Source organism: Triticum aestivum, chromosome 7D, assembly GCF_018294505.1.
Source record: "Triticum aestivum cultivar Chinese Spring chromosome 7D, IWGSC CS RefSeq v2.1, whole genome shotgun sequence".
NCBI classification, from domain to species: domain Eukaryota; kingdom Viridiplantae; phylum Streptophyta; class Magnoliopsida; order Poales; family Poaceae; genus Triticum; species Triticum aestivum.
The window spans coordinates 240,938,946-241,011,034 of record NC_057814.1 but is presented as its reverse complement, the minus strand read 5'-3'; the positions used below and the strand labels follow the sequence as shown (position 1 = coordinate 241,011,034).

Genomic DNA, 72,089 nt, shown 5'->3' with positions numbered 1-72,089 from the left:
AATTTGACGCTTTAAGCTGGAAAGCTCGTCAGCCACCGGCTTAAGGGCAACCTCTGCTTCCTTGGCTCTTTTCAACAGAGTTGTCTTTTCAGTCTCCTAGCCTGTCCTGACAGCCTTGAAGTCCTTTTTCAACTTCTGCATCTCTTCCAAGGCGGTTGTCAATTCTGATTTGGCCTTGGAAGTTTCAAATTGTTGAGACTTGATATTTTGCTGAAGATCGGCGACTTGGATTCTTTCATGTTTAGCTCCGCCTGTAATATGTAAATGACAGGCAGCATTACAATCATTTTCTTTGAAGTCCCAAGCACAATACAATTATTTCACTTGGCACTTGGGGGATAATGCACATTGCTCTTTTTTGAAGACAATTCTATGATGACCCCGCTACACTTTATGACTATAGCCGGCTCATGGGGGCTACATACTTAGATTTTATTCACAATAATGGTGATAAGTCCTGGCTTATCCATACTGATTAAGCCGGTCCTTGGGGCCACAGGTGCAAAATTGATTACTACTATTTGAAGTCCCGGCTTAACTTGACAGTTTAAGCCGGCCCTTGGGGGCTTCTTGTTTTGATGTTGATATATATAAGGCTATCTAAAGTCTATAGCACATTCAATTCTATCATATCCAGTAGACTTGGAGGCTGGCAGAAGTATACTCATATGAAGAAGATTATAACATTTACCTCAAAACATTCCTTCATAAGATTGACTAAGCCGGCCTCAAAGTCACAACTTGTATGAAGATGATTTAGATACCCAGAGTGGATTTCTTGAGCGCTATATTGGGCATAGCTTTCCAAATTCACCGACCATTTGCCTTTGTCAGCAACGGATAACCCTTCCTTAGCACTGTGCTTTGACAAGAAAGTGGGGTTGCCCGGTGCCATGTAACCAAGCCCGGTAATGATAACATCATCAGCCTTCTCTTCAGTAGGCTTGATGGAACTTGGTGGCTTGGTAGTGGCCGGTTCAACATCCTATGGTCTATGGTGACGTTGTGCTCCTCTGGTGGTGGGTCATCAATGGTGGCCTCAGCAGCATGGAGAGAAGTTTCTGTTATTTGCTTCTCCGGTTCATTGAGATTCTAGTCTTCAGCCATTTTGGTCACCTTCAGCTTCTTGCTGGGCTTTGCCATAGCGTTGAAAATGAAGCACAAGACAGGATTAATACGACAATTAAGTGCATGATTGAAAGCGGATAGACTTAATATTCTCACCCAGGCACGGTCTTGAAGACTGGGATTTGGGTCCCAGTTGAGTCGCCGGAGGAGGAGTGAGATGTTCCCTGGTAATTTGAGTCAGAAGGGTTAAGAGGCTGTCGAAAAAGACCCGCCTTGGGATAAGCTAAGTCGGAAGTCTGTGAAACCTCTGGACCGCACTTGCGAGGAGCCGGTGTGCTTGGTAAGCCGGATGAGAGAATCCCGCCACCGCTATTCCGGGTCGTGCGGCGAGCTTCATATTGCTGCTTCTTCAAAATAAAGTTGGGATCCAAATAAGTTAAAGGATGAGAAAACCTTACTTTCCGGCTTGCTTGACGAACTTTCTGTCTTGGCAGAGTTTCTGAGTCGGAGGAAAGGATAGTTACCTCTTCGCCATCTGTGTGGCTGCCTTCCGCGTCATCCTAATAGTGATCATTGTCAATAAGATGTACAAAAAATGAGCCAAGGGAGTCAAGTTCTACCTCCGACTCAATGTCCTCCAAGTCAAATAGCTCGGAGGTGTTGGTCTTCTTCTTGGCAGGCTTTTTCCGAGCCTTATTCTTCGTCTGGGTCGTCTTGCCCGGCTTATCCTGCAGCTTCCTATTCCAAAAAGGAGAATCGTCCTATGAAAATCAAATGATTATAAGAGGACAATTTAAGTAAAAATATGGTTCAACTAAAAATGGTTACAAGCTTACAACTGGTGGCTTGTTGAGAGTGCAGAAAGGATTCAGTCCGGCTTTGCTACAATCTGCCAAGCTCTCGTTTAACCGAGACTTGGTCATGTTATTGATATCCTCATCAATCAACTGAATCTGGCAGCGGCGTTGTGGATCTTTTAAGTCGCTGGTGTACTCGCACATGAAGACAGGGTGGCGGCTTAAGGACAGAACTCTCCAGGCGACCCAGCATCAAACCAGATCGATCCCGGTCAAACCGTTGGCCATTAAGTGAGGGAGTCCTGGATTAGGGGGTCCTCGGACAGCCGGACTGTTGGACTATGAAGATACAAGATTGAAGACTTCGTCCCGTGTCCGGATGGGACTCTCCTTGGCGTGGAAGGCAAGCTTGGCAATACGGATATATAGATCTCCTCCCTTGTAACCGACTCGGTGTAACCCTAGCCCCCTCTGGTGTCTATATAAACCGGAGGGTTTAGTCCGTAGGACAACAACAATCATACCATAGGCTAGCTTCTAGGGTTTAGCCTCTACGATCTCGTGGTAGATCAACTCTTGTAATACTCATATCATCAAGATCAATCAAGCAGGAAGTAGGGTATTACCTCCATCGAGAGGGCCCGAACCTGGGTAAACATCGTGTCCCCGGCCTCCTGTTACCATCCGCCTTAGACGCACAGTTCGGGACCCCCTACCCGAGATCCGCCGGTTTTGACACCGACATTAAGGCTCGGATCTTTAAAAAGACAAGCATTTTTTTTTCTGTTCCGCTATGCTGATGCGGTCCGGAAGAGGATGCCTGTTGCTAAGTCGGCTGGCACGATAACCCAGCAGAGGGCTTTCCCCTTCTGGAGAAGTATCTTTTCAATAAAACCAAGTTTGGTTCCAGTCCTTGGGATGACTGGGCAGTTTGGCGGCTGGGGAAGTGGCTTCTTTCCGCCTTTGAATCGAAATGCCACCTAATTCTAGGATGTGCCCATCTGTAAACTCGGTCTGCTGGTTTAGATAGTAAAATTCCCTGAATAGTTCTATAGTGGTCTCCTGTTGAAGGTACACCTCACAGAACACTTGAAAGTTGCAGATGTTTGAAACGGAATTTGGCCCAATATCTTGAGGATGGAGCTTGAAAAAGTGCAGCACATCGCGGAAGAATTTTGAGCCGGGAGGGCTAAAACCCTGGAGCAGATGATCAGTGAAAACAATTACTTCACCGTCCTTGGGCTCAGGAGGGGTTTCTGTGCCTGGGACCCTCCAATGCATGACATCTTTTTGAGCTAGAACGCATGTTTGGACATACTCATTCAATGCTTCCTCGGTGACCCAGGAAACGACCCAGTTGCATGCGGTGACAGTCTTAGTCATTTTTAAGGATGAAGGCCTGAAGGAAAGAAATATTACCGGTTTAAGATTATGCTGCTAATGTCGGCCCATTGATTCAAAAGTAAAGTGCTATAAAGAGCCAATATGTTAAGCCGGAAGATAGCGTTGAGTTATGCAGATATATCTATTGGCGGCTTAAAAGGGGACTAACGGTACATACCGGGTTACAGATTATCAGTTAAGCCGCCCGAACAGTTGTCATATTTCAGATCTATAAGTGAGGAATGGCTAAGTGTTGAACAAACAAATTTTACAGGTTGGTGCCGAAAATTTGGATCTACGGTAGTTTGAAAATAAAATAAATTCTAAACCTAAGGTGGCGACAGCAGAAAAGTTCGTGTGCTCATATGAGATCTTCTACGGATATTAAAAACGAGTGCTAAATTGCTACCGCACAAGTTTGGTACCATATATTCAGATCAAAAACTACTTGATCTAGAGGAGAAAACGAAGAATGGCAAAGAACACCGACGAACAAGTGAAAACCCTAAGTGCAGATCTATTCTGGGGTGAAGTTGAACTTACTAATGCTGATGGACTGCGGAGGTGCACCGCGGAGCTCTCGTGTGTTTAGGGTGATGCAGCGACCAGAGTTGATGCAGTGGACGGAGGCCGACGGCGGCGGAGCTCGGGTGCGCAGGAGCATTGAGAGGAAGAAGATGGAGACAAGGGGGCAAGGGTAAAAGTGGAAACAGGGCCCCCCTGTCCCTATTTATAAGGAGGTGGATAAATGGCATGCGCGGGAATGAAGGAGGCTGAAAAAAAGGTCATGTGGCTACAAGGACACCTTGATTTTTGGGAGGTCCATTAAAAACAAAGGATATGATCAGATGATCTCGGTTTTGTGTGAAGTTAATACGAGATGACGTCATGGCGGGTTAACACAAATTTGTGAGCTGACGTCATGGCGGGTTACAGCAAGTTTATAAGGTTGATGATGGAAGATTCTGCTAAGTCAAGTACTGAAGATTGATGTGAATAAGTTCAAATCAACCTGGGGCCTAATGTTGGGGATATAACTATTGGGTATGACCCGCCCAGGAGGGGCCGGGTCATACCACTGGCGACTTAAAGTTGAAGATGGCGGGTGACGGTGTCCTGGACCAGGGGTACTCACCACGTCGTCTCCCGATCATTTGGATTGGGCCGAGGACCCCCATGGCCGTTTACTCATGGGCCAGTTCGGACAGCCGAAGTATACACGAGGAAGATTCCACAAGACTTGGTGATCAAGACAAGGACTCCTCTCCACCGGCGTATTCTTCTAGGACTCTTATTATCCTAGGCCTCTGGTACATTATATAAGCCAAGGCCAGGCTAGTTGATAGATTATTATGACATTACTCATCATACCTCTAGGGTTTAGACCACAACATATGATCACGAGGTAGATCAACTCTTGTAATCTCTATATTCATCAAGATCAATCAAGCAGGAAGTAGGGTATTACCTCCATTAAGAGGGCCCGAACCTGGGTAAACACCGTGTCCCATGTCTCCTGTTACCCATCGATCCATGATCCACAGCTTGGGACCCCCTACCCCGAGATCTGCCGGTTTTGACACCGACAATGGTGCTTTCATTGAGAGTTCCGCTGTGTGATCGGCAAAAGGATCAATGGCTCGCCTGCAGATCAACTGCGACATCAGCGTCTTCGTCGCCGCCTCGACTGGTCACCTTGGCTTGACCGAGGACTGTGCCCTACCTCCAATCATCATATTCGGACGAGGGCCTTCATCAACATTAACTCCAATCTCTATCAAGATCATGGAGGAATCATCCATGGAGCTCGGGGCTCAACGTCAACATTGTCCTCGGGCGATCGTGTTGTTTTTCTGGACAGCAAACTTGTATCCACCGCCACCGCCTCCTCGAGTATCCTTTTAACGATTGCTTCGGTGGAATTATGCGGAATTGAGTCTACAACAACCCTGGAAATTTTCGTCGAGTTCCGAAATACCGGAGCCCTGTCAAATCTGGACGGGAATCTGGATGAGTTTAGGGCGTGGTCTCCAGAGCCCAGCTCGGAGGTCCTTTGGACGATCCAACCGTTCATCTGTTGCGGAATTCCCATATCTACCACCCCTCAAAATTTCAGCTCGATCCGACCGTCCAAACTCCGGGAACCTTCTGATTAGTGCATCACTTTTTAGATCTGTTTTCTGCGCGAGAACGAATCCGACCCGAGTTCATCTTTTTTATGAACGGGATTCCGGTCATCCTTTTTGAAGGAAGTTTTGTATGGGGTATTGTGTTTTGTTCCCAAACACATCCCGCTAATTTTAAAGTCTTTTCCAATATGATCTTCACCATTGCGTTGGTGTCAAACTAGCCCGACAACGTTGGTCTACGGCTGCCGACCTGCGCTAGACACGTCGTCGCTTTGTTGAGCCGAGCTCAAATTCTTCAGATCATCATCTCGGCAAGCCGAACAAGAGTTCGGCATCGCGAAGGATAAATCATCACCAACATCGCCGCCCCATGGATTATATAGAGCGGGCACACCGGCATCGCCGCACGGTCACTTCATCAAGCCAGCATTGACCACGCCACAAGTTACGACCTGCATCGGCGTGGCCACACCGTTGCTTCATCGAGCCGATGTCCATCACGCCGAACTACTTCAACACCTCGGCTGACATGGCAGCTGCAACATCTCCTTACCGACCTGCTCCGTCTCCTCGTCTAGAACGGGGGCTTCGCCATCCCTTCATCGACCTATCTGGAGACTTCGGCGTCGTCAACCGACCAACTTCGTCACGTTAGCTGGACCGAGGGCTTTACCTCGGCAAGCCAACCTTTGCCAGCATCGCCATGCCACCGCTCCATCGCTCACCAGGCAATGGGTGTGCGGATCAAGTCCCAATTTTGGGAGTAACCTTTTTTCAGATTGCTACAACAGACAAACCAGGTGCTATTAATCCTAGTATTTTTTTTCTTGATTGGGCTTATTTTTCCAATAAATTATTACTCTGGTTTGTTCCATCATCTGTACACAGGTCTGTCAAATGATGGCCGCATTGATGATGGTTGCGCGATGGTTCGGTCTGTTTCCCGTCCGCAGTTCGGCGAACGCTGCATCTAGAGCCCGGACCGCCCTGCAAATTCAGGCTTTGTCACGCCTTCACTGCGTCACGCCGATGCCCTGCATCGACATTGGCTTCGGCGCCAGACCACATCTCTTTAAATAACTTATTTTTGCGTAAAGCAATTATGCAAGGATTATATATATTATTATTATTATTATTTGGACCGCACTGTTTTATGTGTGCAGGTAATCGATTTTGACTGCGTTACGCGGTCACTTCGGCATCACCAGCTGACCCGCATTAGACTTCGGCATCCGCCGATCACAGCTTCGCCATGTTAACTGGACTAAGAACTTCATCTCGCCACATCGGCCGTGCAGCGTCGTCGCTTCGTCAAACTGACGTCTACCATGCCGAACAGGTCGACTGGCGTGGGGGCTTCATTGTCACCTTGCCAACCAACTCTGCCAGCTCGGCTAGACTGGGGGCTTCGCCTTACCACATCGGCCGAGCCGTCTCACTACTCCGGAGTGCCGAACTCCTTGCTCGAACACCTCGGGCTTGGGGGCTGGGACCTCGCCATGCCGGGGACTGTGAACCTTGTCGGATCTGTCTCAGATCAATGGGCGTCTTCGTCCCGCCACAAGCACGAATCGCATCATCAACACCGAGCACGTTAACCAGCTAAGTCGCTTCCATGCTCAAAGACTTTCAGTTTTAAATTTTATTCGATTCGATCAAGCATTATACTTTTTTGGCAAAAAGTTGTTTGTGAAAAGCTTCCTTGTCAAAACTTTGTTTGTGACACACAAATTCAAATACCCCGTTTACTTCGGGGCTTCCTTTATGAAGCCTTTCCTCTTGCATATGATTATACTTGTATGGCTTCGTTCCTTGTTCGTGTATTACGCCACAATATGCACCATATTGACTTAAGTGTTCCACAAGCTGGGTTGCCTTGCTCCTGTGTTTACCCCTACGTTCCCGATTGTTCGGCTAGGGAGTAAAGGGAGCACCTCTCAGATTGTCACGATCGGGTCATCCGAGCTCGGACCTCAGACTGGGTGAAGCCGTAAGCTAGCGCTCTTATTGTTTTCAATCGTGGTCGGCACACAATGGAACTCATGAGTACAAAAAAATCTATTGCACAAGTCTCATGGTAACAATGAGCAACCGAAGAAAGGTATCGGTGGGGGTACTATTTTCTTCGAAGATGCTTCTTACACTTCGTCGGTAATATAGCATAAGTTCTCTGAGCGCGCTTTGTCTATTACAGCCTTATGGCCTGATTGCCTGGTTATCGGAAACACCGTCGATGTTCTCGACAGGTGGAGTACATAACACTTTTCGGCCCTTGACCGAAGAGGGAGAAGCCGACGGTCGGTTAAGACGCGTTTAAAGTTTGGGTGAATACAGATATGATATAAGTACTTTGGTACATACAATCATTATACATAAAATTCTTTTACCCAAGTCACTTGGGGGCTCTTAAATTAGTATGAGCCGTTTTATAGTAAATGTGTTTTCTCCTTGGTCATTGCAAAGTCTTTTTCTACCGCTCCTTTTTCGACTCGAGTGTATGGTCAATAGCTGGATAGCCTGTCTTCTCTCTAAAAGTCGCTCGAGTTTAGTTCGCTAAACTGGCCTCGGAGAAGTACTCCTCCTTCGGGATAAGGAGCTTGAAGCCGTAGGCTGAGCCGCTTGAAAGTCTTGAGATCGGATGTGTCATGTTAAAGCACGACAGAAGCACATTTTTTTTTCTTTTTTCTCCAATTTTCAGATTGGCACCGAACACTTGATCTAGTTCGGACGTCAAGTTTCTACTGATTTTTTTTGGTTTTCCAAGCCTATGGCACTTTTAAACTATTTGTGTGTTTCCAGCATAAGTCTCGCAGTGTAGCGCCGGACACCTTTAGAGATTCGGCAAAAACATTCTTGGATATTGCTATATATGCATCGGTTTCGAATTGTGTCTTCGGTCAATGGTTGGGTTTCCCGGATCCTGTGCTTGCCTCCTACGTTCCGCTTTGTTCGGCTAGGTGTGCAAAGGGAGAACCACTGCGATTGTGCTTCCAGCTCACATGGTTAAGCACCTCAGTGGAGAAAGCCGAAAACTAACTGTCACAATAAGCATAAACTGGTAGCGATCCGATGACTATGTTAAATGACGGGCCGTTCATAACATTGGCCGAAGTGTTTACGGCTTGACCTCGGCTGTCGCCGAACACTAACCGGGGGCTCGTAGCTAGCTTCCCCAGTTTAAAGCTCCTATTACTAAGTGAAAGTTATAAAGCCCGCATATCTGATTACCTCATTTCCGCTAACGCAACCGCCTTCGGGCACCGAGACGTCGGCTAAGGGTTGTCTTGTTATTGCGGAAACACCCTGCGTAGTATCTACAAAGGGGTAGAAGCCGACGATGAGCCACTTTCAACTGATAAACGGTCGCAATGGAGTCAAAATAAGTATATATCATCAGCGTTTGTATTCATTATACAAGTGTTGCCTTCCGTAGTTAACATTATATAAAGCCATAAATATGCATCAATTTGACTTAAGATTTTGGCCAAGCTGGGTTACCTGCCTCCTGTGCTTACCCCTATGTTCCCGATTGTTCGGCTAGGCGGTAAAGGGAGCACCTTTGTGATTGTTACTACCGGGTCATCCGAGTTAGTACCTCAGACTGGGTGAAGCCGAAAGCTAGCAATCTTAAAGGATCACATTGGTCGGCAATGACGGAAGTGAAAATTTTGGTTCATTAATACCATAGAGTTCGGGAACTTTCCCCGAACTAAATCCTCAATATTTTCCTCCCACATTGATCGGATCAGAGATGAGGTTTCATGATCATGATAAGCATGACGACCCAAAGAAAGGAACCGATAGCGGGACTATTTTCTTTGGAAGATGTTTCTTACGTTAAAACGTAATATAACATATCTCTCTGTGTACCTTTGTTTATAAAACCGTATGGCCGGATTGCCTTGTTTTCCATAAATCTTTGCCCTTATAACGGCTTTATAAAGTAGGAAAACACTCCTCGGCTACTGGCCGAAGAGGTTGAAGCCGATGGTCGGTCAACAAGGTTTTGTACAATACGGATTCGAGCATTAATGATATAGAGTACTTGGATACATAGAATCATTACACATAATTTTTTATTTTACTACGGATATCGACCCTTAATTCGGCCACCGTGCCCGCATTAAGGCTCAGGGGCTACTGGGCTTCGGGCTTATTATTTTATTAAAGGGGCACATCGATCCCCTGATCTGGTGTTGCCACCCGACCAATGTCTCGGGGGCTACTGTGTTGCCTGTTCAATGCAGAAAATTCAAAGTGCTTAGTGTTCGGCTGGACCGAACTATGGGCAAACGCATCTTCGGACAACAATAGGTACCATCTGAACCTATCTGGCGTCAAGCTAATATATTGCGGCAACTTCTCAAGACCCTCTCTCAAGGGCCCGTTCGCCGATCACTATTATCTCTAATATATTACACTGCGTTTCTATTCCTACGTATGTTGCCGAGCTAGAAGTTGATCCTCAGGCCGATTTTGCAAATCGACCTGAGTCTCAGGGGCTACTAGGATCAGCAGTTTTATGTTTTCCTTCAGGTGCATCTTGGGTTTAGACCGACACACACCTTGAGGGCTACTGGATATACATATACTGGCTATATGTCTCGGCAGAGAGTAAATTGCACCAATAAAAAATATTCATAAAAATCAGCCCGTGGTCAGGGTGGTGCACCACCTCGGAAGCAGTCCGGCATAAAGCTCGGGCGCCAGTGGCTGGCTCCATAGAGGGCATTTCCGGCATTAAGCTCGGCTAAATTCGTTCAATCTTTTAAAAGACCAAGGTAGTTTACGACACCTCGGACGCTGACCATCGTTGGAGCTCGGAAGTGGTCCGGCATAAATCCCGGATTTGAATGGCTCGTTCCATAGAGAATTTTTCAGCGTTAAACTCGGATAACCTCCTTCAAACTTTTTCAAGCCAAGGTGATCTATAACACCTCGGATATAGTCTGGCGTTGGAGCTCGGATACAGTCCGGTGTTGGAGCTCGGATACAGTCCGGCGTTGGAGCTCGGATATAGTCCGGCGTTGGTGCTCGGCTGCAAAAGATACCTCGAATACAGTCCGGCGTTGGAGCTCAGATGCAAGAGGACACCGCCGCCCGGGAACAACTTCAAACCCGAGGTGGGCGTAAAAATAACAAGGCATCGATAAAGGTCGAGAACTTAAAGGGGCTCCTCGGATACCCGACGTGTAAACTCTTCGGATTCACCTCGGCGATCCTCAAGATCGAAGATGAGAAGATTTGTTGAACCAGTTTTCAAGACCGACGACTGAAGATGAAGAACATTTTGGAAGAATCGAGGAGCGTCCCCAACTTGAAGACCGGTTCAGGGGGCTACTGACGGTGTCCTGGACCCGAGGGTACTCACCACGTCGTCTCCCGATCGGTTGGATTGGGCCAAGGACCCCCATGACCGTTTACTCATGGGCCAGTTCGGACAGCCGAAGTATACACGAGGAAGTTTCCACAAGACTTGGTGATCAAGACAAGGACTCCTCTCCACTAGCGTATTCTTCTAGGACTCTTGTTATCCTAGGACTCTGGTACATTATATAAGCCAAGGCCAGGCTAGTTGATAGATTATTATGACAATACTCATCATACCTCTAGGGTTTAGACCACAACATACGATCTCGAGGTAGATCAACTCTTGTAATCTCTATATTCATCAAGATCAATCAAGCAGGAAGTATGGTATTACCTCCATTAAGAGGGCCCGAACCTGGGTAAACATTGTGTCCCCTGTCTCCTGTTACCCATCGATCCATGATCCACAGTTTGGGACCCCCTACCCGAGATCTGCTGGTTTTGACACCGACAGCGGGTTATGAAGCAAGCTTATTGAAGGCCCAAGACCCAGAGGCGACCTGAGGCCCAAGAGGATGAACCGCCATATGTTTAACTTGTATTGTAAGGAAATCTTAGTTAGTCATCGAGCCGGACACGTTGTGTATGAGCCGGTCGGGACTCAGTAAGCCGCTGGGCATCAACCTGTATATATAAAGGGGTGACCCGGCGGCGGGTTAGGGAAAGAAACAAGAGATCGAGAACTAGGTCAAGCGTATTCTCTCCCTGGTGATCAAAATCCAAGAAATACAACCCCAAACTTGAGTAGGCCTTTACCTCTTTGCGAGGGGTCGAACCAGTATAAACTCTTTGTGTCCTTTGTCCCGATTAAACCCTTCAACCTAACCTAGTTGTGATGGCTCCACACCTAAGTCCTTTCGCTAGGGCATCTGTCGTGTTAAGTCCACGACAAAGACCATGATGAAAATGTTGAGTGGATTTCATATGCATTGATGTTGATCTAACAGAGAGACCATATTACCTTGTCTTCTCCTTTGAATAAATGTTTGCAGATTCTAGCTTAGTCCAATGCACGTGCACTCTTATTATTATTCACATCATTCGGTCGTGCAAGTGAAAGGCAATAATGACGATATTTGACGAAATGATTGAGGTGGAGAAAAGCTGGTACGAACTCGACCTATTTTGTTTTTGTAAATATGATTAGCTCATCGTTCTTGATTCGGCCCATTATGAATGAAACATGTTTGCAATGACAATTAGAGATTATACTTAATCATGCCATTATTAATTAACTAGGAGAGGATAATGGTTTATCTTGCGTGCCAACATGCATTTAAAATGGTTATGATGTTGTATGATAGGATGGTATCCTCTTCTAAATGATTCAAGTCGCTTGACTTGGCACATGTTCACGCATGTAATTGAATCAAAATCAACATAGCCTCCATGATATTTATGTTCATGGTGATTTATATCCTACTCATGCTTGCACTCAATGTTGGTTAACCTCAATGCATGTTTATGACCGTTGTCGCTCTCTAGTTGGTTGCTCCTCGATCTATTTGCTAGCCTTCACTTAAACTAAGTGGGAATACTGCTTGTGCATCCACTTCCTTAAACCCAAAGTTGTTCCATATGAGTCCACCATACCTACCTATATGCGGTATTTACCTGCCGTTCCAAGTAAATTTGCATGTGCCAAACTCTAAACCTTCAAATAATAATATGTTTTGTATGCCCGAATCGCTCATGTAGCAACTGGGGGCTATCATTATCTTCCATGCTAGGTGGGTTATTCTCACAATGAGTGTTTCTTCACTTGTAATTCACGAGAAAGTGGCTGGTATTCGAGATGCCTAGTTCCATGCTCAAAATCAAATCAAAATATAATAATAAAACAAAACTCCCACAGGACTGTTGTTGGTATGGACGGTACCCGTGGGTTCGGCTAGCCGTGGAGTGTGATTGTTGGTGGAGGGGGAGTAAAAACTTTACCATTCTGTTTGGGAACTGCCTATAATGTATCTAACATGGAAGATAGTGAGATCTCTTGGTTGTTATGTTGACTATGAAAGCATGCCGCTCAAAACTATATTCATCTCTGTTTTAAAAGCTTTGAACTCTTGGCACCTCTACAAATCCCTGCTTCCCTCTGCGAAGGGCCTATCTATTTACCTTTATTGTTGAGTCATCATCTCTTATTAAAAGCACCAGCTCGAGAGCACTATTTTCATTTATATGCTTTGTTTTTAATTGATGTTGAGTATGAGGGTGAGTGGATCTCTTTTGCCATGAATTATAATGTCTAGTTAGTCATTGATCTTCAGGGGTTCTCTGCATTTATGTTTTGCGGTCTCAGAAAGGGCTAGAGAGATACCATTTTGTCATATTATATCATGATTGTTTTGAAAAATTGTTGTCATCTGAGATTTATTTTTATTACTCGCTATTTGATTATGCTATTGATATGAGTAAATGTGAGACCTAAATGTTAATGTGAATATGGTTAGTTCATAATCTTTGCTCAAAACCTGAATATTGGCTAGACATATTTGCAACACCAAGATAAAACAGAGTTTGTAAAAGTTTTTCTTTCTCACTTTCAGTTTGTCAACTAAATTGCTTGACGACAAGCAATGGGTTAAGCTTTGGGGAGTTGATACGTCTCCATCGTATCTACTTTTCCAAACTCTTTTGCCCTTGTTTTGGAGTCTAATTTGCACGATTTGAATGGAACTAACCCAGACTGGAGCTGTTTTCAGCAAAATTGCCATGGTGTTATTTTTGTGAGAAATCAAAGTTCTCAGATTGACCTGAAAATTTACGGAGAATTTTCATGGAATATATAAAAAATACTAGCGCAAGAAGTTACCAGGGGGGACCATCAAGAGGCCACAAGCCCTGGGGGCGCCCACCCCCCTAGGGCGCCTTGCAGGCTTGTGGGCCCCCTGGACGTCCTTCGTCCCTAACTCTAATTCTATAAGTACCTATTCACGGAGAAAGAAATCAAAGAGAAGGTTAGTTCTTGATCCTATCTTGCAAGTTGTAGACACCGATTATGAGTTATGATCCACATACCCCAAGGTGACAATAATTGGGATTCTTTCCGGTGATTACCATAGTTTGAGGAGTTCATGTATTCACTAAGTGCTAATGCTTTGTTCCGGTTCTCTATTAAAAGGAGGCCTTAATATCCCTTAGTTTCCATTAGGACCCCGCTGCCACGGGAGGGTAGGACAAAAGATGCCATGCAAGTTCTTTTCCATAAGCACGTATGACTATCTATGGAATACATGCCTACATTATATTGATGAATTGGAGCTAGTTCTGTGTCACCCTAGGTTATGACTGCTACATGACGAATATCATCCAACACAATTATCATTGTCGATCCATTGCCGACGAGCTTTTCACATATTGATCTTTGCTAAGTTACTTTCGTTGCTACTGCTGTTACAAATCACTACAAACTACTACTGTTACTTTTGCCACTATTATAGTTACTTCCATACTACTTTGATACTGAAAACTTTGCTGCAGACATTAAGTCTTTCAGGTGTGGTTGAATTGACAACTCAACTGCTAATACTCGCGAATATTCTTTGGATCCCCTTGTGTCGAATCAATAAATTTGGGTTTAATACTCTACCCTCAAAAACTGTTGTGATCCCCTATACTTGTGGGTTATCAGGCGTCGCCGGGCAAAGCCCGCGCAGCATGGTCTGTGATGGGGCATGTTATCTCTTCCTCTCGCATCGTACAAGGTGGCGTGGGACGCCAGATCTAGCGGAGGCTCTCGTGGCGGCTGGGTGCACGCCGGAGTCGACCGCGAGCTCGGGGCGGCCTGGGCAGGAGTAGTGGTGCCGGCGGTGGTCCAGGTGGAGGCTACGACTCAATGGGCGTCCCTTCCGTCTGGGTCTGGCCTTTGTAGGGGCGGCGGCTCGACTCACCGTGACCGCGGCTAGAGGTCGGAGGTGGCCGCCGCTCCGAGAAGAAGGTGGATGGTGGTGGGTGGATGCGCGACTCCGGGTGGCGGAGGATGGCAGAGATTGGTGGTGTCCTTCCCATCGGTGAGGCTCATGGCGTCGTGGATGTGGAGGTGGAGGGTTGACCTTGGCCATGGAGGCTCGTTTGTGAGGTGGTGGCATGGCGGTGGCTGCTGTGTGGCGATGCGACGACTCCCATTGCAGTGGTCGGCCTGCTTGAGCAGCTCCGGTTTAGGTGTTCTGATCTTGGGCTGCGAGAAATCCCTTCTTCGCATGCCAAGGCTAGCAACGTCGAAGTCCGAGGACGCCGTCCCGTCCCTGAAGCTGTTGCTTTGGCCCCAATCCGACTCCCTTCCTCATGCTTAGGGGAAACCCTTGGTCCGGGCTCTAGACCAGGCGGCGGCGGTGTCATGCCCTCGTTCCCTCCTTGTAGGCGCGGTCCTATAGCTCGAGGAGTACATGTTGCAAGGCTTAAGTCGGTGTTGGCTACTACTATGGGCGTGGGCCTCCGGTGCGCAATGTACACCATCGCTGGCGCCCTCTCAACGACGCCGTCTTTAGGTCTACCCAGGTCATGTCGTCCACTTGCCAACTTCTTCTTGGCGCGTTGGGTGGGGTGCGTTGGTCTGCTTTGTCCTCGAGTCTTGGTCTTGTTGTAGAGGTCTCCGGCATCGGTTGTGACGTGGCCTGGTTGCTATGTGGCTTGCCTCATTGCCTTTGGCATGAGGTTGGCCTAGGTATAGCATGTATCATAGTTAGCGTGGTGGGTGTGTGGGTCGATATGGATGCTAATCTTTGTGATTGGCATGGAAATGGCCGAAAGGCGTTGTATCCGGCTTCATTGCCGCTCCTTCTTTAATATATGATAAACATGCTTATGCGTATTCGAGAAAAAAATGTTACTGATGTATAAAAGAACTATATGATGTTTATGGAAAGAGTAGGCAGAAAAATACAACTTTAAAAAATTATAATTATATAACTGGAAAATGTTAAAACATGTATATATAAAATGGCCCTGATGGATAAAAATGTACAATGTGTATGAAAATAGGTAGAGACAGAAAAATATAAATTTTCAAAAATGTTGATCATGTATTTGAAAACTATAAATATGTATGTAAAAATATTACTGATATATACGAAAAATGTTGAATATGTATGTAAAAAGTTGACATCAAATATATGTTTCAGAAAATGTTAACCATGTGTTTGAAAACATATTCAAGCGTGTATAGGAAAAATGTTTCAGATGTATATGAAAAATGTTTCATATATTTGGAAAAAAATTTAAACAGGTATAAAAAATATTCATGTTCTATGCGAAAAGAAAAAAACAATGAAAACCAATGAAATTAGTGCAAGAAGAATGAAACATAGTGAAAACAGAGAAAGAAACAAAGAAATAAAGAAAACGGAAGGAAAACGGTAAACAAACGAAAAAACCATTGAAATGGAGAAAGAAACAAAGAAAACCTAAGAAACACAAAGAAAAGAAAAAAAAACCAGTGAAACCCCAGAAAAACAAGAAATTAGAGAGGCCAACTTTAGCCTTTTTGACACCAAACGTGATTCTACTATAAGCTGCTTATTAATATAAAAACTAGCAAAGCCGATATTACTGAAAATCTTATAAAAACAAGTTTTTGATAAATACATCCCAAATATCGCTATCAAAACAAGCATGCTCAAATTTGTGTCACTAACATGAACTCACTACTCAAATTTGCCCCTAATTTCGAAGCATGCTCAAATTTGCCCCTCTGCCACTAGTTTCATTTATAAGAATGCCCTTATGTGCCGTTATCGTCAAGTCAAAGAGCTTTAACCTTTTCTGGGCGTTTGCTGGACAATTTTGCCCCTCTCTTCATGTGATACTTACAAGTGGGACCCATTGAAGAAAAATAAAAATAAAAACCCTATCTACCTTCTCACTCACTTGTGGGCCCACTGAAGAATAAAAGCAAAAAAACCTCTCTCTTACTTACCTGTGGACCCCACATGTAAGTGTCTAGTTATTTTTCTAAAATGATTTCCCAGTTTTGTTAACTCTTAAGGCCCACGGATTAGTCTCATTAATAAGCATATTGTTAATACTAGGTAGGATTAGGGCTAAACTAATTAATGCGACCCACATGTCATGGGAAGCTCACTATCCTAATCAACCCACCGGCGAGCCACGGCAGAGGGCATGGAGCTCTGTCTGGCGACCAAAATGGCTGGTAATTTTGTCCTACGCACGCCTGGGCTCACTCCGCGTCGAATGGAAGTGGCAGGGCAAGCGGGGACGGCTGGAGTGTCGGCTATGGTCGAGACTAGCGGCGGCCCCGTTCGAAGCTTGGTAGTAGAGGGGCTAGAAGGCACGGGGAAGAGGGGATAGAGGTGCATCGGAATCAGGGGATCACCGCGAGTATTCCATAGTGGAAGAAGGGGCTGGCAAGGGCCGATAGTGGCTGAACTCGTCTGCGACCGCTGGAGCGAGGCGTCGTGGGGAGGGGGCTGGATAAAGAGGAGCTCATCAATGAGGTGTCTGGAAAATCCACTACAGCGAATGGATCTCTATGACAGTAAGGGAGCGGGGGGATCTCGGACAACGGCAAATCAAAGATGACGGCCGGCTAACAGATGTGGCGGAGATGGCGTTGGTTGCGGAATTGCAGGGCACCCGAGGTCACTATCATCGGCGTGGTGATTCTTAGCTTGATGGCGGGGCTCGGAGACATGATGGTTGGGCTTCTCAGCGACATTGGCCACGGGAACCGTGGCTCGAGTGAGCACGCGGGTAACGTTCCCTCGGCCTCGGCAGAGGAAGGAGATGACCAGCCAATGGGCTAGGTTGGTTGGGCCGTCCTGGGCCAAACGGTAAGCGCGCCCTCTCTCCTCTCTTTTTCAATTTTTGTTTTCTTTTTTTCCATGGGCAAAAATGTCCAGCAAACGCCTAGAAAATGTTCAAGGCCCTTTGACTGGACGGTAACGGCACGAAGGGGCATTTTCATAAGTGCATCTAACGACAGGGGGGCAAGTTAGAGCATGCTTCGAAATTAAGGGCAAATCTGAGTAGTGGGTTTGAGTTAGGGACAAAAATGTGAATGTCCGTATAATTTTTTTTACTGATGTATAAAAAAAGTTGTACAATGTTTACGGAAAGAGTAGGCACAAAAATATAACTTTAAAATTATATTTATATAATTGGGAAATGTTAAACATGTATATATAAAATGGCCCTGATGGATAAAAAATGTACAATGTGTATGAAAATAGGTAGAGATAGAAAAATATAAATTTTAAAAAATGTTGATCATGCATTTGGAAAACTTTAAATATGTATGTAAAAAAATTCCATATATATACAAAAAATGTTGAATATGTATGTAAAAAGTTGACATCAAAATATACGTTTCAAAAAATGTTAACCATGTATTTAAAAACATATTCAAGCGTGTATGAGAAAAATGTTTCAGATGTATATGAATTTTTTCATATATTTGAAAAAATGTTAAACGGGTATAGAAAATATTCATGTTCTATACGAAAAGAGAAAAAACTAAGAAAATAAAAAAAATGAAGACCAATGAAACTAGTGCAGAAGAATGAACGCGGTGAAAACCGAGGAAGAAAAGAAATAAATGAAAACCAAAACAGAAATAAAAATCGGAAGGAAAATAGTAAACAAACGAAAAAAACATTGAAAATGGAGAAACAAAAAAAGCAAAACGTAAGAAAACAAAGAAAAGGAGAGAAAAGAAAAAACAAATCAATGAAACCTGAGAAAGGAGCGAATAAGATCAACGAAAAACAAAGAAAGCACAAAAACAAATAAACACAAAAACAAAGAAAACAAAGAAAACACAAAACCAAAGAAAATCATGAAACAACAAAATAAAGGAAACAGAGGAAAACCAGACTAAAACCAACGAACAACTCACAGAAAACGGGCCAACCAGAAACGACAGAAGAGGGGATTCTTTCGTGCGAGAGCTACTTCCATGTCACGAGAGCTATGTCTCGCATTAAGCAGGACCGAAGGTTCTCTCCCGTCGAGCGAGAACAGTATCGGGCAGGCCCATATAGCGTGCACATACTTAAAAAATCAGGAATAAATGGGGGCACCAAGGGATCGATCCTAGCCACTCGGCTCGCCGTTCGTTTCGTGATTAGCTAGTTGGGTGCGGCTTACTTTAGGCGGAACAAGATATTTTTCACTGGTTTTTCCGGGGGTTTTTTTCATTCCTTTTTGCATTTGTTTCTTCATTTTTTTTTTCATATTTTCTTCGATTTATTTTGTTTCTTTTGGGGTTTTCAATTTTTTTTGGCTTCCTTTTGTTTTTCATTCTACATTTTTTGTATATGTCAACAACATTTTTCTAATACACATTTAACATTTTTCTATACAAATTTAACATGTTTAATACATGGTCTACTTTTCTTAATACATATTTTTAACATTTTTCAAATGCTTGATTAACATTTTTCAAATGCTTGATTAACATTTTTCAAATACAAGACTAACAATTATCTGAATACTTGATCAACATGTTTCCTATACATACTTTTAAACGTTTTCCAAACGCTTGATTAACAGTTTTCAACTAAAAAGATTTAACATTTTTCTATACACATTCAACACTTTTCAAATGCTTGATTAACATTATTCAAACACTTGTTCAATGTTTCTTTTCAAATGCTTGATTCACATTTTTATATACACGATCAAAAAATTCATCATTTTTTAATACATCATCAACATTATTTCTATACACGTTTTTGACATTTCCTAAATGCTTGTTTAACAATTTTAAATCTTGTTCAACATTTTTACAAAGTCTTGGTTAACATTTTTATATACATGATTAAATATATTTTTTCATGTGTAATACATTATCAACATTTTTCTATACACATTCAACATTTTTCGAATGCTTGATTAACATTTTTCAAATACATGTTCAACATTTTTTGAATACTTAATTAAAAAATTGCAAATACTTGATCATGATTTTTCAAATGCTTGTTTGCCATTTTTCAAATATTTGTTCAACATTTTCGAATGCTTGATTAATATTTTTGTCAAATACTTGTTCAACATTTTTCTCATATTTATTTAAAATTTTCTAAATGCTTTATTTACAGCATAAACAAGAATATTTTATATTATAAACAAAAATAAAAGATTTAAGAAAAAATAAAAAGAAAAAGAAAGTAGGCTGTGGGCTCCCGTGCTCGTGGGCCAGCCCACCTCGCTCGCCCCTTCAGCGAGTCGGAAATATGGGGCATATGGGGCGGGCCGGGCTGGCCCAGGTTGCCAGGTCTGTGGGCACCGTGTAAGGCCCGTGTCCTCGTACGTCCTGACGTCCCCCTTCCTTGCCAACTGAAACCCTTGATGCCGAACTGCTCCATGTCTCAGTACATCCGGTGTAGCACGGCTATCTCCCCCAACGCAACCCCTCCCACAAACTTCCGGCTCTTCCTCTGCACCGCCTTCATCGCCCTTGCGTCGCGCTCGCGGCGGTGCAGGCCGTGGCGTACAGGGGAAGGGGGCAGCGAGCCCGAGTGCACCCGCGGCAGGCGTTGAGCCCCACGAGGAAGTCGAGCACATGCCCGTTCCCTTGAGGCGCCGTGGGCGCCATGGGAGAAGAAGAGAGAGGCGATCGTGGGGCTAGGTGAGAGGGGAGGTCGCGGAGGTGCGGGCGCGCGGCGGCGGGTAGGAAGGCGCGCGATTTGTTCGGGATTAGGACTCAAAGAAAGGAAATAGATCTGCTGAACTGCTGAAGGATGGACACTGCGGAAGAGAAAAACCGGTGGCAGAGTGCACGAGAAAAAAAAAGGGTAGGAAGGGATATGCATCGATGGTAGTGGTGGAAGCAACAACCAAACTTTCGTCACATACTTCATTTCTTCTTACTGATATTTTGCCGGGATTTACACCATATGAACTCGAGCTCATGCAAACAAATGCAAGTACAAGCACGTACATGGACGGAACAAAAATAAATGTTTGACACAATACAACAATACACGATGATTCTTGAAATGCTCTTATGGCAATAAATATCAGAGCCCCGGCTGTTCGTAAGAACGGCGTATTAGAATTTGATACAAGATACTTGAGCTCGGTGTTCTTAGGCGATATATATAGCAGACTAGCAGAGCTCCTGCTGCTTCTTTCCTGAGGAGGCTATTCTTAGGCAATAAACCGAGTCGGCTATTGCAAGCATGAACATTGGCTGCAGGTTCTGAACGTCTGGATGCAGATGTAGACTGTGCCTACGTATATATATACCCTCCCCTTCCCAGAACGTTCTCACAGCCTCATTCTTTTCCCGACTCTTGGCCCGACCAGTTGTCCCCTTTCTTCTGTGGATCTCTCTTTAATCTCGCCTATGAACAGAAGAACAACAAGAATATAAAGTAATTTAACCAATGTATGAAGACTAACTGTGAATGAACAATTGATATGTTTACTATGTTCATCCATCAATACTGAAACTTTCTTCTTCTTCTTCTTCTTCTTTTTTTCAAAAAAAAAAAAAACTGAAACTTTAGTTGCATTAGAGAAAATACTGGAGCTTCAGCATTCTCAAACTAACCTCAGTTTGGGTGAGCTCAGCCACCTTCATAATACGGATGCTCTGCACACACAAAAAAAAAAAGCAGCTCTCAAACATTTTTGTATATATACGTGCACCATTCATTAACATTGCAAATGAAATTGTTAATTTTTTTAGAAAAGGAGGACGACCCCGGCCTTTGCATCTGGACGATGCATACGGCCATTTTATTAATTATTGACACAAGACCTTACAGAGTCATACAATAATAAGCCTAAAGCCATCAAACTAAGCAATATCTGTCGCTATCCCTATCCAGTTGATGTAGGGGCGCTGAAAATCTTGGCCTAATACCAACCAGACCTCGCAGCCAAACCTAACATCTAAGACTTGAGGTCCCAACTAGGACGCCTGCCGGGTATGGGCACCCATCAGTCTGGTGTGCTTCTCAACCAGGACGCCTGCCGGGTATGAGGCCACCGCAGCTACCTGCCACCAATCCATCGTCAGAGCTGTACTGCTGCATCAACCTTGCCCGGTCTAACTGCCGCCGACGCCACCACGACGCCAGGCAGCGTCACCCTCCTGTGCGAGTCCTTCGCCGCTCATCAGGCGCCAAGTCTCCACTGCGCCACGCCGCCGAGATCCGCCGTCATCAATGGAGCAGAGGAAACACCGCTCCTCCTCTTGTCCCCTCCAACCAGCACTTGCTCCAAAACGATGCCCCCATGAGGGAGAACGATACCGAAGGCACCGTCATCGTCCGATCCGGTATACCCAGATCTAGGGTTTCCCTCGGAACTTCCCGATCAGGTTGATGTGACCTGCAACGACGATGCCTCCAGAAGGGAACGACGTCTGAGACGCCGCCATCGTCCGCCAAGACCGCAGTCAGGCGCGATTTTCACCGGAAGCCACGTCTTCCCGACCTCGTGGCTGGCTGGAACCGAGCGGAACCTCGCCACGAAGACGTATGTCGCCGTCGGTACTCCGGCGGAGATCCGGCATCTCCTCACCGGTCCCTCCATGCGCCGCCGATCGGCGGAAGGCCTCCCCGCGACGGATCCAAACGGGGCGTTGGATCCGCAGTGACCGCCATCACCATCACGACCAGGACAGCGCACCCCGCCGGATGGGGCGCTGCCACCGCCGCCGTCCATGCAGGGCCGCCGCTCCGCTGACGATGGTGCTCCGGCCCCCGCCGCACAGCCCGGATTCGCCGTCCTAGCCGCCGTCGTTGGATCGCACGAGAGGAGCCGCCCCCGCCGCCTCAGATGGGATCCGCCGCATCCACCCGCCCAGAAACCTTCGGCACCGGGCCCGCCGCCACCGCGGCCCACGCCGGCGGCAGCGGCGGCAGGAAGGGGCGGCAAGAAGGTGCTGGCGGCGCTAGGTGAACTTCAAATGTACGCTAGAATGTTCTGGAGATAAAAAAAACTAGCTGACCTTAACAGCTGCCAATACTTCTGTAACAATTTCCTCGAAGCGGGTTAGCTCAGCGATGCTCATCTCTTTAACATCTAGTTCCAAGGCCCTGAAATTAGACAGTGTGTGTAATGCGAAATATATAATCTTAGGCACAGCGTCGATCAGTGTATGGATGTGTGATGGATGAGTAATTACATTTGAGCGAAGCTATTTAGTTCAGATACTGACTCCGGAGCTGACTGCTCGTTCAGATCAAGCTGTCCAAAAAATCGAAAGAACCGGTTAGTAACTTGCTACAGAAACCAAGCATGAATAAATCCATTGCAACAGTACAGGTATGAGGTTGGAACTAAATCTCCGATGCATGCTTACCAACTTTACCAGCATTAATTCTCTACCGCAGCTGGTTATATACCTAAATAGCCAACAAAATGGACCTATGGAAGATTGAATTCAAACCCGAAAATTTGAACGCAAGCTGTTTACTTCGAGATTGCTATCAATCGCTGATAAATGTCATCTCCATCATACACTTTTTATTTCTACAGTCGTGTTTCCTTTGTCAAGTGCTTAATTGAAGCTAGAAACAGGATCTAGGATTAAAACAGGAAGCCCATTCTCCTGGGACGATACTTGGCTTAAAAGAGAAACTTTTATGTGACGTCTTCCTTGTCAAATATCTGTATTGACTGTTTCTTTCTTTACACCTGGGTTTAGTTTCACTTTGGAAGATGGTCATCTGCTACCAACAACTTAACTATTGGAGAATGATTGGGAGAGGCTGTTCTTGGTCTGAAAACCATTCCTTAGAATTAGAATAGTATCATTTGGGCCCTAAACAAAACAGTGTTTTTACCACTAAGAGCATCTCTAGCGGATTCCTTATATCTTAACTCCTTATATGCCTCTGTATACTTAACTCCTTCAGAATTTGCTCCGCTAAAGGTTGCGGAACCTAGCTGAACCCCTATATTTAACTCCCTAAAAAAATTGACAAATTCTTCCAGCCTTTATCACATACATTTCAAAGAATTGCACAATAATTCATCAAGCATTCGAACGATTCAAATTCACGTACACGACAAATCGACCATATAAACATGCATATAGTTCATATCATCAAGAAATTCAAATTAAAACATGCACAAAGTTCATCCAAAAGGCACCACATCGGTCAAGTTTGATCCAAAATCACCACAACATTGCATGTCTTATGTCGTGGATTCAGCCCTACCAAAGGCATGTTTCGGCTGAACGTTCAAAGCACTCTCGTGCTCATCATCTCCAAAGAAAACATCACCACCCCCACGGCCACCACCATCATCACCTCCATAGACACCACCATCACCCCCATGGCCACCATCATCACCCCCACGAGAGGCCTGCGATTGTGCTATGATCTCTAAACGAGTGAGTTCCCAATACTTCCTTGCCGTGGCATCCATCGCGTTAGGGTCCATGAACATGATAACCCTCTCTTCGGCCTTCTTATCTTTTGCAAGCCTTTCCTCCTTGAGTGCAATCCTACACTCCTCCTTCACCTTCCTCTCTTCGGCCACCAACTTGGACCTCCACTTCTCGTCCTCCAAGCACTTGAGCTCATTCCGCTTCGTCGTCCTGTCTTCTTTGCGTTTGGCTGCCAGTGCTTTCTTGCTCTCAATCATAGCATCAAGATCCTCTTTGTAGGCGTCGACGCCTCCATGCTTCTTCCTCTCTTTTGCAATCTTGTTAATTACCGTCCTGCCTCCTGAAAGGGTGTTCATCCTCCTCGTCATCAGCTTCGACGGATATGGTAATCCATGGCCTCTTCGGCATGGTCTCAAAGTTCCTCCGGATTCATTTCTCATTGCCAACTAGTTCTTGTCATGGTGCAATGTGAAGGGCTTGCCACCATTCTTCTTGTTGTGTTGTTTGTATAGGTCTCTGATGATAGGCCCATACTCCATGATTGGCACCCCACTCAATGATCCATGGTTGACTTGATCAATACACCCGGACGATCGGGTATTGCTGTTGGACGGTGCCCCGACGGTATCCAAGAGAGCCTTGAGTGCAGTTGGACCGTACGGTGATGGCGTTGGAGTAGTAATCTTCAATCCTAGTCCCGGTGGCAAGGCGCCGGTGGTCGCGATCCCATCTACAAGTACGGAGGAGGCAGCGGCCTCCTTCTGCGTTCCAATAAGGCTACCCTCCGCTCGGATGCTCAGATGGCGATGTGGTCCTGTGCTACTAGGACGTTCTCGTAATATGTCCGAGGGTCTTGGGCCTTCATATCCCCAGCAACGACGAGTACGTTTTGCTGACCAATTCCGCCCCACAGACGAGGATGAAGGAGCAGGAGGACAATGTGCGATTGCCGGAGTGTCCCGGATTGGGATTTTCGCAGTGCCGATGACCTTCCTCACCCGCCAATCTTCTTCAAACTTATGATAATGACCTTCGCCGTACTAAGCCTTTCGTGTCTCCTAGCACTTGTAGCAGTTTGATTGTCTGTTTTTGCGGGCATGGTCGATACTGGTGTAGCGCCTCACGTCGAGACCGTGCTACACATGTAGCTGCTAGTATGGTGGAAAGTGGTGGCGACAACACATGATGATTTCGATTTGGTCATGCTTCTTGAGTACCCAGTCTCAAGCTTCGAGGTGAAAACCCTAGATGTGACCGTAGTTGGTTATACCTGGCAATGGTGGTGTTTTCTCGTCATTACCTTGTTGAAGGCATTGCTAAGGTTTGCTCGGACTTTATCTTCAAGGTGAAAACCCAGGATCTCATCATTGGTGGTTGGATCCAGTGACAGCGATGCTTGAGTGTCGTTCCCTTCTTGGAGGCAATGCTACTGGAGAACCTCTCTCATTGTCGTGATGTGAATAGATGATTGGTGCAGATCTGGGCGTTGTAGGAGTTTGTCGATCGTTGTTTAATCCCTGTAGAGTTTCTTTTTCTTCTTCCCCATCTGCCTAGGCATAGATTCGATCTTGTATGAATTTTTGCATTTGCATTCATGACTCCTTGTGTGTATGTGTGTGTTGGTGTTGGATATGTGGATCCTAATTATGCATAGGCCGGGTGTGTGCTTATTGTGTTTGTATCCCTTTTATGCTTCATTTTGAGTCAATAAAATTCACCCATCGTCGAAAAGAAAGGCTCAATTTGTGATTGCTCCACTGTGTTGTGTTGTGCTTATTTTATCATCTACTATAGAAAATTAGCCAAAAAGATAGGCTAAAGCGGACTAAACAAACACTAAAATAGACAAAAACTAGTTGGGAAAACGGGATTATAATCATCCATTGCAATGTCAAAAGCAGCCTAAACCTCTCTAATTGATAGATGGCTTGGAAAGGGGCTTTTTTATCTTTGTTTGCGAAAGAGGCACAGTTTATTCAGATTCCAGCGTTACAGAAACAACCGTGTGAATAGTAAAAATTACAAGAGAGCCCCTGAGGAATCTATCGTCTTCAACCTCGGGAATGAGTAGATGGCGCGTCGTCGTCTCTGCTGCTCCCTCTAGGAGCTGGTCAAACCTTCTTTCAGGCGGACGATAAGTCATCGACACTTCAGCCCCTTTGAACCTACATCCTGGAATCAAAGTCATCACTAGAATTGTAGAAGCATGCCGACTGAGGGATTCGAGCACTTCTTCCAGATCTAGATCCCTCCACCAGATAATGGAGGTCGAACATCGAGTCATGGTCGCCACCCAAACAACCACCATCACTGTCGCTCGAACCAGCGGTCTAGCACCCACTTCATCTAAATAAACTGCCCAATCCAATCGGATCCGCTGCTACCACAGCTTTATGGACCTTCTGTCATTGTTGGAAGCACCGCTGGAGTGGGGAGTGGCGGGAAGGACATTATTATGACTTTAGGGTGCCTTCGCTTAGCCACCGTAAGCAGGACACAAAATTCTACTGGGATAACAAATGTAAACAAAAACAGAACAATTCCCTCCCACTCCGGCCAGTCGCCTCTGAGGCGGGCCGCATAGTAACCCGAATCATCCTTTGTTCGCCAGTGAGCATAAAAATGTTGGGACTTTTTGTGTTAAATAGATTTGCAAAGCTAAGATTCCCATTGATTCAAATTTTCACACGAAAACTTTTCCTGAATGCTCTACTCATCAAAGACGGTTGCAAAGTAGAAATGGTTGGATCTCCCTATGTTTCTTGATGACAACCTGGAATCTTGTTACCATTTGGTTTCGACTACACCATTGCTAGGGTCTTTTTTGTGGGGAGGGGCACCTTGTTTTACACTTTCGTGATTCCTAACTATTTGGTACAATTGTTCTAGTCGATGCATGTTGAAAGTGCATCTCTATATACTCTAGTGGTTCTGTTAATTTATGACAAAACAATTGAGAGACTAATGTTTCATTGTGTTTATTCTGGTATAGCATGTGATATTATGGTTTATGATGCCTTTTTATAAGTGGAAGATCATTGATGAACCCTACCTGCAACTTTTCAACTTGATGTCTACATAAAGCTCTTAGCACGTATTTTACATGCTCTTAGTCAATCCAAGATTCACATTGAGTGTAGGACGGCCATAATGTGAAGAGAGGAAAAGGTAAAGTACTTTGGTCTTAACTCCAAGAACATATCCTAAGACACAATCCTACAAAATTCACACCTTATTCATGTTGAAGTATATATGTGGATTGCCTAGCCTTTTCCATCAGTTCGGACTTGTCTTCCCCATCACACGTGAGAGGGGATGTTACAGTATATGTGGATTGTCTAGCCCTTGCCATCAATTTGGACTTTTGGTTGCATTGGATAGTGCATGAAGCTTAACATGGTATCAGAGCTAAGGTCTTGAGTTCAAGTCCTGGCTTTCGCAATTTATTTAAAAATTGCTGCTGCCCCCCTTTGTGTCCACGTATGAGCCTCTTGAGCCATACCTCTGAGTCTATCCACATGTTGACTTTCCGCGTCACGTGTGAGAGGGGGTGTTGAAGTGTATATGTGGATTGCCTAGCCCTTTCCATCAGTTCGGACTTTTAGTTGCGTTGGCTAGTGCATGAAGCTTAACAATTCATTCTTTGTATGAGTTTCTCTTTGCCCCAGAACAAACTCAATTTGAACAGTTTGGGACCACAGTTTCTTTCATTCTATAACCGTCGAACCATTCCAACGTAACATTATACGTTTGCTATCGCACTTCCAAGCACAACATTTTTCCTCAGCGCTTCCGAGTCATTTCGGTTTGCTCCTATGCTAGTCACAATTTAGTTTCAGTGCCGCAACTCATTTTCAACTAGTACTCCTGAGTTTTGTATTACTTCTTTTCTGCAAATTCTTATTCTTAGAACTGCTTTGTTTACTATAGTACAACTGAGCGATTAATTTTATCTGGTACTTCGGAATCATTCTATCTTTGTAGAAAAGCTGCTACTTTTTTCATTCGGAACCACCACTCATTATTTCACCAGTACTCTAGAGTACTATATTTCATCTAGTTCCTAAAAATTGGCCGGTAGTCCCACAAGTTTTCTTCCGATACTTTTGAATCTAGTTACTTTTTGGGTGACGGTCAGATTTTGGATCTTCTCTATGAATATCCTCTCATACCTTTTCATGCCTCCGTCCATCCATCTCATCCACCCTTGTTCATTCCACCTCAACCATCCACTTCCTCCACTCAATCCATCTACCACATAGAGAAGCAAGATCCAAGGAAAGAAAAAAGAAATAATTAAGTGTTGGATGATTCCATTTTCATTTCTTGATTCTTTAAAGGCCAAGAAATCCCTTTACTAAATGCCTACACCTCAAGCTCATCTCCTTTCACCACAATCCTATCCTTGTGAGAAAGAGATCCTTGGATTCTTGAGAGAAGGTTTGATTGATGATCATTCAAGGAGTTCTTATCCAGTGACTTTGCTTTGCTTGTTACTCTTGGATGGTGAGTGCAACCCGGATGGCTAGGAGTCACTTGAGTTCCTATAAAGTTCTACATGTGAAGGACTAGACAGTTTGTATGGGCTCGGAGATTGCCAACTTCAGGAAGATTTACCCTTGGTGGTTATTTGGATAACCAAAATTAGCGCCTAGTTTTAATAAAATGCTCTCAGTAGGATTTTTTTAGAAAAATAGTTTTATCAATAATTTTGTAAGGAAAAAGTATGTGTATAATCTTGATTGGATGAGAATGGCTGCAAGAGATATGCTAAGGGGTTTATAGAAAACTGTTTAATTCTAGTTTTCCGATAAAGTCGTTTTTGGTTTTAGGAAAACTAAAATTTACTTATCATTCAGTTTGTTATGATAACCAAAAAAATTAGTTAGTTACAAACATATTTGTGTTTAGGCAAATCGATCAATTAAAATCTAGGTATCTAAACAACCCTTTAGTGAGGCTTCTAAGTGCAACCCATTGTGGAATAGGTTGGTTGTGCTCCGTGGACTGCTTGGTGGGCGACACAACCAGGACCCTTGTGATCCTGGAACCGTTGGTTCGAAGCCTCCATCAAGGTGGGTGTAGGACATCACCAACATCATCATGTCAACCTATGTTTGCACATTCTACCTTACTAACATACATTCATGCAGGTTGTTATATTTTTGTTTCTCTACTTATTCGACATGCTTGATTGTGTAAGGATGAACTAGCCTTTTGTGCTTAAACTATCAAATCTAAAAACCCTCTAAACCTTTGGACAGATCCCCCCAACATGTCCTTTTTCCATAGGGAGATTGCTTCTTTATGGATTGTCTATCAGTTATATGTTGGCCCATCTACAAATTACACCTAATGAAGCATTGCGTGAAATGAAAGTCATTACATCTCCACATGAGATAACTCACAGATTGCTTGTTGTTTAGTATTCGATAGGTTTGAGGAATAAAGAAGATAAATACATGTGAAGGATCATCGTAAGATGCTGATGAGATGATCTATTGTTGTTTTTACTATATGCAATGAATCATATACCTTGTTGGTGAAGCTAGTGGGATGCGGGTGATTCAAGGATATGAATCTTATGGTTGGGATGGTCAACTTGTCCCCTTTTGGGTAATGTTTTTTATTCATTTGGTTGGTGGTTAATTTTGAGAATGCTTATGATAGTAAAATTTGAGATGTGATAGTTGTTCATAGTCTTTTCCCTCAGCTTTTCATCGAGTTGATAGGGAACAAGGGGTTTCAGATAAGTGTGTTTAACTCATTTTCTTCCTATATGATATTCTCTTTGAATTATTCTAGATCTTGACAATGAGTTGTACAATAGATGATATGACACAATGGATGTCAACATACGTGTACCATGGATGTTTCCACTTTATCTCATATATATTGTATATCCTTCAAGCTTAGTAATTTTATTGTTTATTAAATGATCCACTACTTTGTTCACACACATCTGTTGTGTCGACCATCGAACAACTATGGTTAGACAAAACCCTAGCTGTTGATGCCTCTTTGCGTCCCCTCGCCCATTTAGAGGTGGGGCTAGATACATGGAGAAGGTGTTCTTCTGTTGTCTAGGTATCATGAGGGATACATCATTGCAATCCCACATAACATAGTTTTCAGGACACATTCTTATATTCAATATTGGGCACATTTACAAAGTACAGAAGAACGCGTCATTTTCAAGGGTGTTGCTAAAATGCTAATAAGAAGAGCTTGGCCTTGTTAGTGAGGCAAGAAATCTTCCGCCTTTGTGGACGAAGCTGATTTTACAAGGGTGATTTGAGGAATACAATGGATATGGTTGGGATGGCCAATTGGTCTCCCCTTGGATAGATTTGTGTTGAATTCGGTTGGTAGTTATTTTGAGGAGTGCAAATGATTGTTACTTTGAGATGTAATATGTGCTAACTTGTTTATCCCCTTAGTGCTAGTGGGAGATCTGGGCAATACATCGTAGAAAAGATGTATGTCACTATAGGTGTATCATTGATATGTCAACCACTTTTAGACATATCTATTTTATCCTTGAAAATAGCAATTTTCTTTCCATCAAGAAAGGTATTACAAAACTAATAGAGTTGGAAGCTAAGAACTTCTTCTGATATATCTTTTCTCCTAGAAGCATAGAAATTAGCTTGTTTATTATATGATCAAGTAGAAAGTGTTTAACAAGAAAATTACTACAAAGTAAGTGAGTTGTAAGTTAAGGATATTAAGATGAAAGAATATCTTAGTCTCAAGCATGAAGATGTTTGGGAACCAATTTTCAAGATAGACATTGGTCTTAATCACATGTAATCTTTATGCATGTCATCTTGTTGCTAGTGTCTAAACCGTGTCACTACCACCGATAAAGACTAAATCCTGGCCGCCAAGGCTAAGGTGACTAGGTCCTCTTCTACTAGCTGAGCCTCAGAAGGGGCACATCACTAAATCCCCTCATGAGATGATTTCCATATTTTGCTCTTTGATAGGTTTAAAAGGGATGAGGATAAAGCAATTTTGAAGGTGGTGTTAGGATGCTGACAAGGCAAGCTCATACTCTTGTAATGGATCTTCTCTATGGTTGAAGCTAGTGTGATGAAAGTATTTGAGGAATACAAAAGCTATGGTTAGGAGTTTCTGATGATATCTTTCGGATAAAGCTTTCCATTGATTTGTCAGCTTCTCTTTTTGCAGCGCTTATTGTAGTGAATTTTGAGATGTAATAGGGTATAATAGGTTTTGTTCCTTAATTTTCTATTGAGATGATAGGGGACAACAATTTCTAGTTTATGTCTTGAACACACTTTCTTCATTGCATGTCTCCTCTCTAAACAACTTTAGTGTAGAATTTGGTAACAAGTTAAACAATGCGTCATATGACAAGATGGATGCCAACATAGGTACATGTATCCTTGATGTGATACCCCCTTTATCTCCAATACATTGTGATAAGTTTTATTTATACTCACCATTGCATTGAGTTTAACCATGATACTCTCGGGATTTATCTCAAAATATCCCATTAAGTTTTGCTTTTATTTCGTTTCCCTTTTTCTGTATTTTGTAGGTCTTTTGGTTGTTTCTCCCTTGTAAGCACTTACCAGGAATTGCTACCCATTTTTTAGTAAAACATAGCACAATTTGTGGCTGTATATGGTATATTGAACGAGATTGTCCTCAAAATGAGCTCAAATGACGAAATAACAAATTTCCTTTTTGGATCATCCCTATTTGAGGTTGTATGCAAGATATGACCAAGCGACCAACTAAGCACATTAGAGCAATGGGCATAGCACAATACGAGCTCGGGTACGACCGTACAAGGTGGTATGACCATCTGTACCATGCAGGAAGAGCTGGAGAAGAGGCCTAGTCTTCGCGGTCCAAGCTTTGATTGGGTGACATTTGTTTTTATTCCATATGTGGGAGGTAACTAAGGTTTAGGGGGCATCTAATTCACATTGGAGCTCTTGGATCAAAACAGAGGAGTCAACTCGATTCTTATATTCATCTCCAAGAGGTATCCGACCCTAACCCTATTCTAGTCCAATCCCTAGGCATTTTGGGGGTTGTGCCCTAGCCCATACCTCCACACCACCAAGATCCATCACATCCTTGAAGGAAGGACAAATGAGAAATACAAAGAGAGAATCTGCCATCCTTCATTGTCATAGCCCTATTCGCTGACGTTGCGACATCTCACTACATCCGCCTCTCTATCCCTCGTTGAGCCTTCGTGATGGTTGTAAACTTGAACCCCTTTTTAATGTGTCTACTATTTTAGTAATTGTTGGTTCTAGGTTTTGGATGATTTAGTATGTAAATTTAATCTTATTTCATTTTAATTTTCTCTTTTCGTCTTGTTTAGTTACTAGTTTAGTTCGCTACCCTTTACAATTAGCATCTGCCAAGAAGCGAACAGATTAAGTTATTTCCAATGTAGGTTTGGGTGCAATGTAGCTGCATTCAGTAACATGCATAGCTAAGGGGTTGGTAAAAACCTTCCTTAACTCCTGAAGTTTAATAATGGCTTACACTTCCCTTGAAAGGTTCTATTGTCATTTGGACACTTGTGGTCACCACCTTGCATCGTATCAATTTTAATGTTTACTATATGATCCAACTACAAAGATTTCATCATGAAAATTTTAGTAAAGGTTAGGACTTGGATGTTAAGGCACTAATATGAAAGAAAAAATTCTTTCAAGCAAACAGGTATCAAGGAACTAATTGTCAAGATAGACATTGATCTTAAAAGAATAATATTTCCTGCATGTCACCTTGGTGCTAGTCTAATATTTGGCCACACTAGTCTCCTAAGTTTCTTGCAAAACAAAGGTGCCATGACCCCTATACCTCATTCTCCTTGATGATGCCGAGGTCAAGTCAGCCAAATTGGTGAGTTGTTCTTCTTAAGGAATGGACCAACGTACACTATGGTTGTGACATCTAGATGTGGTGGTGGGTGTATAGCAAGGTGCAAAAGCATGCATATCTAGAATAGGTGGCTAGCGAGGTGCATCAGCTAGCATATCTAGAATGGTGGGTTCCTGATTTGGCATGAATGAGGGAGGCAGTTATGGTGCACATGGCTACCGTTCTGGTGTGGAGGTTACATCTTTTCTCAAGTGTACCTGACTATAACGTCCTATGGCCGCATGGGCTAGGTTTTCCTAAGATCAATGTGTAGTGATGTGGGATCGTTGTTGGGATCCTATCGATCATCAGATTTGTACTTCTCGGGATGTGGCTTTTGATGAGTCTCGTCCCTTCTACCCGCGTCCATCTTCCTCAACCTTTTCAGTGGAGTGCATCTCTTTCCTCACTTTTTCTGACACACCTATCGCTCTCGTTGAGCCATTGTCCATTTATCCTGTTGCCTTATTTGTTCGACTATTGCAGACATGACATTTCCACCCATGGTTTCCTCACCTCGGTTGTCACAGGATTCCTCACCTTCCTCCTCGATGACTTCTTCGTCTCCTTCATCGGAGTCTACCCAGTGAATCCTCCTTGTATTCTTCCATCGTCTCCATACTTTTATACTCTCCATTCGTGTGTTGTGGATGCGTCTATCGATGTGCTATCTTCCTTGTCTTAGCCTACTTATGGCTTCCATCCTCGTCCGCTACTGCCTGTTGATCTCCCTGGTTTCTCTGCCTGGCGTTGTTGTTCTTGAACCGACTTCTTATTGTGAAGCTGTTGTTCATCCTGCTGAATGGCGGCTTGTGATGGCACAGGAGCACTTGAATGTAACGACATGTGGGATCTTGTTTATCTTTCTCCCCATGTCTGCCCCATCACTTGCAAATCGGCCAACAAGGTTAATACCCGCTCTAATGGTTCTCTAGACCGTTACAAAGCTCGTGTTCTGGCTCGTGGCTTTCAATAGGAGCATGGTTGTGATTACAATGAGACTTTTGCTCATTTGGCCCATATGACCACTGGTCGCACACTTCTTAGTGTGGCCTCTATTCGCCATGTCTGTGTCTCAACTTGATGTTAAGTGTGCATTTCTTAATGGTGAGTTGCATGATGAGGTTTACATGCAGCCCCCACCTGGGTATTCTGTTCCCTGACGACATGGTATGTCGTATCCGTTGCTCTATTTATGGCCTGAAGCGAGCCCCTTGCGCCTGATTAAGTGTCTTGCCTGGTGACTGTCGCTGGGTTTTCAACGAGTGCTCATGATCCAGCGTTGTTTGTCCACCTTTCTGCTTATGGTCGGACACTTCTTCTTCTATATGTTGACAACATGATCATCACTATCTAGGACCCAAAGTATATTGCCTTTGTGATGGCCCGTCTTAGTGAGCAGTTTCTTATGTCTGATCTTGGCCCTCTTGGCTACTTGCGTTTGAGGTCTCTTTGACCTCCGATGGCTTTTTATTTCCCAAGAAAAGTATATCCAGGATCTTCTTGCTTGTGCTGCTCTCACTGATGAGCGCATTCTTGAGACTCCGATGGAGCTCACATGCTACTTATGGTGATCTTGTTTGATCTACCCATTATCATAATCTTGTTGGGAGTCTTGTCTATCTAGCTGTCACTCGTTAGGATATCTCTTATCCAGTTCATATTTTGAGTTACTTTGTCTCTGCTCCCTCTTAGCTTCACTATAGTCACCTCCTTTGTGTTCTCCGATATCTTCATGGCACGATATCTCACCATCGGTTCTTTCCCCATTCCAGTTCATTACAACTTCAGGCCTATTTGGATGCTAATGAGCTAGCGATCCTCAGATCGTCGTTCACTTTATGCTTACTGTGTTTTTCTTGGTGGTTCTCTCATTGCCAGGAAGACGAAGTAACAGACTGTAGTTTCCCGTCCGAGTGTATAGGGTGACTTGCGTACTGTGGCTCTTTTGGCGTAGAGGTTACTTGGCTATGGTGGTTATTTTTGGAGTTTGGTTTTTCTGACACTACACATACTCTGCTCTTGTCTGACAGTATATGTTCTATTAGTATTGCGTGCTATCCTGTGAAGCATGAGCTCACCAAGCATATTGGTGTTGATGCTGCTTTTGTGCACGCTGGTTTGCAAGATTAGGTTATTGCTCTTCAGTATGTGCCTTTTGAGTAACACAATTGGCAGATTTCTTTGCGAAGGCCTAGAGTAGAGCACAACACGACTTCTATCTATCCAAATAAGTGTTGTTGATCCACCATGAATTTGTGGGGGGGTGTTAGAGTTATATATATTTAGACATGCACCTATTTGTATTTTCCCCGTTTTATACTTAAGTTTTTTGTGTGCATATTTTACCACACCTGTACATGTATATGCTAGCCTATGGCCAACTGGAAAGACAAGTTGTGTATTTCAACAGATAGTCCACTTACTCATTCCACCTATTGCAAGCCACTCTATCCATTCGGCTACCACCAAAGATAAATGGACATCAAATGCAAGAAAGGAAGGAAAAAGGTGTTGGGTGATTTCATGTCACTTCTTTGATTCTTCGAGGACCAAGAAACACATTTCTTGAATCCATCCTCCCAAAGTCCATCTCTTCCACCATGATACGCCTCAAACATACCGATATTTTTTGTATGAATCATCCTATAATGTTATTAATTAGATACCATTTGGCAATAATTCTTATTGAATTTATTAGACTAACATATTAATCAAGTGCCTGGTGCTAGTTCCAAAAAAAATTCCTGTTTTTTTGTAATTTCAAGAAAATCCCTAGAGAAAGTCTGAGGAAAATTAAAATCGAAATGGTTCGAGAAGTTTGAAGACACCAGAAGACCCTGGAGCCTAGGCCCCACCCCAGGTGGGTCCCATAGGGCCTAGGTGTCCTAGGGTTGTTGGCGCCTACAGGGGTGCCTAGTACGTGTGGGACCCTCCCGGCTGGCCTCCAGTGCCTGATGCTCCATAAATACCCTAAAACTTTCACCCTAATTATGGAGCATTTTTCATCGCCTCCACATCATGTTTCAGATGCAATCTTTGTTTTTGGCCTTGATCCGGAACTCTGCCGGAAGGGGAAACAATCTTCATCACCACGCTGCAAGATGAGTTGTATGTAGTCAACCCCCTGGATTACGGGTTCATGGTAGTAGCCAAAGTTGTAATCTCTCGACCTTGATGTTTTAGATGTTCAATACAATAGTGATATGAGCTACCCTAATGATTATGGTTTATCTGATGTACTCGTAGTGATGATGTTGATCATGTTATTTATCATGATACTTTGTAAGTCATATGATCATGTCCTTACTCTTATGTTGTTTTCACAGAAAGACTGTAAGGGAGGCCCCTATAGTATAATTGGTGCAACAAGCCAAAATTGAAGGTACCATGCCTTAAATCTAGATGGTTGGGAAGGCCGCGGCCCCTTTCCATCACTACGCTATGCCTTAGTCTGCTCCTTACTCTTATGTCAACTCATTTCATCATGCTTTGGTCAATGTGTGGGAGAATAATATAAGGCAAATATATATGCATTGTCATAATTCATTAATTTTCCAAAATGCGGCAGGTGTCATTGTTAACCATGATACTTTGTTAGTCATTTGATCATGCACTTAATTTTACTCTTATGTTAACACGCGACGGTTGTGGCTACACGCAGCGGACACCAAATACTTATGTTAGCACGTGGATGCAGCCAACGTGCATGGTCCACACATCCACATGTGGTAGCACGCTGTAGCTGCAACCATGAACTCCAGCGAATGGTCGGGGCAAGGACGTGGGCGGTGTCTAGCACATGCCGGCGAGTTCCTATCTGACCCATGCAAGCTCCTCTCCGACCTTGCATATCGCGGGAGATGAAAGAGAAAAGGAAAAAAATATGTGAGGCTATAGGCGGGGCCAAGTGGGTGGAATGGATTTTGGGCTGACGTGGCAGGCACGTTCGTGCGCGTTCGAGCGTCCCCATATCCGCCCCATATATGATCTGACTTTGGGGAGTGTCGGATAGCCCGAGCGTTTGAGGAGGCTTTGAGGAGTCCGGTTGAATGGCCTATTTTTCTTCTCTCTCATGTTCAGACCCTGACCGGGCTATCCGCCCGGACATTTAGAAAACCTTCGAGGAGTTTGGTTGTAGATGTTCTTAGTCCACTTTCACAAATGTCAGATATGTGAGTGTCAAACAATGCTAAATATGTGGTGATTACATTGCCTAAGGTCTTGATTTCAAGTCCTGCCTTTCGCAATTTATCCAAGAATTGTTGTTGCCCCCTCTGTGTCCACGTATAGTCCTCTTGAGTCATACCTCTAAGTCTATTCACATGCTAAACTTCCCACGTCAAACATGAGAGGCGTGTTGAAGTGTATATGTAGATTGGTTGTGTCGCCTAGTGCATGAAGCTTAACATGGTATCAGGGCATAAGGTCTTGAATTCAAGTCATAGAGTTTGTAATTTATCCAAAAATCAATATTCCCCCCTCTATATCCACGTATAGGCCTCTTGAGCCATACCTCTGACTCTATTCATGTGTTGACTTCCTGCATCACACGTGAGAGGGGGTGTTGAAGTGTATATGTGGATTGCCTAGCCCTTTCCATAAGTTTGTACTTTTGGTTGTGTTGGCTAGTGCATGAAGATTAACACCCCTGACTAAGCATGAGATTGCACGATTTCGATGCCTGGTAGCTGCATCTTTCAGTTCTCCATCCATAGGTTCTGCTGGTTCTGCTACCGACTCTTCCCGCAATACGAGACCACCTTCTACACACGCAGGAACATCTTAGTGGATCCTTGATACTAGAGCATCTTTTCATATGACACATGATTCATCCACTTTGTCCTCTATTCAATCTCTCGATTCTCTCGTTCATGTTTTATTGGTGTTTGTAGCTCTCACTCGGTTACTGGCCGAGGCATTCTTAGCACTTCATTTGTTCATGTTACTGATGTTGCTCATGTTCCTTAACTTGCCATGCAGCTCACTTCTGGTGGTGAGATTGTTGACTCTGATTGTAGGGCCATTCTCGACTTTGACTGATGTTCCATTCTGGACCAATGTTTTCATGGCGTCCGTATATCGTCGCTATATCGACGATATAGCGGTATGGCGCGGTCGTAGCCTGGGCCGTCCAGGCCCGCGATAGGTTTGGCCTGTGGCGTCCGCCATAGGCCCGTGGAGTCCGTAGGTCATCCACATGACGCGTTTTCATCGCCATACCAGAAATCGAACGCCTTCGACTCGGTGAGCTCGTGCGCGCGGGAATAGCAGCCGGCGGCAGGAGAATTGGCGCGCGCGCGGGAAGCATCAGGCAGCGGCGGGAAGGAAAGAGCTCTCCAGAGCTAGAGAGAGGGAGAGGGAGAGAGAGAGAGAGGGAGGCCATGGCAGATTGAGATCGTACTTGGAGTCCTCGACCTCGTCCTCTCCGGCGAACGGCCAACGGCAGCCAGCTCCAGCTCCGCCTCCAGCCTCCGCACCACCTCCCCTCCACCCCTGCGGCCCCTTTCCCTACCTCCCGCCAGCCCCCTCTTCCCTCCTCCCGCCACCCCCTGTCGCTCTCCTTCCGCCAGCCCCTTTCCCCTCCAGATCCAGCTGTAGGGAAGCGCCTTTGCTCCAATCGAGCACAACTGCTCATCTCCTATGTGCATCAGGTGACCATCATGGTATTTCCCCGGCTCCCCCCTCGCCCTCTCCTTCTCCTTGCTCTTCCTCCCCATGCTAGTGCTCTGTTTCTTCTGTATCTGTCCTCACTGTGCTAATTTCTGAATATATGTACATGTACTGCCTGTTGCGCTGCTGCTATATGTAGTGTTCAGTCATGTACAACTCACTTGGGCAACTCATTTGGTACAACATATTACAGCAAGATTATGAAGTTGTGATTTAATTTGCTATCATCCGCCATAAGGTTGTGTCTATGATGTCGCCATGCCATACGCCATAAGCGTTATAATGTTACGAAGGGGGTCAGTCGCCATAAAATGCGTTACGCCATGAAAACATTGTTCTAGACCGTCACAATATGCTCTCCTTGGTGCTAGCCCCCAGCGCCATGACTGCCAGGGCCTCTGGGAGCCTAGCTGGCTTCACCTCCCCTCCGCTGCCATCGCCGCCAGCCTTTACGCCTATGTTGCCTTGTCTACCAGCTCTTTTTAGCAGTGGCATCATCGCTAGTGACTTCTATGGCTCTCATCTCTTGTCCTTAGTTTGACATGGCCTTCTTGGATCAGTCTCAAGTGGTGTGTCTTTAGACTGACGGGGTTTTCAGCTTGGCAAACAGGCCCAACTACCTTATCATCATAACGCGATTGTGTCTCGGTGCCCTTTCGACCTTGTTCACTCAGATTTGTGGTGCAACTCCTTTTGGCTGGAAAGGGGGTCATCCCTACTATATTATCTTTATAGGTAATTTCTCTCGCCACACTTGAATATATTTTATGTCTTCTCATTGTGTCATTTATCTATTTATAAGAATTCCGCTGCCATGGTTCATACTTGATACGTCTCCAACGTATCTATAATTTTTGATTGTTCCATGCTGTTATATTATCATTCTTGTATGTTTTACAATCATTTTATAGCAACTTTATATCATTTTTTGGGACTAAACTATTGACATAGTGCCCAGTGCCAGTTGCTGTTTTTTGCTTGTTTTTTACTTTGCAGGAAATCGATACCAAACGGAGTCCAAACGCAGCGAAACTTTTTGGTGACTTTTTCTGGACCAGAAGACACCTGTTGGGCTAAGAAAGTACCTGAGGGGACCTCCGAGGGGAGCACAACCCACCAGGGCGCGCCTGGGGGCCCAGGCGCGCCCAGGTGGGTTGTGCCCACCTCGGTGGCCTCCCGCACCGCCTCTTTGTTCTATAAATACACCAATATTCCAGAAACCCTAGGGGAGTCGACGAAAATCAATTCCAGCCGCCGCAAGTTCCAGAACCACCAGATCCATTCTAGACACCATCACAGAGGGGTTCATCATCCTCGTTGGTGCCTCTCCGATGATGCTTGAGTAGTTCATTGTAGACCTACGGGTTCGTAGTTAGTAGCTAGATGGCTTCCTCTCTCTCTCTCTCTCTCTCTCTCTTGATTCTCAATACAATGGTCTCTTGGAGATCTATTTGATGTAACTCTTTTTGCGGTGTGTTTGTTAGGATCCGATGAACTTTCAGTTTATGATCAGATCTATGTTTTTATCCATGAAAGTTATTTGAGTCTTTTGATCTCTTATATGCATGATTACTTATAGCCTCGTACTTCTTCTTTGAATCTTTGGTTTAGTTAGGCCAACTAAATCGATTTTTCTTGCCATGGGAAGAGGTGCTTTGTGATGGGTTCAATCTTACGATGCTTGATCCCAGTGACAGAAGGGGAACCGACACGTATGTATCGTTGCTATTAAGGATAACAAGATGGGGTCTATTTCTACATAAATAGATCTTGTCTACATCATGTCATTGTTCTTATTGCATTACTCCGTTTCTCCATGAACTTAATACACTAGATGCATGCTGGATAGCGGTCGATGTGTGGAGTAATAGTAGTAGATGCAGACAGGAGTCGGTCTACTAATCTTGGACGTGATGCCTATATAATGATCATTTCCTGGATATTGTCATGATTATTTGAAGTTCTATCAATTTTCCAACAGTAATTTGTTGACCCGCCGTTTGCTATTTTTCTCGAGAGAAGCCACTAGTGAAATCTACGGCCCCCGGGTCTCTTATTTATTATATTTGCCTTCGTGATCTATTTTTATTTGCTTTTCTTTTCAGGTCTATTAATCCAAAAATACAAAAATACCTTGCTGCAATTTTTATTTATTTATTTTATCTCGCGTTCCCGCGAGATCTATTTATCCAATCTACTACAATTTTACCTATCTTTTTACCCGTGAGGGATTGACAACCCCTCTCTTACATCGGGTTGCAAGTATTTGTTCTTTGTGTGCAGGAGCTGTTTACGTGGTGTTGCGTGCTTCTCCTACTGGTTCGATAACCTTGGTCTCATCACTGACGGAAATACCTATCGTAGTTATGCTGCATCATCCCTTCCTCTTTAGGGAAATACTGACGTAGTTCAAGCCGCATCAATACTCAATTCTCCATGCCCATTTGTGTGTTTCGTGCTGACTCTGCTAGAGAGTATATCTTGAAGATGTTGCTTGGAGGTCTTGCCGAGCAGGGTACTCTTGCTCAATTCTCTTGTCCTGGTGCTCATGCTTAGAATGGCGTGGCCGAGCACAAACATTGTCACCTTCTTGAGATGACTCATGCGTTAAAGATCGCCGCCTCTCTTCCGCCTCAATTTTGGGTTAAGGCTCTTTCCACTTCCACCTATCTCATCAATCTTCGGCCATCCACTGCTTTGTAGGGTGGCGTTTCTTTCGAGTATCTTTTTTATCATTCTCCTAATTGTTCGGTGCTTCGTTTGTTTATTTGTGTTTGCTATGTTCTTCTTGCCCCTTGTGAGCGCATCAAACTGACCACTCGGTCTGTCGAGTGTGTCTTCTTAGGCTATAGTTATGAGCATAAGTGTTGTTGGGATCCTATAGATCATCAGATGCGGATTTCCTAGGATGTGACTTTTGATGAGTCTCGTCCCTTCTACCCGCGTCCATCTTCCTCAACCTTTTCAGCGGAGGGTATCTCTTTCCTCACTTTTTCTGACACGCCTATCGCTCCCATCGAGCCATTGTCCATTTATCATATTGCCTTGCTTCTCCGACTATTGCAGACACGACATTTCCACCCATGGTTTCCTCACCTCGGTTGTCACAAGATTCTGCACCTTCCTCCTGGATGACTTCTCTGTCTCCTTCACCGAAGTCTACCCCGTGATTCCTCCTTGTATTCTTCCATCATTTCCTCACTTTTATATTCTCCATTCGTGTGATGTGGATGCGTTTATTGATGTGCTATCTTCCTCATTTTAGCCTAGTTATGGCTTGCATCCCTGTACGCTACCGCCTATTGATCGCCCCGCTTTCTATGTCTGGCGTGCTGTTCTTGAACCGACTTCTTATTCTGAAGTTGTTGTTCATCCGGCTGAATGGCAGCTTGTGATGGTAGAGGAGCTCTTGAATGCGACGACACGTGGGATCTTCTTTCTCTTTCTGCCTATGTCCGTCCCATCACTTGTAAATGGGTCTACAAGGTTAATAGACCCGCTCTAATGGTTCTCTTAACCATTACAAAGCTGGTCTTATGGCTCGTGGCTTCCAGTAGGAGCATGGTCATGATTACAATGAGACATTTGCTCATTTGGCTTATATGACCACTAGTCGGACACTTGTTGTTGTCGCCTCTATTCGCCACGAGTCTGTGTCTCAACTTGATGTTAAGAATGCATTTCTTAATGGTGGCCTGCATGATGAGGTTTACATGCAGCCCCCACCTGGGTATTCTGTTCCCTAACGACATGGTCTGTCGTCTCCGTCACTCTCTTTATGGCCTTAAGAAAGCCTCTTGCGCCCGATTGAGTGTTTTTCCTGGTGACTACCACTGGGTTTTTAGCAAGTGCTCATGATCCACCGCTGTTTGTCCACCTTTTTGCTCGTGGTCAGACTCTCCTTCTTTATATGTTGACGACATGATCATCACTAGCGAGGATCCTGAGTATATTGCCTTTGTAAAGGCCCGTCTTAGTGAGCACTTTCTTATGTCTGATCTTGGCTCTCTTTGCTACTTCCTTGTGTTTCAGGTCTCTTTGACCTCTGATGGCTTTTTATTTCCCAAGAAAAGTATATTCAGGATCTTCTTGCTCGTGTTGCTCTCACCGATGAGCGCATTGTTGAGACTCCGATGGAGCTCACATGCTACCAATGGTGACCCCTTGTTTGACCTGACGTACTATCGCCATCTTGTTGGGAGTCTTGTCTATGTAGCTGTCACTTGTCAGGATATCTCTTATCCAGTTCATATTTTGAGTTAGTTTGTCTCTGCTCCCTCTTTGGTTCAGTATAGTTACCTCCTTCATGTTCTTCGATATCTTCATGGCACGATATCTCACCATCGGTTCTTTCCCCATTCCAGTTCATTACAGCTTCATGCCTATTTGGATGCTACATGAGCTAGCAATCCTCGGATCGATGTTCACTTTATGCTTACTGTGTTATTCTTGGTGGTTCTTTCATGGCCTGGAAGACGAAGTAACAGACTGTAGTTTCCGTTCGAGTGTAGACGGTGACTTGCAAACTATGGCTCTTTTGAAGGTAGAGGTTACTTGGTTATGGCGGTTACTTCACCAGTTTGGTGTTTATCACACTACACATACTCTGCTCTTGTCTGACAATATATGTTCTACTAATATTGCGCGCGGTCCTGTGAAGCATGAACTCACCAAGCATATTGGTGCTAATGCTGCTTTTGTGCGCGCTGGTTTGCAGGACCAGGTTTATTGCTCTTTCGTATGTGCATTCCGAGTATCACCGTTGGCGGATTTCTTTATGAAGGCTAGACTAGAGCACAACACGACTTCTATCTCTCCAAATCAGTGTTGTTGATCCACCATGAATTTGAGGGGGGTGTTAGAGTTATATATATTTAGTAATGCACCTCTTTGTATTTTCCCCATTTTATAGTTAAGTTTTTTTGCATATTGTACTGAACCTATACATGTATATATGCTAGCCAATGGTCACCTGGAAATACAAGTTGCATATTTCCTAACAGTAACCATAAATACCCTTCAAATGATAGTCCACTTACATATTCCACCTATTGCAAGCCACTCTACTCAATTTGTCAACCACCAAATATAAAGGGACATAAAATGCAAGAAAAGAAGGAAAAAGTCTTGGGTGATTCCATGTCACTTCTTTGATTCTTTGAAGACCAAGAAGCACATTTCTTGAATCCATGCTGCCAAAGTCCATCTCTTTCACCATGATATGTCTCAAACATATGGACAATTTTTATATGAATCACCCTATATTGTTAGTAATTAGATACATTTTGGGAATAATTCTTGTTGAATTTATTAGACTAACATATTAATCCTGTGCCTGGTGCTAGTTCCCAATTTTGTTTTGGTATTTTTTGTAATTGCAGGAAAATCCCTAGAGAAAGTGTGAGAAAAATTAAAATTGAAATGGTTCGGGAAGTTTGAAGACACCAGAAGACCCTGGAGCCTTGGCCCCACCCCATGTGGGTCCCATAGGGCCTAGGCGCCCTAGGGTTGTGGGCGCCTACATGGGTGCCTAGTACCTGTGGGACCCTCCCGGCTGGCCTCCGATGCCCGATGACCCATAAATACCCAAAAACTTTCACCCTAATTATGGAGCATTTTTTCGTCGCCTCCACATCACGTTTCCGAGGCAATCTTTGCTTTTGGCCTTGATCCGGAACTCTGCCGGAGGGGGAAGCAATCATCACCACGCTCCAAGATGAGTTGTGAGTAGTCAACCCCCTGGATACGGGTTCATGGTAGTAGCCAAAGTTGTAATCTCTCCACATTGTTGTTTTAGATGTTCAATACAATAGCGATATGAGCTACCCTAATGATTATGGTTTCTGATGTATTCATAGTGGTGATGTTGATCATGTGATGAATTATTTCTTTATGTTTGAAATTATATGCCTTTTGTTTGATCTATAGATTATTTCTTTCTAGTTGCTTGTCTACTCTTGGCTAGTTTAGATTGATAATCAATAGTGGAAGAGGTGTGCATAGTTGGGTTCACTCTTGCAACTAATCGACCATAGTGGCAGTAAGTGAAAAAGGCTTGTATTGAATTGTTGCCACCAAGGTTTAGGTTTAGTACAAGATTCATTGTCCCCTAAACATAACAATATGTCATCTTGGTAAATGCAATTACTCATGTTTACATTTAAAGCCATATGATGTGAAGACGATCTCCATCTATAGACGGGCTATTTAGCTATTAGATGCAGAGAGGATCTCAGTTTAATAGTATTTGGGCGTATTGTCTATATAAGAGCTTACACATTCATTAATCTGGCATGGGCATGAGATTTTCATTGTGCACTTTTTCACATGATTATTTTACTCACCACACTTTTATATTTTGCAAATTTAAACTTGGTGAACCTATGAACCCCAATCCAAACACGTTGTTATATTTTTTTAGTTTTGTTTTATTCCAAAAATAGAAAAAATATTCATCACACATTATCTTTTAGTTTCTTGTGCAACTAGTAAGACTAACAAGGTTGACACCCTTGTTAGAACTATTGGGGACACTAGTGAAGTTTTATTTTTGTTGCAAGCACTCAATTGTTGCAGGGTATATACCGTTATCTCCATAGATTGCTATCTTGGTTTCTCATTGAGGGAAGACTTGTTGCGTACTTCATACTCCTACTCTAAGGAGCCCAACAAGGGTGCATACAACACAATCACACAGCAATCCTATTCTTGTGTGCGATAGGACCTTTGATTCATGGAAGAGCTTTGCTTGAAGATAATTTGAGGAGTTCCTATAAAGAACCTTGCTTTCTTGTTACTATTGGATGGTGTCATAGCGTAGACGGTTAGGAGTAACTTAGATCCTTTGATTACTTCGTGTGAATGATTAAAGAGTTTGTATAGGCTCGAAGATCACCTATTTGGTGAAGATCTACCCTTAGTGAGGATTCTTAATGCAAGCCATGATGTAATAGGTTGTATGTGCTTGATGGGTCACTTGGTGGGTGAAACATCTGGGATCGTTGTGATCTTAGAACCTTGGATTCAAAGCTTCCATCGACGTGGATTTACGATTACGCCAACTATCTGAACCATGGGAAAAGTATATTCGCATCACGAGCGTTTGCATTCTCTTAATCCTAGTCCCCTAGTTACTTGTAAGCTTTAATCTTCCGTTATCTAGTACTCTTGACAGCTTGCTTCTTAAGTTCTTTGGGTTGCTTAGTCCTAGTTATGTTGTTCTAAAAATTGCCAACAACATTGAAATTGGAGTAGAAATCTTTAGTGGGACTATTCGCACCCCCCTCTAGCTCTTAGACCTTGATCCCAACTGTCAAATTTGAACTAAAACCACGACAATTTTTTTCGATCGGAGAGAGTTATAATTATCAGGTTGTATGGTAGAAAAGTTGAAAGCAGAATTTGATGTTTACCTTTCTATGTGTATGATGTAATGAGGTAATTATAACTTAAAGTTCAGATAGTAGTAGTTGATAATAGTAAACTTGTAAGTTTGGTGTGGGATAATGCATCAAATTTAAATATACAATGGAGATAAAAAAGAGAAAGACAAATACATCAAGTTTGAAACATGAATTCTAATTGAAGGTTCATAAAAGAACCGCAAATTGTGCAAATAAGACTTCTTTCATGGACCAGTCTCTCTAGATAGCACAAACTTATCCTTTATTGCCTTCACCCCCAATATTTCTACTCCTATCTCCACTAGTGATTACAGACCAATCGGCTTAACTCTTCTCTAAAACACATTACGAGGCTACTGGCTAACAGGCTACAGAAAATTTTCTTGAAACAAGCGCACAATTACTAGTATGGCTTCCTTACGAAAGATCTATCCAAGATTGCTTGGAGTGGTTCAAAAATTTATATTAGTGCCACAAATAATAATAAAGAAGAGATCATAATCCTCAAGCTAGATATTGAAAAATCTTTTGACAAAGCTGAACACAATACCATACTGCAAATTTTGGGAGCAAAAGGATTTGGGACAAAATGGATCAACTACGCCATTATGATTCTACCTTCAAGCACTTCATATGTCATGCTTAATGTTGTACCTAAGAAAAAAAATTATTGCAAGCCAAGCTGGGTGACCCCTTTCCCCCTCTCCTTTTTGTTCTAACAATCGATCTTCTTTAGTCGCAAAGAAGGCCATGTAGCAAGGGTTGCTCCAAACTACTTTGTCTAATGCAAGATGCCATGATTTCACAATAAATCAGCATATAGTTGATACCCTTATGGCCATGCAAGTTGATGGTAAGCAGTTGGTCTTTCTTAAAGACACTCTCGATACTTATGTTTGGATACACTTGGCTCAAAGATAACTATCAAAAACCATTATGATCCCAATCAATGTGCGAAGGGTAAAATGCAGGCTCTAATAAGAACCCTCAAATGCAAAGGAGAATTCCCTTTGACATATTTCGGTCCCCCACTTGGGATACCAAGCGAAGAGTTGAATATATCTCACTTATGGCCAGACACAGGTGACTACGTCATGGGGATGCTGGAACACTTCAACGAGAAAGTAGAACAAAACCGGTAACGAGGATGACGGTATAATGAGCATGTGCATGACTCAAGAGGATACGGGCACACCTCGGGTTTTGTAAAGTATCGCGAAGCAAAGGGAACATCACATGATAACCAAAGGTTTACTCGAATGTCATTCGTGTAATCATAAGGATCGATATGGACGTCCCCGGTTCCGCTATCGGTCATTGAATGATGGAATTTCGTTCATGTCTATGATTTACCGAAGCTACGGGGTCACAAGCTTAAGGTAATCACGATCTCCTAAGTGTTAGTAGGATGAGAGTATCGAGGATTTATATGTGGAATTGTTTCATTAATATTCGGAATAGTTTCAAGAGGAACAGGAAGCGTTTCGGGGTCACCAGAAGGGTTTCGGGGTTTATCGGGCAATACCGGATATTATCGATAAATAATATATAGGTGGAAAATGTATCCAGATGTGTTACATTAATAATAAAGTTCTCTAATGATTGTTAGAGGGCTTTTATATTTAATTTTATTGGGCCACCATGGCCCAATAGGAAGTGGCGCCCCCCCTTTCCTTTTGGGGGCCCCGAATTGGACTAGGGGAGGAGTTGAGGAGTCCAACTCCTCCCCCTTGGTCGGCGCCCCAAGGAGGGTCTTTCCCTCCTTGGTAGAAGCCAGTCTCCTCCCTCTAACATATATATACTTGAGATATTGGCCCTTTTGATGATACAAGTTTTGGAGCCCCCTCTAGTTCTAGTTGATCTAATTTGAGGTAGACCTAGTTCCTCTAATCTTCATAATTAGAAGCCTCGTGTGGTTCTAATCTCCTCCCTCTAATTCTACGACGAAGATTAGTCCTGGACGGCAAAGCGCTGCTGGATCGTGAAGACCGTACGCTTGCAACCAAGTACACATGTCGTGATTTTGGTCTTCTGTTCGAGGGATCGTCATCAACATTTCGAGGGACTCCAAGTACGATCTATACTGACTCGTCTACTTCCGCTGCATTCCGGAGTCAGTAAAAATCATTGATCCAAACCTTATATGCATCTTCATATTGTTCCAAGGTGATCACAGGGTGATTTTTTTCTACTATGTTTCCCAACATGCCATACCAATGAAGATGGGGCAATAGAGTTTCCAGCAACGAGACTATTCGTGTTGGAACAGAGTAAGACAATGTGTTCCCCTAGGCCAGGAGGGCCTCCACTTCAAACACAGGGCCAAAGCCCTACTATCTAGTTCGAGCCATGAGGTGCGGTGAAATCACATATTGTCAATGGACTTCGTCAGATTGCAACCATGGTCGCCCCACCTAGCAGCTTAAGGACGAGTTGCATCTCTAGGAGGGGTGTGATGTTATGTACATTAGTACATGGCCCTACCGCCATGGCAACTCCCAATTATGATATCAAAACGATACCAATTCCTATGTTAAGTAGTGTATTGTTTAATATGGAAATATATCTTTCAGCTTGCTACTTAGATTGGATGGTTAGTCCTCTATATAAAAAGGACTCCCTGCGAGGAATAAAGCAAGCTAGAATCAGAAGAATAACACTTATATCATCCCTCCAGGGCAAGAGCCCTTCCTGTACCTCCCTACAACCTTAGCACACAACAAGATTCCTCACATGTATATTGTAATCAACTTGAGAATCATGTGCATCAGTATTGAGATAATTTACATGTACCCCCTCTGCATATTAGTTTTATCTTAAGTCAAATTTTGAATACTTTGACCAAGTTTACAATACCAAATCAATACCATCAGATTCATCATTGAATATATTTTCACATTATATATACTTGTCAACTGTAAATGTTCATACTATTTTCAATAAACTCAGTCAAACTTTATAAAGTTTGACTTAGGTCAAACCTATATGCAAAGTAAATAATAACAGAGGGAGTATATGTAGTTAGGCTCATGAATTCAATTGGCAGATAGCACATGAACAATAAGTTGTTTAATTACTCATATGTGTACCCAAAATAACATATACATAATACAAACATGAATCTAACTATGAAGCTGGTAGAATAATTAATTAACCTAACATATACACACATACATACATATTCCTTACCTGTATATTGCAATAACCCCTGGAATCTCGTGCTGCTATATTCAGATCATCAATTACCATGTCGGGAATGTCCTTGCATCGACCAAAAATTTGCTCAACGCTGCAAAAAATAGAGTAGAAATAGGAAATTTAAAATGAATCTAGTGTAATAACATACTGTAGTAAATACTTTGTATCTATTAACAAGGTAAAAGAAACTGATCCGATAACTTCACACTAGAACACGATTGGTCGGCACTAGCTTCACAAAAGGGCTTTTAAAAAAAATCAAGGACAGTTTCACTATCAGAACTATATATGTATGCTAATGCTAATAAAAGAAAATGGCATAATCTGCGTAGAAAAGTATACAGTGGTGGTAGAAATGCAATAATTTGCACTTATATACGAGTGATATTATGCATGTATTCAAACTAGTGTGTGTTCTTTTAAGGTTGGCACACAAGTAGTACGTACTGGGGCAACATGTACACTGTTAACAGTAACTTATAACAGTCTTACAGCAGGATTGCTGCATCTCATATTTAGCTGCTGAATGTATATTACGGAAAAAAGCACTCGCGACGTGCAGGTGCAGTGGGAGCTTTTAGGCACAGAGAAATATTTAACTAGACTGACAGAAGGGCGCCCAGCTTAATTTTGCCAAAATTCCAATGGTACGGCTGTAGGAAATAAATCATTCCCCATGGAAACAAAGAAATGCAACATAAAATCAGAGAAAAATAATCCGGCGTGGCTATGGGTAGCTACATATCATATTTTTGGTCGGGCTATACATGCACAGATCCTTCAGTTTGAGAACTAACCATCGCGAACTCGGGCGCCTAAACACGATCCGCGGCAGCCGGCAATGATTTTCTAGACCAAACTGTGTGTGCTCGGCCGAAACAAGAAATGCAAGAGCGCCGGTGCAAGATAAAAGGCAAAAGTACTAGCTGCCAAGAACAGCAGAAAACACACGGATACTTACAAAAGATAGCTGACTAGAGAAAATTTAGATTAGTATATATAGTATACATACGGATATACGGTATACCTGGTGTCGGAGGAGACGAACTCGTAGAGGCGGCCGGCGGGAGAGAAGACAACTAGCGCAACCTCGGCGTCGCAGAGCACGGAGAGCTCGAAGGCCTTCTTGAAGAGCCCGCTCCGCCGCTTGGAGAAGCGAACCTGCCGGCTCGTCCTGTCCTCTATCCGCCGCAACTCCACCCTCCCCCGCTTCCTCTTCCTCTTCCCTCCTCCCTCCTCCACCGCCGCCGCCGCCGCCTTCAAACTCTCATCCTCCTCCTCCTCCTCCTGCTGCTGCATCCTCCTCCTCCCCACATCCTCCGACATTCCCAGTCAAGGCCCTAGCTAACTAGCTACCCGGCAAAACGCAACCGAGCGAGGAGCGGAGGAGGCTGGTGGCAGCTGGTCATAAAGATGGGGAGAATTAACTTGGGAGGGGGAGAGAATGAGAGAGATTCAAGCGAAAGTTGTGGAGGGCAGGACGAGGGGCTCCATGGGCCTGTCCATCGGATGGGTACGGCACCAGTTGCCGGGCACGGGCCCCTGACCCAACCTCGGCGCCAAAACTAGAATTCGGGCTGAGAACCCCAATACGTGTAGCCTCCTAGCGGGGCAACAACGCTGTTTCGCTGTTTTGTGTCTCGCTGACCTTGTGGGCCTATCTTTGTTGGATCTGAATTGGACGGTTCGGATCACATGTCTTCGTTACGAGCGATCAACGGTTCAAGCAGCAAGAAAAAAAGAACAGGTCGATTCTGGTACAGTATTTTTGGAGAGAGAGAGAGAGAGAGAGAGAGCGCAGTTGTTTCATTTTATGTCGCAAGTAACCAGAAGAGATCGATTCTGGTGGAGAAAGAGAGAGAGCAGATGTTTCATTTTATTTCGTAAAGTAGTATATGCAATACAGGAAATAGAGCATGCTACCGATCTCCTTACCAACAATCAACAAACAGGACATAGTACTAATCTGAACATGAACAACCAAGAGTTTGCCAGAATTGCACATAAAAATGAATTATGCATCACCTTCCATAATGTAAATTTATCACAAGTGATTTTGGTATTTACACAAGGTGAAGAGATCGGAAGGAAGGGATGTCTTCTCTGTATGTATCAGTGACAGTTGCTTTTCTGCTATGATGGTCTTTGGGGCCTTAGCTTGATGACTTTCAACTGTCTACTATAACAAGATTTATCTGGCTTCAACCGTGAAAAAAACGATTTGTATGGCTCCCGTGAGGAAGGGGTAATAATTGCGCCATTGACTCCTCCCGTGTTTATAGTGTTGCTAGGTGGCCTAGGGACATGGATAAAATATTTGTTATTACTTCATGTGTTCTTGCTGGCATGGTGTTTGATGGTCGAAAGTTTTTCTGAAGAAAAAAACAGCCAACAAACACCCGAAGAGATGACAGTTGCTAATTGACAACTAGCTATCACCTTTTAACTGTGACCAAGGGACGCTCCCCATGATGATGTATTGGTGTGTGTATTTTTTTATCCACAAAATTAAGTATTCAGCACAATGAATGATGTGCCCTTGATTTTTAGGTCTTTTTTTCTGAATCAATCTATTCCTTCCACTCCCGAGGACCCGCCTCCCCCTGTTCGCCACTCTAGCAGCTGACAACGAGGTGGGGAGTCCGGGGGGCGTTTGGACTGCAGCCTGGGGCTGCCCTACCAATTAATTGACGTTGACTGTCAGAGTTGGCGTGCGTTTGGAGGATGCCAAAATATCGGATCCACGCCAATATCTCGGTAGCCGGTTTACTCTGTACACCCACGCGTTGGCGAATCACTGGCGGCAAGAACCAATGCCAAATTATTGGGGTGACCAATTTTGGCAAGGCTACCATGGACGTGAACCAATTGGCCTCCCGGTGCCTCGGTTGGGCTAGTAGTTTAGGTTAGAGTTTATTATTTCTCGTGGGAGTGGTGAGGTGGCGGATGGTGGCGCTTCATCTTCAAGTTGATCTTTCGAGCTCTAATGCTCCTCCAGTTCGTCCATCAGAACAAAGTCGATGGAGTTTTGATATAGATTCATGCAGTCTTCTTGGGACAATGAGGTTAGGGTTTCTCGCCATGTGTAAGACAACGAGATTTGATGTCAGGCGCTTCAAATCAATTTATGGGTTTATTGGTGACGACTACAAGTGAGAAAATGTTGGTTGTTAGCGGCACTTGCATGAAGATTTCCCGATAGGCCGGCTCCATTAAAGAAGCGACGGAGGCAGCTTGTTCATGATTAAAAAAAAGAGTGAGAGAATGATGTGCCTTCTCTTTGTGTGGAAAAAGATGGAATCATCGATGAAAGAGACCCCCATACCTTTGCAACATGCACTTGTATCCTAACAATTGGACGGACCTAATCAAGTTGCACAAGAGAGCGAGTTAAAGGGAATATATATCACCAGCCAAGCACGATGTCAACCTGAAAAGAGTATCATATCTGAAAATGGAATGGGGCAAGATATTTGACATAACGTGCTCAAGTAGAAAATTTGCTTTTTCCTTCTTTGGCTTTAGCGAGACAAGAAGATGTACAGCGACCAGCACCGTTGATCCAACATCTTTAGGCACGCAACGACACAACGGTTACATTTGCTGGCTTCTTTACCTGGTGCAAAAATATCCATTGAACAGGTAGATGGAATAGGAGAAGAAAATTGAGGTCGTAGCCGAAGTTTTATTGCCAAGACAAAATCACCCCAAATGCTAATTCAGAAGAAAAGAAATGGTCTAGAGACAATATACTGCTGCTTCTGCTGCTGCACAACAAAATACAATACAAAACTAAACTTCAGCCACGTACAACTAAGAGAGTACAACAGAAGGAAAAGCTCCAAAAGGTTTGCAATCCGAATTGTCTATATCCGTCGAAGAACTTTCTCGGCAGCCTCCACGGTTTTCTCAATGTCTAGGGTTGTGTGTGCCAAGCTTGTAAAACCTGCCTCGAACTGGGACGGTGCCAGATACACGCCTTCTTCCAGCATCCCACGGTGGAACCTCCCAAACTTCGCGGTGTCGCTCTTCTTGGCGTCATCAAAGTTGTGCACTGGGCCACCTGCGAAGAAGAATCCGAACATGCCCCTGATGTGTCCTCCACACATCTCATGCCCTGTTTTAGCGCCCGCATCCAATATCCCCTGGACAAGTTCACCGGTGACCTTGTCCAAGTATTCATAGGTGCCAGGCTCCATCAGACGCTTGAGAGTGTGGATTCCGGCAGTCATAGCTAGAGGGTTTCCACTCAGGGTTCCTGCCTGGTACATTGGCCCTGCTGGAGCAACCATCTCCATGATTTCCTTCCGCCCACCGTAAGCACCAACTGGAAGACCACCGCCAATAATTTTCCCCAAGGTTGTCACGTCAGGGGTGATTCCAAAGTACTCTTGTGCCCCACCATAAGCTAAACGGAAACCAGTCATCACTTCATCAAAGACCAGAAGTGCACCGTCTTGTTTGGTCACCTCACGGAGAGCATTTAGGAAAGCAGGCTGCGGAGGAATGAAGCCAGCATTGCCGACAACCGGCTCAAGGAAGACTGCAGCAATCTCCCCTTTGTTATCCTCAAACAGCTTTTTAACTGCCTCAACATCATTATAAGGTGCTGTTAGAGTCCCAACGGTGGCTCCCTTAGGCACTCCAGGGGAGTCTGGGAGGCCGAGGGTGGCAACACCACTGCCTGCTTTAACGAGGAAGGAATCTGCATGGCCATGGTAACAGCCTTCAAACTTGAGGATCTTTTCCCTCCCAGTGAATGCACGCACAAGGCGGAGTGCTCCCATGCAAGCTTCTGTTCCTGAATTTACAAAACGAACCATTTCGATACTCGGCACAGCGGAGATGACCATTTGAGCCAACACATTCTCCAACGCACATGGAGCACCAAAGCTAGTTCCCTTCTTCAGAGTTTCAATAAGTGCAGCATTCACCTGAATTAAACACAAGCCTTTAGTAACGCTGAATTTGGTTCATAATGGTCAGTCAGTTTCTATCTTGCGATTTCCAAATAAAGCAAGATATGTTTAGTCCTAACTTCATGATTCCTCAAAAGTTTTGACCTGAGATAGTATTAGGCGATCCCAGCAGTTTGATCCCACAATCTAATGAATAACGCATGTACTTTAGCTAGTGGTATTTCTTTTTTGGAAAAAATGGTGATTAGTCAAATTAATCCTACCGAGTACAACAAAGAAAATCATCAAATATTCACTCTGGGCAACAATAAAGCAGTTCAAAATATACAGGTAGAAACATTACATCCCATACATTTTATGAAATACGCCCTCCGTCCCGAAATAAATATCACAGATTTAGTACAACTTTAGTACAAAGTTGTACTAAGTCAATGGCACTTATTTTGGGACAGAGGGTAGGATGTACCTCATCATCTGCATGACCAATGATTGCAGGACCCCAGGAACCAACATAATCAATATATTCATTTCCATCCACATCCCACATATGAGAGCCCTTCACAGAATCAAAAACTATGGGCTGCCCACCGACTGATTTGAAGGCACGGACTGGTGAATTAACACCTCCAGGCATCAATTCCTGTGAAGAAGTGAGACATCAATCAGTAAAAGATCGACATCAGATAATAATGAAAATAAAATGTGAGTAAGATCTAAAATAATAGAAGAATGTAACGATGCTCTGGATGAGGATGGACTGCGCCATCTCATGATAGTTCACTAAATCCAAACAGAGCAGCACCAAACAGCTCAACATCTGTCAACGCAATATGCCAACTACTGATCTAAGACCCAAAACATGACTAAAAGAATGGTTAAATGCACTGGCCACTTTTACATTTCTCGAGTCCAACTACTTATGGCAACCATTCCACCTTATATTCTCATCATGGTTGTAAATGCAGGTAGCAGAATCAAACATACACGTAGTTGCCCACCATGTACACTGAGACTAATTCTGTGCGTGAAACTTGACGATAGATGTTGTGTCTATGCTAATATTTCTGCCTACACCTAGCAATCTGGTCTAAGAATACAGTTGACCTTGACCTTGCCAAATGCTGACATTGCCCATCTAGGCAGCACAAGGGCCCTGATTTTCAACCTCTAATCTACCCATACCACGCCTTCAATTCGCATACCAGACACAAAAACATGCAAATTTGCCCCAAGTTTACCCGATAACTTTTGAAGTTGGTCACACACGACGTCTCTCCACAATTGCACTCAGAAAAAATCCGCATTTTCCTCCCCCGGGGAACCGCGAAGAGAAAATCTCAAACGTGGCACTAAAAGAGAGAGAGACAAACAGAGAGAGAGAGAGCACCTTGGCGGCGTTGAAGATCTCCTCAGATTTCTGAACCGTGTAAGCCTTCTCGCCTATGGAGACGGCCGCCCTCACCGCCGACCGAGAGCGAGGCGCGCGCGAGATCTTAGGCGCGGCGACCGGCCGGATCGAGATGCCGGACGCCACGGCGGCGGCGGCTGCTGCTGCTCCGGCCATGATGCTTCCTTCTCCAGCGATGTCGTCGGGTGCGGGGAGAAGATGAGGAGGGGATAAGAGAACTGGTGAGGGGTTTGGTGGGATTGGGTCTTAAGAACTCGGCCCTGCCCGCGTGAGAAGAACGTCGTTTTTTTCTTGTGAGAAGATGGAATGTGTTGTACTCCCTCTGTATTTATTAACTATGCATATTAGATTTTGTCAAATTTATAAAAAAATATAAACATTTACCATAACAAATCTATATGATGTGAAAGTATATTCAATGATGAATCTAATGATACTAATTTGTTATTATATATGTTAATATTTTTTATTAGTAACTTTGTCAAAGTTTACAAAGCTTGACTTTGACCAAAGGTAATACATGGACTAAATAAAAACGGAGGGAGTACGGGCCAGATGGCCCTCAAGCTTAGAGCATCTACAACCGGATTTCGCAAATCCGGCTCCTCAAACGTCTGCGGCGTTTTTGCGGACACTGAGCGGACACCCCTCAAATGTTGGGTTGCACATCTACATAACGCAAATTTCGATTCTCAAATCCATGCAATTCATGCACATCGATCATACGGTACAAATTGTCTGAATACCAAAATTCGAAACAACGCAAAACAAATCATAATTCAATAAATCGGACATGGCAAAATGGTCAATGTTCGAGCATGACGGATGGCCTCGGATCACTGGCTGGGCGCCTGTTCCGAGCGGAATGCGTCCTGCTTGTCCTGCTCTGCATGTATTCGGGCAGCCTCCTCCGCCTGCATCCGGGATGCCTGCTCCGCCTACATCCGGGCTGCCTCCTCCGCCTGCATCCGGGCCGCAGCCGCCCTCGCCGCCTCGTACTTCCTATGGTCGTTGATCTTCATCTTGTCCTCAAGCCACTTCTTCGCATACTCATCATAGAGGGGCTCGTCCGCTAACATGATCCTTGCATCTTCTGTGTCTCGTGCGAGTTGTAACCTCTCCTTCTCAAGCTCTATGTCGCCGAATATCTTGGCCTTCTCGAGCTCCCATTTGATCGCCGCTTGTTGCTTCTCCAACTCGATCTTCTCCCTCTGAATTTCCAGCTTCTTCTACGCCCTCTTTCTGTTCCAGTCCATCATTTCCTTTTACGCATCCAACATGAGTTTGTACCTCTCCTCCTTCTTGTTCTCCCTCACCGAAAAAATGCTTGTCCATGTTGACGACATTTTGGTAGCCGCGGCATCATGGGCGGCACGTGCCTTCTCCCACTTGTTTCCCATGACTTGGCGGTTGTCCTTTGGCATGGTGGCTTCTCCATTCGTCACGACAACATCGTCCTCTTCATCGTCCAACCCAATTGATTGGTTCGAGCCTGAGCCATCATTCCTCTTCTTGCTGGACTTGAGGTCGGCCACAAGTTGGTTCCACTTCGGTTTGCCATTCAATATGACCCAACAATGGCTAAAAGCAAATGGCTTCTTCTCCACCTCGTGATACAAAGTGGCCGCCACCGTCGTCTAGCAAACAACATATGTATGAGCACGAGAATTTAAACACAAAAAGCATATGCAATGGACGACAAAGATGAGGCAATCGAGCTTACATGAGTTGCGACTCCCATCCCACTTTGAGGTCGTTTGGTCACTTGTGAGTAGTAGCCGACGTACTTGTTCACTTCCCCTTGAATGATCCCCAGCGATGTTGGAGAGATGCCACATTGTGTGTGGTCACGATAGGATGCGGCTCCACACACTCCTTTTGTTCGTGATACTCCTTCCAAATCTCCATCCAATAGGTGTTCCCCTTTTGCTTGGCGCCACATATTGGATCCATCGTTGTGCCCAACCAAGCTTTGACCAATAAGATGTCCTCAAAATTGTGACGCCCGGATAATTAAGCTACAGTAACCCTCTACTAATGAGGCCACATCACCACGGTTACTGTTGATAAACTCGCGTGGATTCAAACCCCTTCAAATTCGAATTTAAAATCAAGTCAAACTATATAAGTTTTCAAATGTCAAAACTAAAATGTTCATAATGTTGCAAATAATCACTGAGTAATTGTCATGTTGGAACCAAACTCTTTTCGATTCCGAAAGTGCCCCTGGAAACGTATTTAGTGGTCCAGCAGTTTTTAAAATTGGCCTTTTCAATTTCTAAAAATGGTTAGACAACTCCTTTTAGCCTCAAACTTTTTGTGACTCCTAGAAATAATGTGGTTGACTTATGTGACAAGTCTCATATCTACCAAAACTCATTTAGTTTTACAATTTAATAGAAAACAGTAGCTAAAATTGAAACAGAAAATAAAATGTGAAAAAGGAAAAGAGGCCCCCCTACCCCCCTCGGCCTTAGCCCATTCGAGCGGCCCAGCCGGCCCAGCTCCCCCCTGTTGTCTTCCTACCCCTACTGTGTGCTCGCCCGGGCGCGCCCTCGCGCGTCGCCGTCGAACCCGCTCGTCGCCCCGCGCCTCGCCGCCGAGGGGATAAGACCGAGCCCTCGGCCTCGTCAGCTCCCTTCCCCCTGCAGATATTTCGCCTCCCCTCTCCTCCCTCCCATCTCCATATCCACCTCCCCGATGCGGTCGCCGCGCCACCACCGTGGCCACTGTAGTCCCCGAGCGCCCCCGACCTGTCCCGCCGCTTCCCCGGCCTCCGCTACATCTTCCCTGACCCCAAGCTCAAGCCAGGGGCACCGGAACGCCGCCATGCCATCATCTTCTTCCACTCCGTCCGCCTCTGGCCGCCGCACGCCGACGACGTCTCCGGCCGTCGCGTGTCTCCTTCGGGCCTTCCCTACAATGGCAGTAAGCCACCGCCCCTCCTCCTCCTCCTTCCCTTTAGCTCGCCCGCACCCCGTAGCCACCCCGTCGTGACGTTGTGCCCACGCCGCCATCGTGGAGCTCGCAGCCGTGGCTACCGCTGCTGCCACGCCCGTCCGTGGCTGCCGTCATGCTCTTGGGTTCCCCAGGAGCCCAACGCGTAAGTCCACACTTTCCCCCGTGCACTGTAGCTCGTTCCACGCCACCGCCACATCTTGTCGTCGACGTCCTTTCTGACCCCCCTTCCGCTCGTTCTGTTGCCACCATCAGACCCGCGGCGTAGTGCCCGTTCGAAAGAAGCCGACCGCGCCACGAACGGCCGCCCGTAGCGCGATTACGGCCGGCTCCGGCGCGCCGCCACCATTGTTTTGGCCGTCGCCGGTGCGCCACCGCCACCATCGACATGGCCGACCTGGGGCCACCCCTTGGGTCACTGACCCGTGGGCCCCAGGGCCCCCCTTGACCAGTTGACCTGGTCAACCTGCTGACTAGGCAGCGCCCAGCCGCTGAAAGGTGGGTCCACCCCCTAAAGTTAAGTAAAAGCATTTTAGAATTAATTGATTAACCTAATAAGTGGCTGACAGATGGGCCCAGGAGATTAATTAGTTTAACTAGATTAGTTCTTAACTCTGTTAACCCCTTTGTCAATGACAGGTGGGGCCCAGACGTCAGTTTGACCAGTCAACTGGCTGGTTGACTGCTGGCGTCAAGATGACATCATGTTGATGCAATAACTCTGTTTTCGAATTAATTTAAATAATAATAATTCCAGAAATTCAATAAAACTTCTAAAATTAATATAAAATAATCCATAACTCGGATGGAAATACTTTATACATGAAAGTTGCTCAGAAAAATATGACGAATTCGAATATGCCCTCCGTTCGTCTGCCATACGTCCCTAGCATAGAGAACGTGGAACCGTCCCCCTCCGTTTCATCTGTCCAAAAATGCCAAACTTCGGGAAAACATTCCCGGATGTTTTCCCCCTTCGCCGTTATCGTATAGCACTGCATTAGAACACCCCTAGCTCTGCATGTTGTCGTGTTATGCACTTGTTTGCTATTATTTATTGTTTCTTACCCCTCTTCTCTCCGGTAGACCCCGAGACCGCTGCTGATGCCACTGTGATCGTCTATGTCCCTGAGGACCCTCCTTCCCTTTCAGCAGAGCTTCCAGGAAAGCAACCCCCCCCCTTGATCATTCCAATATCGCCCATTTTGTTCTCTCTCATGCTTGCATTAGATTTTGCTACTGTTATTGTTTGCTCCGATTCTGATGCATAGCCTGCTTTTGTAACCTGCTCTTGTACCTTACCTGCTTATCCTAAACTTCTTAGGATAGGTTGGTTGGTGATTCACCAGTGCCCCCCCACTTTGTCCTAGTGGCCCCGGCTTGTTGACCGATGACTCGATCAACGTGATCGACGTACAGGGCCCGACACAGCACATCACACCCCCATTTTGTTGCTCGACTCTGCAGAGCTACTATCAACTGCCAAGGGTGATGCCTCGTAACGCACTCCCGATGATAACTCTGTAGTGTAGTGATAACCCACAAGTGTAGGGGGTCGTTTGTAGCCTTTTCGATAAATAAGAGTGTCGAACCCAACGAGGAGCTAAAGGTAGAACAAATATTCCCTCAAGTTCTATCGACCACCGATACAACTCTCACTACTAGGGAAAACCTTATACACAGAACTTTAGCAGTAGCGCGTGTTAAAAAAGCACGCTGGTGCTAAGTAGCAGTAGTGCGCTGATGTAAACGGCGCTACAGATACAGTTGTAGCAGTAGCGCGCCTGAAGATAAAAGCGCTACTACTAAAATTTCCACGGCTTAGCCGATAGGCTACACATAGTAGTAGCGATCTACGTCGAACCACGCTACCGCTACTTGCTTTGTAGCAGCGCATTTACGCTGAAAGGCGCTACTGCTAAAGGAAATAAAATTAAATGGAAAGCAAATAGAAAAGTAAATGAAAATGAAAGAAATAGAAAAAGGTGAAAGGAAAAAAATAAAATGTAAAGAAAAATAATGAAAAAGAGGAAAAAGAGAAAGGAATAGCAGTAGCGCGTATCGAGTAACGCGCTGTAGCTAGCTTAGCAGCAGAGCACTTCCTGGAACACGCTACTGCTACTTCTGACTTAACCGCGCGGTTCGTTCTTCCCCACGACCACTTCCCCCAAATCCAACTCCTCCGCTGTCGCCGCCGCCGTCGCCCGTCGGCCGCCGTGCGCTCTCCCATCGCTCTCCGCACACCCTCGACGCCGCCCCCGACCCCAGATTCGACGCCGCCCCCGACCCCGACCTCGACGCCGCCCTGACCTCGACGCCGCCCCGACCCCGACCTCGACGCCGCCCTCCGCCGCGCGCCTGAGCCCCGACCCCGACCTCGACGCCGCCTGCCCCTCCCTCGCCGCAGGCACCCGAGGTGAGCACGCCTGCTCCTCCCCTCCCCTACCTCTGCCTAGGGTTCTTCAAATTTTAGTTGCATCAAATTAGTTAGGGTTCATCTATGGGTGGAAACGAATCAGATGCGGATGTTATCGGATACGGATGCAGCTCGGATGTTTTCTTAGATGATGAATAAACACTATTGTAATGCATAATAAAACGGGTAAAATTTGACCACTTATTTCACTTTTAAGTTGGATAATTGGAATATCCGCTACCACTTTCCACACCTAGGTTCATCAAATTAGATGGTAATTAGGGCAGTAGTTCCTAGGTACTAATTAGTTAGTAAGAACTAGGTACTAATTAGGTACTGGTTTATTTTTATTTATAATAAGTTTATTTTTAGTAAGAACTAGTTGAATTAATAGAACTAGTTGAACATGTCACATTTGTTGTTATTTTTTTAGTTAAAGAAATTATTCCCGCATCGACGTCGACGATGCCTATCCCGCATCCTCGTCGTCGTCCACTCGGCGGAGGACACCTGCTTGACCAGATGGGCCATGTCCGGGACTGGGCTCCGCCGGGCTGGTACTGGGAGGCGCTACCTACCGGGGGCGCAGCTTGGTGAGGAGTCAGCCCGTCATTGACCCGAACCTTCTTTGGTGGCGGTCGTGTGGGCCAGTGACGGTCCAGAGGCTCGAGGACCCCGCGGAGGTGGTACGTCACCGTGTCAGTGAGGAGGACACGCACGTCCGTCGCTACTTGTTTGCGTTGGAGCACAGGTTCTCCAATACCTGGCAGGTTCTCCAGAGATCTCACTGGAGCTATGATCCTGTGATGGTTCCTTCTCTTTGGGTGTCCACTGCACGTGCCGATACCCATCGTGCGCTAGGGTTTTAGTTGTATTAGTGATGTTATATGTATGATACTATTTGGGATGTATTAGTGATAATATTCGATGATTTACGAACGCATGAGATGATTTACTTTTGCTTATTGAATGCATGCTAATTTGAATACTTATTTATTTTACGATTTGGTTTTGCTTATTGAATGCTCATGTCAATATGAGTCCTATAAGATATTTTGAAATGTATATCTTGTGTTGCTCAAATAGGATATGTGCTTGCCCAAGTGGCCGGTCATGTTTGCAAGTTATACCTCCGAGTGGCCTATGTTTTGCCGGAGTGTTGATTCATTTCTGTTCCGGCAAATTTCAGGCGCTCGATATGTCCTATTTTAGCAAAGGTCATGTCGCATTTTTCCATGAATTTTGGCATGACTTGTGCCAAAATATGTAGGAAATATGGAGTGCCCTGGATTTGTGTGTTGAGTATCCTGGTAGTTGCCTTCGATCGATTTTCAATTAATGTTTCAACTATGAACATAGGAAATGTCTGACGACGAAAAGGATTTCGGTATTTGCGAATACTGCAAAGACGAGCGCGACCTGTGCGACAGAATCTTCCTAGATGATGATAGGCGCTTCAGCATCAAGCTGGACGAGAACTTCGAAGTGGATACAGTAAGTCACAACGACAAGTCTTTTTTCGTAATTAAGCATGACATCTGCTTCATTTGCTTCAACTTATAATTTAAATCTTTTACTATTCTACTAGCGTATCCCCTGCCATGCAAGAGTTTTTTTCTTGGATAAGATAGGTTTCAGTCCTATGAAAACTACTATGGAGGTAAAGAGAGTTTACTTGAAGACCGAGCATGGTTATACTTTCCACGCAAAATTATACAACGCAGACACCTACACCTATTTTGAATGCAAAACTTGGCAAGCACTATGCAAGGCTTATGCATTTGAGCCTAATATGTTTATCACCTTTGATATTCGTCCCGAAGATGATATTGAAGGTAATAGAGACATCTGGGTCGATGTGCAGACGCCTCCAGTTATACCATTATGTGAGTTTCTCAACCATATTTATGTCTTCGATATTGTTTACTCAAAAATAGTTGACAGCTTATTTCCATTCAAGCAAACATGTCTGGCGCTTGGTAGACATGACCGTCCACTGTCCCGGGGCTGAACTAAACTGAGATAGGTCATTATGTTTCATGGCTTGAGAATCTTCATACTGTCAAGACAAATTATTTTCCTGGACTTACAAATCTTAGTACTCAAAACGTGCGACCAATAGTGTTCGTACTGAACTACGGTAACATCTATTTAGGAAAGATGGTAAGATTTTTACTATTTGTCCTCAGTGCATCTTTTGCATACATTATTTTTAAGCTAAACTTCATTGCTAAGTATGTTACTATACGATGTTCTTCAGCAGGGACTCCGATGAATGTTGTGCCTCATTGGATCGAGACTAAAGGTCGCATGAGAATTGTTAGCTTACGGCCAAGATATCCTATAATGCACTTTAGTGCATTCAGGATTTCTAATAGCGAGGAATGCTTAATAGTGAAAGAGTGGAGCAAAATTGTGAACGATCGCAGAGAAGTACTAGGGGGCAGCAATCAGAAGCGCAACCCACAATTAGGAGACAGGTTCATCTGCATGCTCCAACTTGATGAAGCAGGAGTGCTACACATGTTTTATGTTATTTTACCTGAGAGAGAGCAGCAGGAGTGATTAGCTAGCTAGAATGAGTTATGATGATTAAATAGCTAGTGTTGGTGGTAATGACTATGATGATTATTATTAGCTAGTGTTGGTGGTGATTAGATAGCTACCGCAGCTAGTGTTGGTGGTGATTAGCTAGCTAGAATGAGTTTGAAGATGATGATGTGTGCTACACTATGACTATGATGATTAAATAGCTATTGTTGGTGGTAATGACTATGATGATGATTAAATAGCTTGTGTTGGCGGATTAGATTCAAGTGGAGGCAACATGTGGTGCACATTGAAAGTACTACTAGTCCAAACTAGATCAAGTTTGGATTAGTAGTATACTTTTGACATGCACCACATGTTGCCTCCACTTGAACCTAATCCACCTTCATTTGACACACTGTTATGGACATATTGATATAACAACCTCATAATTGGTATTGTACCAAAATTTCTATAATGGCGTATAAATACACTAAAAATAAAAAAAATAAGAAAAAGAATACTAGTAGCGATGGAGAGTAAACACGCTACTACTAGCTATATTAGCAGTAGCGCGGAAGTGAACAAAGCTGTAGCGCCTTACTAGTAGCGCGGTGTCCCACGCTACTAGTGGGCATTAAACCCGCGCTACTACTAGGGTTTTCCTTAGTAGTGTCTACGCACACTCGACGTTTTCTTTACCTAAAATAAGTATGAAACTACTTGGCAAGAATAAAACTACGAGTACTTTGCGAGAATAAAACTATGAATAAATTGCAAGGTAATAAAAGTGGATAGCTTTTGTCAACAAGAAAGTCATTTGTCCCTACGTAATCGATAACAAGTACCGGTAATCATTCTTGCAATTTTACATGAGGGAGAGGCATGAGCTAACATACTTTCTCTACTTGGATCATATGCACTTATGATTGGACCCCTAGCAAGCATCCACAATTACTAAATATCATTAAGGTCGTGAAACCCAACCATAGCATTAAGTATCAAATCCTCTTTATCCCATACGCCATAACCCACTTATCCGTGTTTGGGCTGCTGTCATCCCCCGCAACACTGACAATAAGCAAACCATGAACGTATTGCAACACCCTACAGCGGGGCCTCCTCACGTTTGCATGAGACGGAGGGCACCATAGGACAGCACCATAAATAAAATATACAATCATACCAACCAAGATCACGATTAACCCATAGGACAAAACGGATCTACTCAAACATCATAGGATGACCATAGATCATTGGGAAATAATATATGGAGTTGAGCACCATGTTTAAGTAGAGATTACAGCGGGGAGAAGAGGTGTTACACCGCTGCATAGAGGGGGAGAAAGTTGGTGTTGACGGTAGCAAGATTGTTGATGTAGATCGCCGTCACGATCCTTGCCCCGGCGGTGTTCCGGCGCCACCGGGAGAGAGGGGGAGAGACCCCCCCTCCTTCTTCTTCTTCCTTGGCCTCCCCCCCTAGATGGGAGGAGAGTTCCTCCTCTGGTCCATGGCCTCCATGGTGGCGGAGGGGCGGGATTCCCTCCGAGAAGGATCTCCCTCTCTGTTCCCTTCCGTTTCGCGCCTCAGATCTGGCCAAAAACCGTTTCTTATATTCCGGGAGATCCGTAACTCCGATTGTGCTCAAATTTTAACATGATTATTTTGGATATAAGCTTCCTTGCACCCGAAGTAGAGACCCAACCGACCTACGAGGTGATCATAAGACACTTGGGCGCGCCTGGGGCCTAGGTCACGCCCTGGTGGGTTGTGGGCATTGTGGCCCCCCGTTTGCATTGATTCCACCTCCCAAAAATCACATATATTCCAAAATAGGTATCCATAAATTTTTATCACGTTTGGACTTGGTTTGATATGGATTTTCTGCGAAACAAAAAACATGCAAAAAAACAGGAACTGGCACTGGGCACTGGATCAATAGGTTAGTCCAATAAATCATACAAAAAGTAGCCAAAAATATGTGAAAGTTGTATAACATTGGCATGAAACAATCAAAAATTATAGATACGACGGAGACGTATCAACATCCCCAAGCTTAATTCTTGCTCGTCCTTGAGCAGGTAAATGAAAAAAAAGATAATTTTGATGTGGAATGCTACCTAGCATAAACTTGATCATATATCTAATCATGGCATGAATATTCAGACATAAGTGATTCAAAGCAATAGTTTATAAGTTGACATAAAGACATCAATACTCAGGCATCCCAACAAACAATCGTGTCTTTCAAACTATCAAAGCTAAAGAAACATATCCCTACAAAATCATATAGTCTTGTCATGCTCCGTCTTCTTAACACAAAGTATTTATCATGCATAACCCCGATAACAAGCCGAGCAATTGGTTCATACTTTTTAACGCGCATCAGCTTTTTCAACCCTCACGCAATACATGAGCGTGAGCCATGGATATAGCACTACGGATAGAATAGAGTATGATGATAGGGGTAAATATAGAGAAAACAAAAAAGTAAGAAAGTCTCACATCGACGCGGCTAACCAACGGGCTATGGAGATGCCCATCAATTGATATCAATGTGAGGAGTAGGGATTGCCATGCAACGGATGCACTAAGAGCTATAAGTGTATGAAAGCTCAATATGAAAACTAAGTGGGTGTGCATCTAATCCTATAATGAAAAATTCCCACTAGTATATGAAAGTGACAACATAGGAGACTCTCCATATGAAAAACATGGTGCTACTTTGAAGCACAAGTGTGGAACTAGCATGCCCCTTCTCTCTTTATTTCTTTATTTATTTCTTTATTTATTTTATTTTTTCTTTTTCTTTTCCTTTTTAAATATTTTTTCTCTCATTGTCCGGAGTCTCATCCCGACTTGTGGGGGAATAATAGTCTCCATCATCCTTTCCTCACTGGGGCAATGCTTTAAAAATGAATAATGATGATCATCACACTTCTATTTACTTACAACTCAATAGAAATAAAAATTACAACTCGATACCTATAACAAAGAATGACTCTATATGAATGCCTCTGGAAGTGTACCAGGATGTGCAATGATCTAGCATAACAACGATATCAAAAAACGGACAAACCATGGAAATATCATGCTAGCTATCTTACGATCATGCAAAGCAATATGACAATGAATGCTCAAGTCATCAAAATGGAAGCGGTGGAATTTGCATGACAATATATATCGGAATGGCTATGGAAGGGCCATAATAGGTAGGTATGGTTGCTGTTTTGAGGAAGATATAATAAGGCTTATGTGTGATAGAGCGTATCATACCACGGGGTTTGGATGCATCGGCAAAGTTTGCACCGACTCTCGAGGTGAGAAAGGGCAATGCATGGTACCATAGAGGCTAGCAAATTGCGGAAAGGTAAGAGTGCGTATAATCCGTGGACTCACATTAGTCATAAAGAACTCATATACTTATTGCAAGATTTTATTAGCCCTAGAAGCAAAGTACTACTACGCATGCCCCTAGGGGGATAGATTTGTTGGAAAAGACCATCACTCGTCCCCGGCTGCCACTTATAAGGAAGATAATCAATAATAAATCATGCTCCAACTTCATAGCATAACGAGAGACTATATGTGCATGCATCGGGAATCACAAACGTTAACACCAATATTCTTACTAACCACAACCGTTTACTAGTACCTACCACATATTCCATCTCTATATCGCAAAACTATTACAAGGAATCAAACATATCATATGCAGTGATCCATAAGTTTTATGTAGGATTTTATGACTAACCATGCAATTGACCAATTCCTTTTGACTTTCTAAATAGATATAAGTGAAGCATGAGAGTTTAATTCTTTCTACAAAAGACCATGCTCTAACAAATATAAGTGAAGCAAAAGAGAATTCTACAAACAACGGTTTTCTATGTGAAGAGAAACAAGCAATCCAAGCTTCAAATGATATAAGTGAAGCACATGAAGCATTCTATAAAGCCATACTCAAAAGATATAAGTGAAGTGTAATGAGCATTTTATAAATCAACCATGGACTATCTCATACCAGCATGGTGCATAAAAGAAAAGTAAAAACTAAGCACAAAAGACGCTCCAAGATTTGCACATATCACATGAACGAAACGAAGATGAAAACATACCGATATTTGTTGAAGAAAAATGGGACGCCTTCTGGGGCATCCCCAAGCTTAGACGCTTGAGTCTCCTTGAATATTTACTTGGAGTGCCTTGGGCATCCCCAAGCTTGAGCTCTTGTCTCTCCTCCTTCTCCTCATATCGAGACCTCCTCGATCTTTGATCACTTCATCCACACAAAACTCAACAGAAAGCTCGGTAAGATCCGTTAGTATAATAAAGCAAATCACTACTATAAGTAATGCTGCAAACCAATTCATATTTTGTTTTTGCATTGTAGCTACTGTAATATAACTTTTTCATGGCTTATTCCATTGATAGAATTGATAGCTTCATCAAAACAAGCAAAAAATGCATCAAAAACAGAATATGTCTTAAACAGGACAGTCTGTAGTAATTTAAACATTCACCATACTTCTGGTACTCCAAAAATTCTGAAAAATTTGGACAAAATAAAAAATTTGTATAGCAAGACTGTGCAAAAAGTTTAAGAAACTTTAGACGTTCCAGTAAAAAAATGTAAAATCACGCACTACAGCCAAAGTTTCTGTTTTTGCACCGCACATACCAACAAGCAATCTAATCATCCTAAAGGCAAATCTTGGCACATTATTTTTATAATGCAATGGAATTGTACAAGGGGATAATTATTTTTGTGAGAAGCTTCATGAAAAATTCTACATTGTTTTCGTGAGCATGAACACAAGTGTTCAGGGTCGACCCTCACTTCTCTAATGCTTAACTTCCAATCACTTCTCTTTTGTGAAAAAGTTTTTAAGTTCCCCTCTATATTTTTGTTTTAACACTTTATAAAAGCACTCAACAGAAATAAATGACTCTCTAAAACTTCCGGGTTATCTCCCTGACAACGCTTTCTTTAAAGCCATTAAGCTAGGCATAAAGTGCCCAAGTAATGAATCCATCCGGATCCCAAGGTATATCAAAGCCAATTTTAATTAACAATGATTTGGCATTTAGTAATGAGCACAAAGAAACATATATCATGCAATGACGAAGTCTAACTCTCTTCCTATGCATCAGCATGTCATACAAGAACAATTCATGCACATCAAGTAAAGGCCAATACATAGCATAAGAAGTTTCTTGCAATTCTTTCGTGTTGGAAACATAGAGAGGCGGAAATGTAGTTCCTCTCTCATAATAATTGCAAGTAGGAGCAGCAAGCACATGCATATTACATTCATCAAAATTATCATGTGCAACGGTAAAAGGCAACCCATCAATGTAATCCTTAATAAGTGCAAACTTCTCTGATATAGTGTAGTTGGGAGAATTCAAAAAGATAATAGGACTATCATGTGTGGGTGCAATAGCAACAATTTCATTCTTAATATAAGGAACTATAGCAAGTTCATCTCCATAAGTATAATTCAAATTGGCATCTTGGCCACAAGCATAGCAAGCATCAAGTTCATCAAAAAGGGATATTTCAAAAGAATCAACGGGATCATAGCAATTATCATAGGATTCAACCTTCGGTAAGAACGAAGGGACATTAAATAATGTATGAGTTGGAGAGTTACTCTCATTAGAAGGTGGGCATGGGTAGCTAATCCGTTCTTCCTCCGTTTGTTCTTCGCTCTCCTCATCATCTTTTTCATCCAATGAGCTCACAGTTTCATCAATTCCTTCTTCCATAGACTCCTGCAAAATATTAATCTCTTCTGGGACCGCGGAGATTTTCTCAGTAAATTCATCAAAATCGGAATTATATTTATAATTATCATAGCAATATTTAAGGATGAATTTTTTAGGTCCATAAACATCATCATCAAAAGCTTCATACTTTAAAAACAAAGATTCAATTTCATAAGCACCCTTAAAAGCAACAAATTCTTCTATTCGTTCCACATCATAATAATCACATATACCATTGGCATAAGAAGCCAAGGTTTCATTATCATTAAATTTGCATGAAAAGGGGAGGTGTGGAGCGTTCATCCTAGAGCAACAAATATAAACATATCTCTGGCATAAATTCCAAGCATACCAATGCAACATATCAATTTGATCCCATAATAATTTCCCTTTTTGTGTCAAGCGATATTCCCTAAAGTATTCACGTTGATCCAACGTTACTCCCATATCAAGTTGAATGGGGTTTTCTCAGGATTATCAAAGCAGTGCATAATATTTTTCACATAACGAGCATCAAGGGTTTTAGGAGGTTCCCCATCTCCATGAGTAGCAAGTACAACTAATTGTCTTGGTGTTTCGTGTTCCATATCCATAACTAAATGTCGGTGTACAAAAGAAGGGGCGCACCTTTGTACCCCTTTACCTGTGCACGGGCAATCGGAGCCGCGCCCACGGTTGCACCAAGCAGAACAGGGGAGGTAAATTGAGGTAAAACCAAAGCCCAAGACAACCAGAGCAACACCAAGGCCAAAGACCACAAAGAGCAGAGGGACGAAGTAGGTTCCCCCCGGCAAGACCCTTGCCGGGGGCAGCCTCGGCAGCCCCGGCAAGACCCTTGCCGGGGTAGCTCGCCCCACCCCCCACAGAGCGAGCCACCCTTGAGCCCACAGTCTCCAACATCATCAACCACGTTGGGCCAGGGCTCGGGAGGCACCTCCATGGTGGCATGTATATCTTTGTGAAGACAAGGAACACTCAAGATCAGATGAGGATTAGAAGACGATGACCCTCGGCGAGATTCTTGCCGGGGAAGGCCACCAGCCCCCCGGCAAGATCCTTGCCGGGGACGACAGCGCGCCCCGGCAAGGCCCTCACCAAGGACGCCAGCAGGGCCACTGCCAGGCCCGCACCAACCAAGTCTCCGCCGCCGTTCGCATGCAGCTGCCAGCCCAACCAGCTGGGCAGGCGCCTGCGTGGCAACATGCAGCTTCCAGGCCAACTCGGCACACACCTACGTGGCGGCATGCAGATCTTCGTGAAGACCCTACCACCGTGCCACCTCAGCTGCCTGCCTGCCTGCATGGCACCGCATGCACCAATGGCTAGGGCGCGTGTCAGAGCGAGGAGGAGCGGCGACGGACGGGATGGGCCTCGGTCCCGTCCCCAATAAAGCAAGAGGACACCTCAGCTATGCATTAAATGCGTCTTGTCCTGTAATACGAGTGATAAGCTCGCAATACTGTGCACCTTTCCACTTCCTATATGCCACTGTGGCAGCCCCTTTCGACTATAAAATGAGGCCCATGGCATACTGGAGGAGGATTTGGCTCTTTCGAACCACACACTCACCATGGCTAGTTCGAGAGCTCAAGAACTCTCTGAAATACACCCACCAAAGCAGGACTAGGGTTTTATGCATCCTCGTGGCCCGAACCTGGGTAAACGATCCTCGTGCTGATTACTAATCCTGCTCTTCTCGCAACCCTGCGCCCCGGCAACCGTAGTAGGGATTCTTGTGATCCCATAGGTGTCGTTCCACACCAACATCTTTGGCGCGCCAGGTAGGGGCGCAATTGTGAGAATCTGGTCTAGTAGTTGGCCTAGCAGTTCCTCACCGCCATGACTACTAAGAAGGAGATGGCCAGGAGAAAAAGGGCGCCGCCTGCGAACGCGAAGGACGCCAGTGCGGCAGCAGAAAAGCTAAGTCATTCGGAACTTTGAGTTACTTCCTTTTATATATAAGGTTATCGTCCTCGAAGATCTTGCCTATGTATGAGAAACCTGCACGCAAAGGGGCCCTCCCGCAATTGGCAACACCCTTGTTCTATTTCGAGTCCGCTCAACAGCTCAAAGCGGCTGCGTCGAGAGTGGTAGGGTAGCCTTCCGCACTTGGCAACGCTCCCGACTCTGACTCGAGTGAAACTCGACAATTCGGGCGGCCGCACTAAGGGCGGTAAGGTGGTTCGCCTGGCAGCAAGCACACCTGGCAGGCCAATGGGGATCCGTCCCCAAGACGCCGCCCTGGGTTTACGCGCCGGCAAACATACCCGGTTAACGTAGGGTGGACACACAAAGGAAAATCGAACGGGAAAATAACATGCATGATACTAAAAGTGCTACAGAGTCATATTACATCAAATTGTTGCTGTGGTTCTAACTAGAGATAGCAATTGTCTTGGTTGTGAACCTACAGCGGCGATAAGAAACGGGGTGCCTAATCTTGGCGCTGGCCCTCCACCCTCAGAATTCCGCCAACACGGCTGATGATGGGCTTGATGTGCTCCCTGAGCGACGCGAGGTCGGTACCTTCCGGCAAGCTCTCCAGCGCGGCGTCGAAGTCGAGGCCGGGGTACCAGTATGCCACCTTGGTGAGAACCTTGGTCATGGCGCCCTGGCAAAGCCTCCAGGCCTTGTCGGCCAGCGAGGCCGCCCGGTTGGAGTGAAGCTGCTCCAGGGCCCCGAGAACACACTCGAAGAACAAGGTCAACTTGGCGTTGGTGGTCCCGCTGCGCTCCGGGGCGTACCTCATGCTTGGCATCCCCATGGTAGCCAACTGCATGGTGATCCTGTCGGCGACGTCCTCGAGGCGGCCGATCTAGCGGTTCACGCCCTCCTTGA

General features: G+C 44.2%; 2 protein-coding genes across 2 annotated transcripts; both read right to left on the bottom strand.

The window, feature by feature from the left end:
* Positions 1–20,655: 20,655 nt before the first annotated feature.
* On the bottom strand, positions 20,656–50,760 carry LOC123169618 (MADS-box transcription factor 51). The gene is made up of 6 exons (XM_044587489.1): positions 50,277–50,760; positions 49,241–49,340; positions 22,848–22,909; positions 22,671–22,758; positions 21,264–21,305; positions 20,656–21,054 (listed from the first exon to the last, which is right to left on the bottom strand). Exons 1-6 carry the CDS (start codon positions 50,573–50,575, stop codon positions 20,986–20,988), a joined length of 660 nt encoding a protein of 219 aa, XP_044443424.1. The 5' UTR covers positions 50,576–50,760; the 3' UTR covers positions 20,656–20,985.
* Positions 50,761–52,914: 2,154 nt separating this feature from the next.
* On the bottom strand, positions 52,915–55,866 carry LOC123164340 (glutamate-1-semialdehyde 2,1-aminomutase, chloroplastic). The gene is made up of 3 exons (XM_044581766.1): positions 55,556–55,866; positions 54,635–54,808; positions 52,915–54,183 (listed from the first exon to the last, which is right to left on the bottom strand). The coding sequence occupies exons 1-3, from the start codon at positions 55,730–55,732 to the stop codon at positions 53,116–53,118; spliced, it is 1,419 nt and encodes a 472-aa protein (XP_044437701.1). The 5' UTR covers positions 55,733–55,866; the 3' UTR covers positions 52,915–53,115.
* Between the last annotated feature and the right edge of the window lie 16,223 nt (positions 55,867–72,089).

Coding starts and splice junctions, on each gene's coding strand:
- LOC123164340 (XM_044581766.1), bottom strand. CDS start 55,732: ATGGCCGGAGCAGCAGCAGCCGCCGCCGCCGTGGCGTCCGGCATCTCG. Junction 54,809..55,555: donor AGATCTTCAACGCCGCCAAG/GTGCTCTCTCTC, acceptor ACTTCTTCACAG/GAATTGATGCCTGGAGGTGT. Junction 54,184..54,634: donor TTGGTCATGCAGATGATGAG/GTACATCCTACC, acceptor TGTTTAATTCAG/GTGAATGCTGCACTTATTGA.
- LOC123169618 (XM_044587489.1), bottom strand. CDS start 50,575: ATGTCGGAGGATGTGGGGAGGAGGAGGATGCAGCAGCAGGAGGAGGAG. Junction 49,341..50,276: donor TTCGTCTCCTCCGACACCAG/GTATACCGTATA, acceptor TATTTTTTGCAG/CGTTGAGCAAATTTTTGGTC. Junction 21,055..21,263: donor CTGAGCTCACCCAAACTGAG/GTTAGTTTGAGA, acceptor TTCTGTTCATAG/GCGAGATTAAAGAGAGATCC.